Genomic DNA, 60,948 nt, shown 5'->3' with positions numbered 1-60,948 from the left:
CAGAGTAACGCCGAGGTCCTTCACAGTTTTATTTGAGACGACTGTACAACCATTAAGATTAATTGTCAGATTCAACATAAGATCTCTTTGTTTCTTGGGACCTAGAACAAGCATCTCTGTTTTGTCCGAGTTTAAAAGTAGAAAGTTTGCAGCCATCCACTTCCTTATGTCTGTCTATATCATGGGTATGACAAAACATGTATTTTTTACTGCTCTAATTACATTAGTAACCAGTTTATAATAGCAATAAGGCACTTCTGGGGTTTGTTATATATGGCCAATATACCACAGCTAAGGGCTGTGTCCAGGCACTCCGTGTTGCGCTGTGCATAAGAACAGCCCTTAGACGTGGCATATTGGCCATATACCACACCTCCACGGGCCTTATTGCTGAAATATAACACCTAACTAGCCATGTCTTATAGTAAATGTAATGTCCCCCATTTTGTTTTTGCAACTGGGCCCAGTGCACTTGCGATGGCCGATGCACAAGGGCGAGGCTAGCATGCTTAGATGAGTGACACCTGTACAGTGTAAATGGCTAGTTAGAACAGAAACCTGCATGGTGAGCCTACATGGGTTTGAACAGTTATGAGTGATGGACTATTCACAATGCCCATCTCTTACACCCACCTCTTAAAATTATACATTAAACTAGTGGAAAAAGCCAGCCTACGTCACATTAGTGTCCATTTCCCCACTGTGTATCACCAAAACTCCATATCAGTCTAGTTGGTCCTAAGTAAGCTCATATAGCCCTCAAGCTCTGGACTTCAAAGCCAGTTCCACTGTGTTTCATTGTTCCCCTCGAATCAGGGACCAATTTAGACCTGGGATACCAGGTGGATGCAGTTAACTCAGGTAGAACAGAAAACCAGCCCTGGACCTCATAGGGTAAGAGTTCAATACCCCTGTCATATAGTGTTTCCATCAAATATTCAGAACTCCACGGTGGGGCATTTAAAGCTGCCATACGGTATTATTATTATGTATTTATTTCACACGCCTGAGAAACGGGTGGTCCTTTTTAGACATTTAAAAAGTAATGCAGAAATCGCGCCACCATTTCCTGGTTGTAAAATGTTTTAATAGTTGGCCTAATTAAAGTTTGACAAAACAAGCCATGTATGATGTAGAGGATCATTGCACGATTTAAAACACTGAAATATCTTTTCAATAACCAAAAATATTGTACATTCAGATGTTTGAAGCTGGTGTACAAAACCTAAAATAAAAGACGCAAAAACTGAATTTAATGGGAAGCAAAGAAATTGCGCACATAGAACAGATCTGCTTCTAAAAACTTGCTTTCAATGAGAATGACAGATCTCACATTTCTATGTGAATTTGGTCAGGTGGCCTAAAAAGTGACATACTGCAGCTTTAATAGTGAGCCCCTTCCATACAGACTGGAAAATAACATGACAAATCATGTCTAAACAGACGTGTGTGTGTTAGGAGTTGGTCTCACATCACAGCAAATCCAAAACCATAAAAAAAAAAAACAGTGTGTCAATCATCCTTATGTCCGTGCTTTTACAGGAAGCATTGGTCTTTCTTACACCACTGAAATGGGAAATATTATCCTTCCCAACCGAATAAAATCATATACATTTTTCTGAATTAATAAAACACGTTCCTATTGTTGCTGTACATGTGTGTGCACGCTCAGCATATCAATACATACAGGTAACTACCAACATAAAGGAGACACCAACATAAATGATCTTAATAGGGGGTTGGGCTACTATGAGCCAGAACATCTTCAATGCACCTTGGCATAGAGTCTACAAGTGTCTGGAACTCTATTGGAGGAATGCTCCATTCTTCCACAAGAAATTCCACCATTTGGTGTTTCGTTGACGGTGGTGGAAAACGCTGTCTCACTCGCCACTCCAGAATCTCCCATAAGTGTTAAATTGCGCTGAGATCTGGCGACTGAGACACTTCAAACCCCCTATGGTCCTTTGAGACCTCCATTTCAGTCCCAGAACTCTTCTAGCCTAGGCAGCCCAAATAACCACCATGGGATGTTAATTGCTTAATTTACTCAGGAACTACACCTGTGTGGAAGCACCTGCTTTCACTATACTTTGAATCCCTCCCTCAAGTGTTTCCTTTACTTTGGCAGTAACCTGTACATGCGCCATAGATGTGTGAATGTATGTATGAAATAGAAGTCCCTACACAAGACTGTGTATAGTAGTTATGTATGACCAGCCCATGTCAACAGATCAGTTACAGTGTGGTTATGCAGTGATAATCTATACGCTGTGTGTTAGTGTGTGTGTCCAGTATGGGCCATTTAGCAAGTGTTCCAATACAATTGCTGACGTTGAGCCACAGCCTTGTAGAACGGTGTAATCCAGGGTTCCCCAACTAGCAGCCCACTGATTTTATTTAGCCCATCCAAGTTCTGAAAATTACTATTTTAAATTGTTGACCATAAGACTGTTATAACACCAGCCAATCAGCTCCCAAGTTTTAATTTTGGAAATCTGTACCACAATATTCCCAGGCATAATACAGAGATATATGTGATCATATACAAACATATGCCAGGTTTGAAATTATGTTTTAGTCAAATATATTTGTTTGGGCTTCTTGCGGTCAATTTGCAGTCAACAAATGATTTGTAATTATGTTAATCCGCTCATGAAAAATCATGCCATGGCTTAATCTAGTTGATGATCCCTGTTGTAAACCAAGGTCCATTAAAAACATGTCACAACCTTTAGTCGTACTGGTGTCCTCTTACCAGGGAAGAGCAGGGGGTTAAAGGATGAACAAAGTGAGAAATGACTCTGAACAAGAAAACAGTTCAGTTCTATCTCCTTCCCTCCTCAACATTTGCCTACTGAATGGGGTCCCAACTCCTACTATCCAAGAAGAATGAATGCCAGAATTCCAGCCTAGCTCCATGTATGGAGCCATTGATTCTAATGGTGAGAGATGTGTCAACTCAGCACCACACATCCGCAGAAGTAAGAACTGGGGAAACAGCATGTCTTCTCTACTGTCATGTTTTCAGCTTGCTGTCCATCTCTACATGTGTCTGCATGTGGCTAGGCAGGTCCTGTAGAGACAAGGGGGAGACAAGGTATTGAAACACTGACAATAACCCCGATCTCTTCCTTATATGCAAAGAGCTCTCAAATTCTGCATTTCTGACAGAATAATCATCTGTAATAACAAGATCTGTAATTCAGGCAGACAGTCTTGTAGACAGACAGGTTGACTGTTTGTCTTTGTCCATCAGTCAACCTGTCTGTCTACAAACCTGTCTGCCTGTCTCTAACCAGGTGGGAGGAGTCTCGAAATTCAGGTAAACCAAGCAGCTACTGTCTGTCTTTGTCCGTCAGTCAGCCTGTCTACAAAACTGTCTGCCTGTCTCTTACCAGCTGGGAGGAGTCTCGAAATTCAGGTAAACCAAGCAGCTACTGTCTGTCTTTGTCCATTAGTCAACCTGTCTGTCTACAAACCTGTCTGCCTGTCTCTTACCAGGTGGGAGGAGTCTTGCGTGGCAAAGGCGGCGTCGCAGTTCCTCCAGCGACACCTGAAGGTCTGCAGGTGCGGGTTGCTGTGGTCGGTGAGCAGGTGCTGCAGGAGGTGCTCCCCCATGCCAAAGATCAGCGAGCAACCGTGCCACTGCACACAAAGGTCAAGTCAGAAAATGACCTGTCAGACAAAACGATAGGAAATATTCTGAAGGTAAATCCTAGCGTGTTTCTCTTACCCAGCAGCGGTAGTTTTGCATCAAGTTGAGTTTCACGGCCTGGACGGTCCCGTCGTAGCAGCCTGTGTAGATCTAGAAGAGAAGAGTAGTTTATTGTCCACAACTTCTCTTTTCAATTTTGTAAATTCTATCAACTGTACAATGCATTCACAGTAGTCCCCTTTCCAATGTACTGAATGTAGATGTTGTTCATATTGCCTCTAGGCCCACAGGCAGGAGGGTTGGCTTCTGGGCTGACTAAACAAGCTCACTTACCACGCTCTTATGGATGGCCATACACATCACCATGTCATGGTGGCCCCCGTACACCTGCAGCCGGTCGTGGGACTGTGGAGAGAAAGAAGGGTTGAGGGAGGGAGGAGAGAGAGACGGAGAGAGGGGTTGAGTGAGGGAGGAGAGAGAGACAGAAAGAGAGGATCGCAGGACAGAGATGGTTCACCATCTTATATTGTGTGTCTGTTCTTTTATTAAGTGTGTTGCACTTTAAAATCAAGTATGATTTGTTTCAGAGACACAGAGGGGAGAGAGAGCGAAAGCGAGGCGGACGGCCAGGCTGAGACCGAGCGAGACGGCCAGGCTGAGACCGAGCGAGACGGACAGACTGAGACCGAGAGAGACGGACAGACTGAGACCGAGCGAGACGGACAGACTGAGACCGAGCGAGACGGACAGACTGAGACCGAGCGAGACGGACAGACTGAGACCGAGCGAGACGGACAGACTGAGACCGAGCGAGACGGACAGACTGAGACCGAGCGAGACGGACAGACTGAGACCGAGCGAGACGGACAGACTGAGACCGAGCGAGACGGACAGACTGAGACCGAGCGAGACGGACAGACTGAGACCGAGAGAGACAGACAGACTGAGACCGAGAGAGACAGACAGACGGAGACCGAGAGAGACAGACGGAGACCGAGAGAGACAGACGGAGACCGAGAGAGACAGACGGAGACCGAGAGAGACAGACGGAGACCGAGAGAGACAGACGGAGACCGAGAGAGACAGACTGAGGCAGACCGAGAGAGACAGACTGAGGCAGACCGAGAGAGACAGACTGAGGCAGACCGAGAGAGACAGACTGAGGCAGACCGAGAGAGAATTGGCCACTATTCTAGAAAAATCCTCAGCCCCTGGTGTTAGTCTCCACAATTCAGAGGTTAAATGCCTACTCTTCGCAGATGACCTGTGCCTGCTGTCCCCTACAGCACATGGCCTACAGCAGAACCTGCTAGAGCAGTACTGACAGACCTGGGCCCTGGCAGTAAACTTCAAAAAGACTCAAATAATGATTTTCCAGAGAAGATCCAGATCTCAGGGAACTAGACCAAAGTTCTCAATTGGTACAAAATATATAGAGTACTGCACACACTACAATTACATAGGTTTAAAAATAAGCTCAACTGGACACCTTAATGAGGCAGTGAATGAACTGAGAGAAAGTACACAGGACATTCTACGCTATTAAAAAACAAATTCAAATTGAAAACACCTATTACAATTTGGCTAAAACTAATCAAATGTGTCATTGAACCAATTGCACTTTATGGCAGTGAGGTGTGGGGTACTCTTGCAAAACAAGATTTCACCAAATGGACAAACACCCCATTGAAACCCTGTATGCAGAGTTCTGTAAGATTTTCCTACATGTCCAGAGGAAAACTACAAACAATGCATGCAGGGCAGAATTAGGCCAATATCCACTAACAATAAAAACTCAAAAAAGAGCAATTAAGTTTTAGAAACATCTAAAATACAGTGACCGCCTCTCATATCATTACCAAGCCCTGCAATGTCAAGAGTTGAGCATAGAAAACAGTCCCCTCATCCAAAACCTTCTGCCCCAGCTGTGCCCTGGACACCGTATGTGAATTGATTTCCCCCATTTCTTCAGAGCTCGTGCTGCTAGGTGACCTAAACTGGGACATGCTTAACACCCCGGCCATCCTACAATCTAAACTTGATGCCCTCAATCTCACACAAATTATCAATGAACCTACCAGATACAACCCCAAATCCGTAAACACAGGCACCCTCATAGATATCATCCTAACCAACCTGCCCTCCAAATACACCTCTGCCGTCTTCAACCTGGATCTCAGCGATCACTGCCTGCGTCCGTAATGGGTCTGCGGTCAAACGACCACCCCTCATTACTGTCAAACGCTCCCTAAAACACATCTGCGAGCAGGCCTTTCTAATTGACCTGGCATCCTGGAAGGACATTGACCTCATTCCGTCAGTAGAAGATGCCTGGTTAGTCTTTAAAAAGTACTTTCCTCACCATCTTAAATAAGCATGCCCCATTCAAAAAATGTAGAACCAGGAACAGATATAGCCCTTGGTACACTCCAGACCTGACTGCCCTTGACCAGCACAAAAAAACATCCTGTGGCGTAATACAGTAGCATCGAATAGCCCCTGAGATATGCAACTTTTCAGGGAAGTCAGGAACCAATATACACAGGCAGTTAGGAAAGCAAAGGCTAGCTTTTTCAAACAGAAATTTTCATCCTGTAGCACAAACTCCCAAAAGTTCTGGGACACTAAAGTCCATGGAGAATAAGGGCACCTCCTCCCAGCTGCCCACTACACTGAGGCTAGGAAACAGTGTCACCACCGATAAATACGCAATAATTCAGAATTTCAATAAGCATTTTTCTACAGCTGGCCAAGCTTTCCACCTGGCTATCCCTACCCCGGTCAACAGCCCTGCACCCCCCACAGCAACTTGCCCATGCCTACCCCATTTCTCCTTCACCCAAATTTAGATAGCTGATGTTCTGAAAGAGCTGCAAAATCTGGACCCCTACAAATCAGCCGGGTTAGACAATCTTTACCCTCTCTTTCTAAAATGATCTGCCAAAATTGTTGCAACCCCTAATACTAGCCTGTTCAACCTCTTTCGTATTGTCTGAGTTCCCCAAAGATTGGAAAGCTGCCGCTGTCATCCCCCTCTTCAAATGGGGAGACACTCTAGACCCAAACTGCTACAGACTTATATCCATCCTGCCCTGCCTTTCTAAAGTCTTTGAATGCCAAGTTAACAAACAGATCACAGACCATTTCGAATCCCACCGTACCTTCTCCGCTACGCAATCTGGCTTCCGAGCTGGTCATGGGTGCACCTCAGCCACGCTCAAGGTCCTAAACGATATCATAACCGCCATCGATAAGAGACAATACTGTGCAGCTGTATTCATCGACCTGGACAAGGCTTTCCACTCTGTCAATCACCGCATTCTTATCGGCAGACTCAACAGCCTTGGTTTCTCAAATGACTGCCTCGCCTGGTTCACCAACTACTTCTCAGACAGAGTTCAGTGTGTCAAATCGGAGGGCCTGTTGTCCGGACCTCTGGCAGTCTATGGGGGTGCCACAGGGTTCAATTCTAGGGCCGACTCTTTTCTCTGTATACATCAATGATGTCACTCTTGCTGCTGGTGATTCTCTGATCCATCTCTACGCAGACAACACCATTCTGTATACTTCTGGCCCTTCTTTGGACACTGTGTTAACTAACCTCCAAACGAGCTTCAATGCCATACAACTCTCCTTCCGTGGCCTCCAATTGCTCTTAAATGCAAGAAAAACTAAATGCATGGTCTTCAACCGATCGTTGCCCACAACTTCCCGCCCGCCTAGCATCACTACTCTGGACAGTTCTGACTTAGAATATGTGGACAACTATAAATACCTAGGTGTCTGGTTAGACTGTAAACTCTCCTTCCAGACTCATTAAGCATCTCCGATCTAAAATGAAATCTAGAATCAGCTTCCTATTTCACAACAAAGCATCCTTCACTCATGCTGCCAAACAAACCCTCGTAAAACTGACTATCCTACGACCCTTGACTTCGGCAATGTCATTTACAAAATAGCCCCCAACACTCTACTTAGCAAATTGGATGCGGTCATCCGTTTTGTCACCAAAGCCCCATGTACTACCCACCATTGCGACCTGTATGCTCTCGCTGGCTGGCCCTCTCTTCATATTCGTTGCCAAACCCACTGGCTCCAGGTCATCTATAAGTCTTTGCTAGGTAAAGCCCCGATTTATCTCAGCTCACTGGTCACCATAGCAGCACCCACCCGTAGCACGCACTCCAGCAGGTATATTTCACTGTTCACTCCCAAAGCCAATTCCTCCTTTGGCCGCCTTTCCTTCCAGTTCTCTGTTGCCAATGACTGGAACGAACTGCAAAAATCACTGAAGCTGGAGACTCCTATCTCCCTCACTAGCTTTAAGCACCAGCTGTCAGAGCAGCTCATAGATCACTGCACCTGTACATAGCCCACCTGTTATTAGCCCATCCAACTACCTCATCCCCATACTGTTATTTTGCTCCTTTACACCCCAGTATCTCTACTTGCACACTCATCTTCTGCACATCTATCACTCCAGTGTTTAATTGCTATATTGCAATTATTTCACCACTATGGCCTATTTTCATTGCCTTACCTCCGTTATTCTACCTCATTTACACACACTGTATATAGACTTTGTATTGTATTATTGACTGTATGTTTGTTGATTCCATGTGTAACACTGTTGTTGTTGTTTGTGTTGCATTGCTTTCCTTTATCTTGGCCAGGTCGCAGTTTTAAATGAGAACTTGTTCTCAACTAGCCTACCTTGTTAAATAAAAGGTTAAAAACATTCATTTTTAATCAAATCCAGCTGGTCCTGGGGTTGTGTTCACAAACCTGTTCTAATAAAACAAATTACAACACAATCAAAACTACATAGCTTAATGGGAAACACAAACACAAAGCAAAATGCAGTGCTATCTGGCCCTAAATTGACAGTACACCGTTGCTAACTATTTGACCATGGTTACTGATCAAAACCTTAGAAAAACCTTGACAAAGTACAGGCTCAGGGAGCACAGCCTTGCCATTGAGAAGGGTAGACACAGGAATACTTAGCTCCCTGTAAAGGAAAGGCTTTGCAACCACTGCACCACAGCAGAACAGAGCTGCATTTCCTGACAAAACATCAAAAATATAAAACAATTAGATAGTGTCATTTCCCCAAATTTGAAACCCTTATTCAAGATTTCAAAGACCTCTCTGATGAGAGTAGGCAACCTGTCCTGTTGGGGGAGGACGCAGAGAGCTGTGGGTTGGCAGCGCACTACATTGCTGCCTGCCATAAGTTGAGGGACAGTGTCTGACAGACCAATCAACCTACACATGTTCTCTACTGCATGCTTATTATTATTGTTATTGTATGGTTATTTTGACCCTTGGTTATTGTGGTTACTGTTGTCCCGTTGACAATTTAGATTCTTATTATTTTCATATTGTAAATATCCAAAGTAAGCTTTGGCAATATGTACCAATAAAGCATATTGAATGGAATTGAGAAAGAGAGCGAGACAGACAGACGGAGAGAGCAACAGATAAGCTGGTAATCTGAGTGAGTGGATAAAGCCATTGAAGGAGAGTAGGATGAGGCAGACCCACCTGTAACTCGTAGACACGCACCAACTTGTCCAGGCAGGCTGTCACCATGACCTTCCCCAAGATGGCTAACGCTGTGACTGCGTGGCTGTGACCCTTATAGATACGGACCAGCTCACCCGTCTACGCATGGACAGACACAGAGGGAGCGAGGAAGATGTCAACCAAAAAGACTGAAATCAAATATCAACTACATCCACAGATTGTTCCGTCATACGGGAATGAACGTGTTATGATGATTATGTGAAAAAGGAAAGTGATGGGAGGGGTTAGACACTCACGTGGATGTTGTGGGCGTGGACAGACGTATCACTGGAGCCGCTGAAGACCAGGTCATTCACCACCTGACATCAGACAAATGGGGAAAGAATGATCATACCTGACAGGCAGAGTCAGAGTTGTCCGTTCAAGACCACCAACAAATTACCGTTACATTAACATGCCAAGTGTTAACTCTAGTGTCCAAAATGAGAATAAAACACTGATTGCATCACATTCAGAACACTACAGGAGAACAAACCCTGAAATATGCCGTGTCAGCGTAGGAATGCTGACCCGGGATCAGCGTAGGAATGCTGACCCGGGATCAGCGTAGGAATGCTGACCCGGGATCAGCGTAGGAATGCTGACCCGGGATCAGCGTAGGAATGCTGACCCGGGATCAGGTCCCTCCTGTCCATATGGTCTAAGAGGGAAATGTGTTCTCGGTAAAAGGTCGGGGTTGACTCCACAATTGACTGAATTCAAATGGAATTGACCCCTGACCCTGGACCCAATGGTGACACGATAAGATTTCTATTTTAGATCATATCAACTACCCGACTCCTCACCTTCATACAGAGGACGGTCTTAGTGTGGCCCTGCAGTGAGCGCAGCAGCAGACCACTCTTGGCGTCACGTACGCTGATGGTGCTGTCGTAAGAGCCCACTAGCAGCACCCGCCGCGCACCCTCCTGGGACGTGCCCAGGCAGCTCACCCCCCGTGGGCCGTGGCACTCAAACACATCCAGCTGCCTCTGGGTCTGCAGGGGAGAGAGGGAGGGAGAGGAAGGAGAAGAGGAAGAGAACAACTGTTTGTATCATATTCTGATCCAAGCTATAACTAGGAACTACCATGTTGAATAGAGGACCAATCAAAGCGTCTCAGAGAAGGAGTGCCGATCTAGGATCGGTTGTGCCTTTTTGATCGTAATGGAGAGAGAATAAAATCATATGGATAAGGGGGACCTGATCCCAGATCAGCACACCTACTCTGAGATGCTTTATGATTTCAGGACCTGGACTCCAGGCTTAGACACACTCACCTTGACCTCAAAGCTGACCACAGATCCATTTGCCAGGCCTACGTACAGGATGTTCCAGTGAATGTGCAGACACAGCACCCGGTCGGACAGAGAGATCTGCTCAAGGCACTTCTTTGACTGAAGAGGGAAAGGAGGAAGATGAGGACAATAGATATACAGTAGAGAGAGGGGAGGTGATGTATAGGAAGATGAGGACAATAGATATACAGTAGAGAGAGGGTAGGTGATGTATAGGAAGATGAGGACAATAGATACAGTAGGGAGAGGGGAGGTGATGTATAGGAAGATGATGACCAGAGATATACAGTAGGGAGAGGGGAGGAGATGTATAGGAAGATGAGGACCAGAGATATACAGTAGGGAGAGGGGAGGTGATGTATAGGAAGATAATTCTCAAATCAAAAGATAACCCATCTACACACAATACATCATAATGACAAAGTGACCAGAAATATCAAATTTAAATGACCCCCCCTTCCCCCGAGTCAAAACTTTGAAGAAGCATACCCGTCTTTCTGGGTATGTTTTTATTCTGTACATACTTCCTTCTTCCCACTGTCAATTAGGTTAGTATTGTGTAGTAACTACAATGTTGTTGATCCATCCTGTTTTCTCCTATCACTAGGGCTGTCCCCCGGGGGGGGAATGTTGAAACTTATTTTCCATATATAGACAGACACCTTATGTGTTTGAATAAAACCAACTACATATGCACTGAGCTTGTCTGATGCTTTAAGCACATATTTTGATTAAATAATTAAGACACAAATGACTAAAGAAAGAGCCTGATGGTCAGACTAAAACATTTTTATAGCGAGTGCCTGTGTGATTGGCGCACGTTGTCTCGCTCTCCTCCCTACTGCAGTGAAGGCACCACAGCAAGTGTTAATTGCTCTCTCTGTGCTGAAGCTGCAACAATTTCAGCCATTTAGTTTCTTACTCGTTTCTGAATTAAAAGTTGTTACCATAATCCCTCATTTGTTCAGGAAAAACATTCCCTATTCCCTCAAACCTTGCTCTCTTTACGTGAAACAAATACGCATGGCATGCGACCAATAGGGCCTGACCTATAGCATATCATTATCACATCGATAAACAAACACCAAAAAACAAACACGTGACAGCAAAATGGATGCGGAGGACGTGAAAAAAACACTTGAAAACGGGAGAATGTTTACTGGTTGCTCAGGAAAACAAAGGGAAGACAGATCTGTGGGATATATTTGACTTGGTTGTGGAAATGACTGGAGATGGAGGGTATAGGAAACAGGCGTTGTGTGAGTAGTGTCCCAAGCTGTTGCTGTTAGATTACAATATTATTTCTTCTGACAATTTGGAACAGTGTAAACACTAAGTGTACAAGAGAGTCATAACAAAAACATGTTTATAATATATATAAAGCCTTTATTACAGCAGACTAAAAACAGCTGCATGGATTAGTGAATTGCGTTTTACTTTTGTTTAGGCTAATTATTCAACGCTCCCTTTGGTTATTTAATTTTTAAACTAAAAATGCTTGACTGTATTTCAAAACGTGAATGTCTCGCTGTGTGATGGAATTAACAAATGATCCAGTAGCCTATATACTGAAATATAGGCCTAAGTAAGTTACGGTATTAAAGACTAAACAAGATGCTCTCTGAGGCCTACAGATCGACGGTGGTTATACAAGGCTGCTATACTAAGCCTACTAATGAAAACGGCATTACTTATTACAAAGCTCATCATCATCATAATAATAATAATAATAATTGTAACAACAAGAAAAAGGAGGCTATAGGCTATAAGAGTTGTGTGCATATTAAGTGTGACAAACTGGTGCTGTTAAATTACAATATACCTTTTCTGTCTGTTTGGAAAAGAGTAAACACTCAATAAATAAGTAATATCAGTCTGCCGTAACAATTTTTAAAAAGCCTTTTTTGGATACGCTAGCGTCCCACATATCCCAGAAGGGTTAACTGACTTGCCTAGTTAAATACATGTAAAATAAACAATTTGCTATTATGCACATAGCAACATAGGGAAAGGTGCCAATTCTACAGGGCACTGAAGATCATGTTTCAGAACCGCGGACAACACGGGAGAAAGAACATTTGATTTATTTGTGTGGCACCATTATTTTTTACATAATATAACTCACATACAATTTTAGTACAACATGTCTTAGTGATGGACTATGCCATCCCCGTGGCCTCCACAATGGACTAGTCCACTGAGACAGGCGCGAATCAGACAGGTGTCTTATACAACACAAAAAATAAACATTGCGACTGCTCAACTAAAGAAATCTCGGTCAACCAACAGCCTATCGACCAAACAATCGACCAGTCAACTACCTATTGCAGCCATTAAAACGCTCTAAAAGTTTTAAAGTCACCATTGGCCTCTTGGTGAAATCATTAGGAAGGACGATTGTATGTTTATTGATACACCATCCAAAGTGTAATTAAAAACTTCCCCATGCTCAAAGGGATATTCAATGTCTGCTTTTAAAATGCTCTACCCATCTACCAATAGGTGCCCTTCTTTGCGAGTCATTGGAAAACCTCCCTGGTCTTTGTGGTTGAATCTTTGTTTGAAATTCACTGTTCGACTGATAATTGTATGCGTGTGGGTGCAGAGATGAGGTTGTCATAAAAAAAAAACATGTTAAACACTATTATTGCACACAGTGCGAGACAAAACATTTCAGCTTTCATTTTTTATTAAATGGTAAAAAAAATGTGAAAAATATTATTCCACTTTGACATTATGGGGCATTGTGGATAGGCCAGCGACCGAAAATATCTAAACCTAATCAATTTCAAATTCAGGCTGTAACACAACAAAAATGTGGAAAAGGTCAAGGAGTGTGAATACTTTCTGAAGGCACTGTGTGATGAAAGGGGTGTGGTACCTTGATGCTGAAGCAGCGGATGGTGAGGTCACTGGAGCCGGTGTAGAGACGTGCTGGCAGGCCGGGCAGAGATGACACCAGCAGGCAGTTGATCTTGTTGGTGTGGCCCTCAAACACAGCTTGGCACGCTTTGCTCTGAACACCCCAGGGACAAAAGTACAGTATCTCAGCATTGTAAGCCTGCCTGCTAGTCAAATCAAATTTATATTGTAGAATAATAGAAGACATCAAAACTATGAAATAACACATATGGAATCATGTTGTAAACAAAAAAAAGTGTTAAATCAAAATATATTTTATATTTGAGATTCTTCAAAGTAGCCACCCTTTGCCTTGATGACAGCTTTTTACACTCTTAGCATTCTCTCAACCAGTTTCATGAGGAAGTCACCTGGAATGCATTTCAATTAACAGGTGTGCCTTGTTAAAAGTTCATTTGTGGAATTTCTTTCCATCTTAATGAGTTTGAGCCAATCAGTTGTGTTGTGACAAGGTAAGGGTGGTATACAGAAGATAGACCTATTTGGTAAAAGACCAAGTCCATATAATGGCAAGAACAGCTTAAATAAGCAAAGAGAAATGACAGTCCATCATTACTTTAAGACATGAAGGTCAGTCAATCCAGAACATTTCAATAACTTTTAAAGTTTCTTCAAGTGCAGTCGCAAAAACCATCAAGCGCTATGATGAAACTGGCTCTCATTAGGACAGCCAGAGGAAAGGAAGACCCAGTTACCTCTGCTGCAGAGGATACATTCATTAGAGTTACCAGCCTCAGAAATTGCAGCCCAAATAAATGCTTCACAGAGTTCAAGTAACAGACACATCTCAACATCAACTGTTCAGTGGAGACTGTGGGAATCAGGCCTTCATGGTCGAATTGCAGCAAAGTAACCACCACTAAAGGACATCAATAAGAAGAGACTTGCTTGGGCCAAGAAACGCGAACAATGGAATGTCCATTGGAAATCGGTGGAAATCTGTCCTTTGGTCTGATGAGTCCAAATTTGAGATTTTTGGTTCCAACCGCCATGTCTTTGTGAGACTCAAGAGTAGGTGAACGGATAATCTCAGCATATGTGTGGTTCTCACCGTAAAGCATGGATGAGGTGGTGTGAGGATGCTTTGCTGGTGACGCTGTCAGTGATTTATTAAAAATTTAAGGCACACTTAACCAGCATGGCTACCACAGCATTCTGTAGTGATACGCCATCCCATCTGGTTTGCGCTTAGTTGGTCTATCATTTATTTTTCAACAGGACATGACCCAACACAACTCCAGGCTGTGTAAAGTCTATTTGATCAAGAATGCTGCATCAGATGACCTAGCCTCCTCAGTCACCCGACCTCATCCCAATTGAGTTGGTTTGGGACCGCAGAGTGAAGGAAAAGCAGCCAGCATGTGTGGGAACTCCTTCAAGACTGTTGGAAAAGCATTCCAGGTGAAGCTGGTTGAGAGAATGCCAAGAGTGTTCAAAGCTGTCATCAAGGCAAAGTGTGGTTACTTTGAAGAATCTCAAATACATTTGTATTTGTTTAACACTTTTTTGGTTACTGCATGATTCCATATATGTTATTTCATAGTTTTGAAGTCGCACCATTATTCTACAACGTAGAAAACAGTACAAATAAAGAAAAACCCTTGAGTTAGGTGTCCAAACTTTGTACCAACATATGGCAAACCTTTGTTTTAGCAAACATGTGTTTTGAGTTACCTTTCTAGCTAATAAGCCATGTTAGAGTTCAGACTTCCTGCAATTACAATGTGGGTAGGTCAAAACATTGAAAAACAATCTACCAAATCTATTAATTTTAAAATGTTGATTACTTCTCCTTGCCGTTATCAATCACCTGAGATGACAAGACGTGAAATTTTGCTAACGTATAACAGGGGTCTCTGGGTCACCGGTTGTCAGGGGGGGTCTTAATTGCCTGCAAGGGGGTCCCTGGGCAAGAAATGTGTAAGACCCCTGTCATATACGCACCAATAGGCAATATGCTCGTGCTGTGTTATCCCCTGAACATGTATACAGGAAGCCCCCGTGGATCTGGAGGTCATGGACGGTGCCAGTGTGGCCCTCGAAGCTCCCCAGAGACGGCTCCTGCTCCTCAGCCACATCGGCACACTCTGAGGGGGGAGAGATAGAGGGTCAAAACCAGGAAACGGAGCCATATCACAAACACTAGTTTTGGAACAGACAGAAACTCATACACTGTGTAGACTGGCTTACAAACAGAAAGACATATAATACACTCACGCTGTGCGGTATTAACATTCAATGTTTATGACTAATTGACACATTTTCATTTCAGCCCAAAAAATGGTGGAAGTGGACATATGAAGCAGGTAACTCACTTGGGGGACTATGTTTCTCTTTCACAGTTACAGGGGGTAACTTAATTTTGCTGAGGAAACAGAAACCACAGGTATTTCACATTAGGGGGGGTGTGGGGGCATTGCATTCAAAAGAGGATTCTAATGCAACAATGTGGGTTGATACTCTGATAACATAACGCCTGGAAACACTATAACGCCTGGATACACTGATCTAGCAATTACCAAACAATTTAGCTTCCATTACTGTTATTGATACCTAGGTCCTTGAGATATTGTTTATTCCTTTATGGTAAATGTACAGTAAAGAGACTAACCCGTAGCTGGTGTCCTTCAGTTTGATGTCCTTCTGGTCCTCCTTAACCCTGACTGTCTGGGTACCGCTAGAGTTCACCTCCACACACACAGACCTAGGTGGGGCAGGAGAGGTGGAGGGGAGCTGTGCAGGAGCTGGGGTGTGTGGAACAATGGCCTCCGGCTCCTCCTCGACGTCCGAGTCATCGATGGCGACGACGTCCATGTTGGATCTCAGCTGGCGCTCTACAGTGACTGTCTCGACGTAGCAGTCGCTGTCTCCTTCGTCACCCCCTTTACCCCCGTCCTTCTCCTGCCCCAATAGAGGGTCTTTCCGCCCCTGTGTGAGGTGGACAGAGGTGAGGGTGAGCCCCTCTTGGTCCTCTTGGTCCTCCCAGTCCTCCGAGTCACTGGTGGTGGAACTGGCCGTTGAACTCTGGTCTTGAACGTCTTCCTGCTTTGACTTGGTCCTCCTGTTGGCCTTCTCGTTGCTCTGCTTCTTTTGCCTTCCCCTCAGCTGCTTGGTGCTGGTAGACAGTGAGGTGGAGCTACCCACCACCCTCTGCTGGCCGAGTGTCGCAACAGCAGGTGGTGTAGTTGCAGGAAGGGTCACTGTGGTGGAAGGGGGTTTGGCGGATATGGGGATGGGTAGAGGTGAGGGAACGAGGACAGGGGTGGTGGAGCGAGGGTTCACGAGGGGATAGGAAATGACAGGACTGCGCGAGGGGGTGGCACGAGACTGGCTGTTGAGAGAGGCAGGCTCTTTTTTGACAGGCAGGCTCACTGAGGTGGAGGGGGTGGGGTTTAGGATGGGTATGGCAGAGGGGGTGGAGTGGTAAGCCTGGGTCAGATTGGGATAGGGCGACATGGGTGCCGCAGAGGTGGGCCCAGTGGGGGAGGGGATACGGAGGTTGGACAGAGGAAGGAGTGAGGGGTGTTGGGTAGGCACCGTAGCTGCTGCCACTGCCCCTTGCATCCCCTGCAGGATCTCAATACGCTTGGCTCGGAGACCGTTAATCTCTGTGGTAACCTGCAAAACAGACAACAAAAGTGAAACCGATGCCACACTTCATCTATTCATCCTCTATACCAGGGTCGTGTTCAGGGTCGTTCCTATGTGTATCTTAATAAAAATCCAGGTAGAACCTCCGTTTCCTTCCCTTTCATCCCTACTGATCACAACCCAGGTAGATGTAGTGAGCATCCCGGGCGTAGTACCTGCTGTTTGACCAGTAGGAGGCGCTGCACCTCTGTGTAGGCGACCTGCAGGGTGTTGCGGGCCTGGATCAGGGAGGTGTCTAGGCTCTGTAGGGAACCGCTCAGCTCCTCCTCCATCAGAGACACAGCTAGCAGCTGGTCCACCTGGACATTCTCTACAGAACAGGGAATGGAGTAAATCTGGATGTAACGACCACACAGACAAAGTGTGAACCTCAATAGTCTAATGTGGGGGTCTTCACCAGTCTCATCTCCTTCATCAGTAAAGACTGGAAAACACAGGACATGTCAAAGCAATATACTGGGGAGTGTCTTTCCCCTTCCCGGTTCAACAATACTGGGGAGTGTCTTTCCCCTTCCCGGTTCAACCCTACTGGGGAGTGTCTTTCCCCTTCCCGGTTCAACAATACTGGGGAGTGTCTTTCCCCTTCCCGGTTATTTCACAGTGCAGGTAAAGGAGGGGAGACAAGGAAAGAAAGACACTTTGGACTATTGAGATGCACTCACAGAATTGTGATCACACCGACTGACTATGGAAATGAGTTACAACAGTGATATGGAACATGGAGCGAAGAAAAAAACGTTGACATCTCTCTATTGCAAAGTTATAAACCGTTGGATTCTAGCTTGAAATATACTTATTCATGTTAAACATACCAGAACTTGGCGATTACTTTAGATAAGAAATGTATATGTTGGGGGTCAAGGAAGGGCAAAGAGGAACTTTGTGTATGGAACGTTAAAGTGAGGAAAAAGGGGAAGAGCAGAAAGTTAATATTCTGCTCAAACATGCTATTGTTGAATATAAATGTTTCTGAGGAGGGAGGCAAAGGGCAACAGTCTAGTTTCAGTTCTTAATAAGGCAGGCCAGTTGCTGCGGAACCAGCCTAAAGACAATCTGATTACAGTCCTCTCTCTCACACACTTCCACGAGGGTCCTGACAATACCAGTAAGAGGAGCCTACTGTGTTTCTGACTAACAACAGAGAAGGACCGTCTTAAGACATGCAAGATGACTCCGCCTACTCGAAAGGTATAAATGTGTGCTTGTGTGACTTGTATGTTGTGTTTGCAGCTGAAGCACTCAGTGGATTGAATAAACTTGGTTTGAGCTGTGCCAAAACTTGGTTTGAGCGGAGCCAAAACTGCTATTGCAGGGACGGTGGACCAACCCTCCACATGGGCGGAGATAGAACAATTAATCTAATTCCGCTCACTTTGCAGTGCTTGTAGTCATGGCTACCCATACCCAAGGCACCGGTAATGGACCCGAGTAACAACAATACAAGCAAGCCGAGAGGTAAATCTGACAAATAAATTTGGCAGGGAAAACCCCCGAACCTTGTTCCCAATGCGGCTCATTTGGCCATGGGTGGTGCCTGAGCCCTCTGCCCCCCCGGCTCATTTGGCCATGGGTGGTGCCTGAGCCCTCTGCCCCCCCGGCTCATTCCGGGGTAAGTGCAGCTGTTCAGACATTTTTTTCACTGACTAGTGAGCAACAGCAAGCACTCCTGAAAGCAGCCAGAGTTGGAGATAACGCAAATGGGTATTTGGTCTATGTGCGGTCGTCAAATTGGCTGAATTTATGACGAAAAATCATTAAGTTCAGTGGGGTTACAGGGATAGAATCTAAAGCTATGCAATTACTACCCATGCTCTTTACAATAGGTCCAGTGACAATACCGGGCTCATTCTTTATGGTAACACGGGGTAGAACCGATTATAATGTAGACACAGAAGTAACAATATGGGCATATTTCAGGAAGGAGGGTACCACAAATTTTAAGTGACAACTTACCGCTGTTTGACTTAATCTTTTGCTTTTTCCCACTCTGATCCACACCAGAGGTGTCTAACAAGTCACTATCCTGAGACAAAGACAGAGGAAAAGAGAAGGGTGAACACTAGCTGGCACATTTGTTAACATCAATAGACTTGAAAGAAGCAGGAAAAGTAGCAGCCTGATTGTCTAATAACTCCTCCCCTTACCACTTTCCGCTTCTTTTTCCTCTTTGTATTCAACTGTCTCTGCTCACTGTCCACTCCTGCCTCCCTGTACTGCTCTGGTTCAGTCTTCACACATAAAGACTGAGGGGCTCGGGGTGACCTGCTATCCCGCAGCACAGTGCTAGGCTGCTCCGATCCCAGCGTCCGAGCCTCTGACGGTTGCTCTCTGATGACATCACTAGCAGGCATTGCCTGTGGGAGAGAGGGAGTGGGTAGGGCTGCAGGGGGCGGGGCTCCGTCGGGGAAACCAGACTCCCATTGGAAGCCCTCTGTTAGGGGGAGGTCCTCGTCTTCGTCCAGGGCCAGGCCCTCTGGGTCAGAGAGGGGGTTCACCAGTTCAATGCCAAACCTGCAACATGAAACCATTACCTTCCAATTACAGATAATATTGTAGTGAGTAACACAGATGCATGCTCCCAGAGCAACAGTCAAAAGAGACAGTTTGATCTTATCTTAGTCTTAAACGGCATTGTTAAAAAAAAATACACAGTTGTCCAGAATAATATAATTGCTTTCCTGGTCATGGACTAAAAACCATCCATTCTAAATGAAGAATATCCATTGAAAGTATGTTTTTGTCCAAGACAAGACATAACCTGGGTTTAGTAAACCAGTCCTAAGTGCTGCCCTCCCTCACCTGGGCATGCCTTTGACTTTCTCCTGCTTCTTCCGGTTGGCCTCCTGATACATCTCCCTCCAGTTGACCTTCCTCTGTGACCCCGCGGAACTGAGCAGCTTCTTCAGTGTGGGTTTGAGCCCTGCCCCTGTCCCCGTCTCCTTCTCTCCCTCGCCCTTCCGTATCCGGCGAGCTGCATTCAGGTTAGGCTCGTGGGCTCCGGGTTTGCTGATATGTCGGGTCAAGTCCCTCTTCAGAGAGGTAGGTCGTGGAAGGGTGCTCAATCGGGGCACAGTTGAACCTTCCTGAGGATTGGTTTGGCTGCTAACCGGACCGTATGTGTCTGAAGCCAATCCCTCACCTTCCTTGGTCAGTTGTGAGTTACTGGTTTCCTCTACCTTGGGGTATCGGGTTGATCTTCGTTTAGCTTGGTTGCCAGGGAGAGGCCAAGTTTCACTTGAAGCCACAGATCTGGTAGTGCTAACATGTGAGGACTGCAGGGAGGTGGTGGTGGAGGTTTTGGAGGAGAGACTTTTGAACTGGCTGACTGGGGAGCTGGAGTTGGGAAGTGTGGCTGCCTCTCCGCGCTTGGTCCTCTGTGTCCTTCTGGTTAGGCCCTCCTCGGCCTCGACCTCTGCCCCCCTGCAATGGCCTCGAATTGTGGTGAGAGTCGGGGTGACGGAAGAGGCTCTTGGGGGCTCCCTCACCCCCAGGGCTCTCCGGACCTGACGTAGCATCACAGTGACGTCCACGCTCCGTATCCGCCCCTTGTCGCTGTCACCCTGACCAGAGGGACCTGAGCTGGAGGTAGAGACGGGGGCAGTGGTACTACCAGAGAGTCTCTCCCCTGGGCTGAAGATGATTGCTCCTTTTGGAGGTAGGTGATCACTAGTGAAGTCCATATCCTGGGTCTTTCTGGGTGCCTGCCCATAGAATTCGTAACCCAACTGGCTGGTTTTAGGCCACCTCAGCTGGCCTGGTGGTAGCGTCACAGGATTTACTCCGGCTCCTCTAAGGCTCTTATGAAATGTGTTGGGCCTGCTAGCTTTGAAGCCCCTTCCTCTGACACTAGTGCCCAGGCTCTGGATGTCAGGACTGCCAGAAATTGGAGGATTGTCATCACTGCCAACTTGATGGGGCTGGGACAATGTAGACTGGGTGTGTTGTTCACTATAGGGGTGGCATGTTCCACCTGGGGGTCCCCTAAATTCTGGCCAGGGAGGCTGAGCTCCACTCTGCCCCTGTGGTGTGGCTGGCTGACTGGGGGGCAGAGACTTGAGTTTACAGGCGAGCCGGTTCTCCTTGTTTTGTACCAGCTTACCACTGAGTGGCTGTGATGTCTTCTGCTGGGGTTTCTTCTCTTTGGAAAGTTTTTTGGGTGTTTTCGATTTTAGTTTAGCTACTTGCGGTATCCATTTCAGTGCTTGTCCCTTTGGCTTCTTTGTAAATTTCCGCATGGGAGGTTTCTGCTTTTCCGGGTCTTGTAGCGCTTCCATTTTTAGATTTAGTTTCTTTTTCTTCCTCTTTTTCTTTTTCCTATGTTGGAAGACAAACGGAATGACGTTCAAAATGAAGCCAGTAGGGATTTAACAAAAGGCATCGGTTCCTGGTTCAAATTTATAAGAAATTAGTGCGTTGGCCCGCAGGGCCCAAACCGATCCAAATGTAGCATGGACCCAAGGCGATCCAAATGTAGCATGCATCGGTCAGAACATCGATTCAAACATTACGAATCACAGGTTCATAATTTTTGGGTTGCTCAAATTACTTTATTTTTACCTTCCAAAAATACTTCCTATTTTGTGACAACTGTGTCCTCTCCTTCATTGTCGAACTAAGCAAGTAATTGTGTTGACAGTCATTGATCTACTAGTCATTTGGCATCAACCCAAAGCAATATCAGAAGCATAGTCAAACAGTGCTCAGCTTCGCGCGCTGACCAACAAGAGGTAGGCCTATTCCTGATCATGCATGTCACCTTCAGCATTCAAATGTTTGTTCAATGGCTTGCGCAACATTGTGCTTTATTAGTTGAGTAACATCCAATGTCATTTGCTAGGTTATTTTTTTAATCAAGTGTGCTGTTGAAAATGGTGTTTTACCGGTATAAAAGTATTCAACCCTTTCTTAACCGGTTAATGGGGGTTGTTTATTCAACAACAATGGACCAAAATTTGCATCCCTAGTCATATCCTTAAAACACACACACACACACACAGCGAGAGGACCAGCTCATGAGCTCTAGATTTTCATTTAGAATGGAAAATGTATGTGTTAGTGCAACAAATGTTAGTTCAACGAATCGTAATCCTATCGAATGGCATCGATTCATTCCTTTAATCAAACGAATCGCACAGAATCCTTTAAACTGAAATGTATCATATCCCATGTATCAAGATAAATTTGGAATTGTCTTGAAAGGAAATATGCACATCCCTAAAATAATGGCTTCTTCGCTAAGCAAACTCTAGTATCTCATGTCTTGTACGACAAAGACAATGCAGTGTATGTAGCTGCTTTATATCAAGGAAGCTGTAATAATTTTTTCAACTGGCACAACAATTTACATTTTACCAAGTACTCTCAGGTCTCCTGTTGTTTAAAATGAAGAGACAATGTAATAAACATGGAACTCACTCCATCTTATGCAGTTCTTTGTTCCTTTCCCTGACTTTGGAGAGCAGCTCTGCGTCGAGGTCTTGTTCCACATACATAGGCTTAGTCTTCCGTGGCGGGTTCTTGATCTTGTCTCCGTGCGACTGGGTGGAGATGTGCTCGGCGTACTCAGTCAAACCTTGAGAGGACACTTTGCACACTTTGCACCAGTGCCTACAATCCCTGGGGAAGAGGAGGGGTGGCATATTTCTCTAGTCATGGCCATGCTTATTTCTCTAGTCCTGGCCATGCTTTCAAATGTTTGTTAAATGGCCACATTTATTTCTCTAGTCCTGGTCATGCATATTTATCTAGTCCTTGTCATGCTTATTTCTCTAATAGTGATTATTTATTTATGAACTTTTAGTTACTCGGGGCAGCCCAATTGAGACCAGGATTTCGTTCCCAATCGTGCCCTGAGTGGAAAAATGTTCTCACAACAGGAAGAACAATTGATATTACAATTAAAACATAATGCATATTAACGTAATATCAGGTCTAGAAATGGAAATTAGACGGTGTGTGGAACTAACCACTACCAAGTAATAGAGTCAGTCTTTACACTTGAAAGCATAATTTTTTGTAGGGACGTGGTACTAATTATTACAGACATGTCTGCATTAAGATAGGTTATTCAGTTCACAAAAGACCTGTATGGTTGGGAATTGAATCTCACCTGCCCTTCACATTCTCAAGCTCTCGGTGGTGTAGCATGCTCTGCATGTGCTTGTGCGCGTCCTGTAGGATAGTTAGGAGAAGAATTTTAAAAAAAATCTGAACTTGAATAACATCTCTCAAGACATGGCAATAGTGAAAAATGCCAATCAACAGCATGCAATTGGCTTCAGCCTGGAATCGCTAAACCAAATCACAGTATCTGACACAGTAACCAATATTGTATGGACAATTATAATTGGTTATCATCTATAAAATACTGTCTAACACTGTACAAGTAATCCAGTTGAAATGTGCTCTGTTCTGGGAAATAAAATACCAATAATAAGATTGATCTTACATTTTTCAGGTAGACCTTGCGACATAATATACAATAGCAAGACACCTCCACCTTCACGCTTGGGGTCTTCTTAGTCGGTGTCATCTCTGGAAAGGGAAAATGATATGCAGCTAAGGAGCTAATGACAGTTTCAAACGTAACTACCTTGATTTAAAACTCCAAAGACAAGGCTTTTTACAACGTAAAGATTTCCTCGTCTTTGGAGTTATGAATCACTGCCTACCGTGCAATTTCTTACCACCTGGAGCCAACAATATAATATTTGAGTGTCTGTGAGATGGTGTGTCATGACAATCAACCTATCCAATACACACTCACTTACAATTTAATTTACAAACAGGTAGATGCAAACAATGGATTATATTGTTCGCTAGCTAGCTCTTTTTAGCATTGTATTACTACTGTCCGTTTGTCAATGTTTAGATAGCTAACGTTAGAGGTTGGTTGGTTGGCTAGCTAGCTAGCTTCGTTTGCAAAATATGACAAACACGTTTCCAAAACATTCTCAAGATACCAGGACCACAGACATGTTAGTTTATGAATTGTGTAGAAACATACATTGCAGTGTAGAAACCATACTTACCTCCTAGAGTTTGTTGATATATTATTGTACTCAGCAAATCTCACATGGCCAATTTGATCGCCATGCTGGTGGTCCACAAAACACCCGACCGCTGCTGATCCACCTCGTCATAGTTGGCCCGAAGAGCCAATCAGATGCATCCTCTAGTTATATTCCCGGAAGTTAAGAATAGCCTGTCATTGCGGAAGTAGCTTCAGTGAAGAAAACCTTTTTTATTGAGAATTGAAATATAATAATTTACTGTTGTGAGAAAACGAGTCACGTCATATAGTTAGAGATTACTACCCGTTTTACTGTGTCTATTGCTGGCTTTTTGAAAAGGAGTAAAATGTGTAATGGTTGTGTGCAGAAAGAGTACCCCGACAGGGTGAGTGAGTCTGGTTAAAAAATCGGACCAAAACTGAGAATCTAGTGTAAACATATTTGCAGTAGTAGTCACCTAGTAACCGTATATAACTCTGTATTTTATGATGACTGCTTGTATCAATTTTACGTTGAAGAGGATCTTTCTGTCAAACTGAATATGGAATCTAACTTAGATAATTGTTTGTCAACTGTAAAATACCTTCATCTCTGGTTGTCAGGGGAACACATGTTTGGAGAATGGCTCCTACCTGATGAACTACCTGGGCTGTGCCAACTGTCACCAGAGGGACTTTGTGTTGATCAGCAACAAGGCCACAGAGGATGAGGATGGAGAGGAGATAGTCACCTATGATCGTGAGTCAATGTTGTTCCAGTGATGTTTCGGGTCAAACGTTTTTGCAACAGCAAACAAAACAAGCATTTCTAATTGGACAATTTCGGATAGTATCTCCCAGTTTCTTCTGTTTTGTGTCTAATGAACATGGTCCTGAGAAAGGTGTGTGTGTGCGTGGCTGTGCTGGAGATGTTTTTCATCTTACAAGTGGCCTTTCTTTACTACCTGGCAGATGTGTGTAAAAACTGTGACCACGTCGTAGCCAGGCATGAGTATACCTTCTCTGTGGTGGACGATTATCAGGTAAAGACTTCTCCTTTGAAGGTTAAATACTCACTGAATAACAGTGCAATAGTACCCTGTTCACGCTACTGAGCCAAGCCGAACCAAGGCAAGTTGTACTGTGCTGGCATGGTTACACATCCACCAGAGTAATAATAGAGAATATATCCGAGCTAGCACAGTAAGGTTCAGGTCGGCACAATGGTGTGAAAAGGGCTGAAGACTTCCATACCATTATGTGAAAGAAACTATTTAAAAAATTATGTTGGTCCAAGGTGGGTGTCACAATGTTAAATACCTCATAACTGCATTGACTATTCTCTGTGATTTCTCTCCTGACGGTAACGTCATGGGCCTCTATCCACTCCAGGAGTACACAATGTTGTGCATGCTGTGTGGGAAGGCGGAGGACTCCATCAGTGTGCTGCCAGATGATCCCAGGCAAACCGCCCCTCTCTTCTAGAAGAGTACAATGACAGACTGAGATGACCAGATGTAAACAATCAAGAACTGCAAGCTCAACATGGACCAGAAGTCCCATGAAAGAGATGGACTATTAGCATTCTAGAAAATAGACCAGGTATTCTAGAACACATATCACTTCTCAAAGCCATATAGCCATGCATCTCTATATGGCTCTGCCCAGACATAACATTTCACTTATAGAACACAGAGCTTGTCTAAGATGGCAAGTCCTATATTCATCAAATTGAAGGAATAATACCAGTCTTCTTTAACATAGACTTTTCATCAGCATTAAGGGTAAGCAAAGACTACATAGTATAGTACATGCTACTCTTCATTGACCACAGATGTATATACTGTCCAATTTTGCTAGAATTAGATTTAGGGCCTAGTTCACTCAGTAACAACCCCAACCCCCACCCCATAAGCACTATTAGAGATTCATCTTGGCTTATCAGAGCGCAAGAAGAAGCTACTACCATATCACATATACCTAAGGATCTACATTAAGTTTATTGAAGGTTTGGGGGCTAAGGGTTGTTTCTGTATAGGGCCTATGTTGGGGGCTAGGGGTTGTTTCTGGACAGGGTCTAGGTTGGGGACTAGTGGTTGTGTCTGTATAGGGTCTAGGTTGGGGCTAAGGGTTGTTTCTGTATAGGGCCTATGTTGGGGGCTAGGGGTTGTTTCTGGACAGGGTCTAGGTTGGGGACTAGTGGTTGTTTCTGTATAGGGTCTAGGTTGGGGATAAGGGTTGTTTCTTGATAGGGTCTAGGTTGGGGACTAGTGGTTGTTTCTGTATAGGGTCTAGGTTGGGGACTAGGGGTTGTTTCTGTATAGGGTCTAGGTTGGGGATAAGGGTTGTTTCTGTATAGGGTCTAGGTTGGGGATAAGGGTTGTTTCTTGACAGGGCTTAGGTGAGGGTTATTTTTTAGGGCTTGGAACCCTAGTTAGACTGCTGTTAAGGATAAATAACTGTTACAGATCACATGTCTGTTTAAATAGATTTGACAGTATTGTTGTTTAAATATTAAGTAAAACAAATGTTTGTATGTTGGGGGGGGGGGGGGGGGGCAATGGAACTTGACACTGTACGCATTTGTTGGTTGCATCATAGCGTAATAAAGACAACGTGTAGGTAGTCTACTATTTTGAAAATCTATTCTTTCATACAGTGCCTTGCGAAAGTGTTCGGCCCCCTTGAACTTTGCGACCTTTTGCCACATTTCAGGCTTCAAACATAAAGATATAAAACTGTATTTTTTTTGTGAAGAATCAACAACAAGTGGGACACAATCATGAAGTGGAACGACATTTATTGGATATTTCAAACTTTTTTAACAAATCAAAAACTGAAAAATTGGGCGTGCAAAATTATTCAGCCCCCTTAAGTTAATACTTTGTAGCGCCACCTTTTGCTGCGATTACAGCTGTAAGTCGCTTGGGGTATGTCTCTATCAGTTTTGCACATCGAGAGACTGAAATTTTTTCCCATTCCTCCTTGCAAAACAGCTCGAGCTCAGTGAGGTTGGATGGAGAGCATTTGTGAACAGCAGTTTTCAGTTCTTTCCACAGATTCTCGATTGGATTCAGGTCTGGACTTTGACTTGGCCATTCTAACACCTGGATATGTTTATTTTTGAACCATTCCATTGTAGATTTTGCTTTATGTTTTGAATCATTGTCTTGTTGGAAGACAAATCTCCGTCCCAGTCTCAGGTCTTTTGCAGACTCCATCAGGTTTTCTTCCAGAATGGTCCTGTATTTGGCTCCATCCTCCCATCAATTTTAACCATCTTCCCTGTCCCTGCTGAAGAAAAGCAGGCCCAAACCATGATGCTGCCACCACCATGTTTGACAGTGGGGATGGTGTGTTCAGGGTGATGAGCTGTGTTGCTTTTACGCCAAACATAACGTTTTGCATTGTTGCCAAAAAGTTCAATTTTGGTTTCATCTGACCAGAGCACCTTCTTCCACATGTTTGGTGTGTCTCCCAGGTGGCTTGTGGCAAACTTTAAACGACACTTTTTATGGATATCTTTAAGAAATGGCTTTCTTGCCACTCTTCCATAAAGGCCAGATTTGTGCAATATACGACTGATTGTTGTCCTATGGACAGAGTCTCCCACCTCAGCTGTAGATCTCTGCAGTTCATCCAGAGTGATCATGGGCCTCTTGGCTGCATCTCTGATCAGTCTTCTCCTTGTATGAGCTGAAAGTTTAGAGGGACGGCCAGGTCTTGGTAGATTTGCAGTGGTCTGATACTCCTTCCACTTCAATATTATCGCTTGCACAGTGCTCCTTGGGATGTTTAAAGCTTGGGAAATCTTTTTGTATCCAAATCCGGCTTTAAACTTCTTCACAACAGTATCTCGGACCTGCCTGGTGTGTTCCTTGTTCTTCATGATGCTCTCTGCTTTTGACGGACCTCTGAGACTATCACAGTGCAGGTGCATTTATACGGAGACTTGATTACACACAGGTGGATTGTATTTATCATCATTAGCCATTTAGGTCAACATTGGATCATTCAGAGATCCTCACTGAACTTCTGGAGAGAGTTTGCTGCACTGAAAGTAAAGGGGCTGAATAATTTTGCACGCCCAATTTTTCAGTTTTTGATTTGTTAAAAAAGTTTGAAATATCCAATAAATGTCGTTCCACTTCATGATTGTGTCCCACTTGTTGCTGATTCTTCACAAAAAAATACAGTTTTATATCTTTATGTTTGAAGCCTGAAATGTGGCAAAAGGTCGCAAAGTTCAAGGGGGCCGAATACTTTCGCAAGGCACTGTATATACTTTACAGAAATATAAACGCAACATGTAAAGTGTTAGTCACATATTTCATGGGATGAAATAAAATATACCAGAAATGTTCCATATGCACAAAAAGCTTTTCTCTCAAATTTTATTGCACACATTTGTTTACATCCCTATTAGTGAGCATTTCTCCTTTGCCAAAATAATCTATCCACCTGACAGGTGTGGCATATCAAGAAGTTGATTAAACAGCATGACCATTACATAGGTGCACCTTGTGCTGGTGACAATTAAAGGCCACTCTAAAATGTGCAGTTTTGTCACACAACACAATGCCACCGATGTCTCAAGCTGAGGGAGCGTGCAATTGGCATTCTGACTGCATGAATGTCCACCAGAGCTGTTGCCAGAGAATTTAATGTTAATTTCTCTACCATAAGCTGCCTCCAATGTCATTTTAGAGAATTTGCCAGTATGTCCAAACAGCCTCACAACCGCAGACCACGTATAGCGTTGTGTGGGCGAGCGGTTTGCTGATGTCAACGTTGTGAACAGAGTTCCCCATGGTAGCAGTGGGGTTAAGGTATGGGCAGGCATAAGCTATGGAAATTGAACACAATTGCATTTTATTGATAGCAGTTTGAATGCAGAGAAACTGTGATGAGGTCATGAGGCCCATTGTCGTGCCATTCATCCATCATCACCTCATGTTGTAGCATAATAATGCACGGCTCAATGTCTCAAGGTGCTGCACACAATTCCTGGAAGCTGAAAATGTCACAGTTCTTCCATGGCCTACATACTTACCAGACAAGTCACCCATTGAGCGTGTTCCATTTCCCACCAATATCCAGCAACTTCGCACAGCCATTGAAGAGTGAGACAACATTCCACAGGCCACAATCAACACCTGATCAACTCTGTGAGAATGAGATGTCACGTGGCATGAGACAAATGGTGCTCACATGTGAAATCCATAGATTAGGGCCTAATGGATTTATTTCAACTGACTGATTTCCTTATATGAACTGTAACTCAGTAAAATCTTTGAAATTGTGGCATGTTACCTTTATATTTTTGTTTCACTAAATGCCATATGTACACCCGATTTGATTTTCTGCAATCCTGAAATTATGATAAATTATTCTGCAGTGGGGAAATGAAAAATACTCTTATTTTGCTGGTCTGCATCATAAATATATTTGATCGGGACCAGTTTATAAAAAAATACAGATTATTTTTTAAAGCGGACACTGTACAAATGATTAAAAAAAATAATATATTTGCAATGATATCCATGCACTTTTTTACATTAATTCAGTATGAGTTGTAATTTTTCTTTACATTCCAACATTGTGACACCTCTGCATGACCGAAGAGATTTTCTCACAACAAAAGCATACAAATACATTGTAAATATGCCAGAGTGAGTGACACTTTAAAATAGCTCAAATTACAATTTGTTTCATCTACTGTAGTGGTTTCTAAAGGGAAGGAGGAATGAAGTTTACATACCCTGGTCCTCACAAATGAAGGCTGATGTGTTGGTGCAATAAGAGGAAAACGTAGTTTGACTGAACAGCATTAAAGTGCTCTCTATACTAGGGTAAAATGGTCCATATATACACACTAGGAGACCTCCTTTCCATTCCTCAAATATGATACAATACAGATATTTTTGGTCTCATTGCATACACACATACATAGTGTTAAGAGCACAGGACTAGGGTCGGGGAGAGAAGAGTTGGCATTCAAGGTTTTTTAGGAAACCTTTTCTTCGTTTCGACTGCAGAATCGAGCTACATTTGTCAAGTACTTTCAGTTCGAGACGCATCCAACAAATAAATAGACACATTCTATCATACATTTTACATTACATACAGTACATTCCCTGGAGTACAGTAGTAGATAGATATTTACACATGCTATCAAAGACCAGATACAGTATATTCTCTGTACATACATTATTAAAGTCTTAGTCACCATTGCCGCCTGGGTCGCGTGCAGTGGGGAGGAAACGTTTTGAATCTCAGTGAAACGGAGAGGTACATCCTGAACGTGTCTGTTAACCGGAGCAAAACGTTTTACTACAGTGTGCCCTTCTGAACAGCAGGTTGGCATTTATTGGGATGACTCATGTACTGGAGGCAGCTCTCCAGGTTGGTCACTAGCTGACACAGCCACAAAGTACAAAAATATAATTTTAAACCTAACCCTATGAAGACATAATTGTTACGATATATAGCCAATTTTGACTTTGCAGCCGGCCTATCTAGTGGAAATCGTTGAGCTCTGCCTCCAGGACAACATTCATCCTCCTGCACAACAACCTGTTGCCAATTCTGTCCACTTATCGGCTCACTTTGCCACTGCCTTTGCCCTCGTGGCTGGAGACCCTTCCTCGGGCACCGGGCCCTGCACCCCACGGTATTCCCTGCTGCCCGCTGAGCCTGTCCTGGGGGTACCGTGGAGGGGGAGGGGACCCCGAGAAGCTGGACGGAGAGCAGCTGCGCTCCACGAAGACCCCACCCCCCTCGCGGAGCTCGTGACGGGAGGGGGAGGAGCTGAGTGAGCGCTGCAGCAAGGAGGAGGAGCTACGGGGGCGCGGCGGTGGACTGAAGAGTGCACCGCCGCGGTCCTTCATCAGTTGGGTCAGGCTGGCCAGGAAGTCAGCATCGCTGGTGCTGCTGGCGCGCACCCGGAACCGCCGGTGCCTACTGGAGCAGAGAACAGAATAAAAAATAAAAAACTGCAACCCTTACTATTACAGCCTACCAAGGTTGCGTTTGGCAGGGCACAATGTTGTGGAACTTTCAGACACGGCTATGTAATGTAGAGCAGACAGAATGAAAAATAAGAGGCTGTCCAATGAGAAATTTGCCAGCGGAATTCATCACATTTCTATATGCAACGTGCCATAACGCTTGCCCTACTGAATGTTGCCCAGTGCTGTGACATCATGCCATGTTTTTCATACCTGTTGTCTACAGCCGGGCGGGTGGGCGGTTTCCCGGGAGGCGGGCGAGGCAGGAACCTGCCGGAGGAGGAGAGCTGCTGATGCTGCTCGGGCCCCAGAAGAGGGGAGTTAACGGGACGCGGGATCTTACTCCTGCTGCCCGAGGAGGAGAGCGAGAGGGAGAGGGGGTCACGGTCCTCCCCAAGCCAGTCGGAGCGTGAGCCGCGGTCCGAGCAGGACAGGAGACGCTCTCGGACACCACAGGGTAGCAGGTTGTCGCAGGAGAGGGATGGCGAGGGCGAGTGGGAGGGCGAGCCGGGCACAGGGCTGCTCCAGCGGTGACGGCGATCCGTGGTGAGGGGGGTGGGGGAATCCGGGGCGGTAGTTGGGTCTCGTACAGGGATGCGGCTCAGTCTGGACAAGGAGGGAGATTCCCTTTGCAGGAGGACCGGAGGGGGTGAGGAGGAGACAGTGACGGCATTCTCTGCGGTGCCTCTAGCTTTCTCAACCTGGGGGCGCTGGTTGGGTTCAGAGGAACGGTCGGGGAGGCCAGAGTCGCTCTCTGGGTCTTTATCGTTGGCGAGGTGGGCTGGGATGAGGCTTGGCACAGGGCTGGGGGCTGACTGGACCGTCTCACCAACCTTGCCCTCTTGGGGGTCGGTGGGTCTGGTGAACGGGGCCTCTAACGGTATGGCTTCACTCTTCTCTGTCACGGGGGACTGCGGTACGGGGTTGGGAGACTGTAAATAGAGACAGAAGGCAGAGATGATTGGGAGACGGGGTGAGGAGGCACAAGTAGAGCAAAGTACAGATTTCTCTGTGTATCTGGTGTGTGTGTACAGTTCTTAGAATTCAAAAAATAACCTGCAGTAAAGTAAAAAACATTTCCTTCAAAGTGGATGTAAATGCACCGTCAGGGCCATTTCTAAGAAATGCTGCACCAAAACATTTAGAAAAAGTAACATTTGAATTCCCAGAATAGATCTGTACGTATGCATGGAGTATCTGTGTGAGCATTTCTTCTGCCAAACCTTCACTCACCTGCTCCATCTGAGCTCGGCCCAAGTGGCCTAGCATCCCAGGCAGCCTCTTGCCGCCCAGTAACCAGGTACAGGGCAGGGCCATGTGGGACTGGACGGGACTGATTGGGCCTGAGGGAGGCTGTTGGTCCTGGGCCTCTGCTTGGGTCCCTGGTTTATCCCCATCCAGAGCGTCGTCTCCTGGAGGCTTGGCTGCCCCAGAGGCCCCGCTGCCTCCCCCCTGTTCCAGCTCCAGCATCACCCACTCCTGGGAGTCTCCCTCCTGGGGTACAGTGCTAAGGTTGAGGGCCACAAAGCCTCCACTGCTGGCCCCAGCCCCCTCCTCCTGGTCGGGGGTCCCTGTCGCCTGGTCATCATCGCAGGGGGTGCCAACCTGCTCCCCTTGCCCACCGTCGTTCTCTGGGATGGTCTTCTCTCGCTCCTGAGGACGCTGCTTCCCCAGACTGGAAATATAGAAGACATTTGGGAATTGACATTTGCGTAATCGTTCAATTCATCTTTAAAGTTGACTAATGGAAATTAGATCTGCCTAACTTGACAATGAACAGTCCAACAAAATAGAGCTTGGCTGAAACAAAAACCTGAATACAGAAGGGAGTCTTAAGGACTGTTCATTTGTTAAAACAAATCACTCTGCCTTGTGCCTGCCTCGTCCTAGTGCAGTGGTTCTCAAACCTGTCGTCGGAGACCCTCAACAGTTCCATGTATTTAATCTCTTCCAGAGCTAGAACACTGATTTTACTTTTCAACTAATCATCAAGCCCTTGACTGGTGAATCAGGTGTGGTAGTTCAGGGTTAAAACCATACTGTGAAATGTCTAGCGGTCCCCAAGAGGTGGTTTGAGAAGCACTGTCCTAGTGCATATTGTAGCACAATATAAACAATTCAACTACTGTAGCACAATATAAACGATTCAACTACTGTAGCACAATATAAACGATTCAACTACTGTAGCACAATATAAACGATTCAACTACTATAGCACAATATAAACGATTAAACTACTGTAGCACAATATAAACGATTCAACTACTGTAGCACAATATAAACGATTAAACTACTGTAGCACAATATAAACGATTCAACTACTGTAGCACAATATAAACAATTCAACTACTGTAGCACAATATAAACAATTATTCAACTACTGTAGCACAATATAAACAATTATTCAACTACTGTAGCACAATATAAACAATTCAACTACTGTAGCACAATATAAACAATTCAACTACTGTAGCACAATATAAACAATTCAACTACTGTAGCACAATATAAACAATTCAACTACTGTAGCACAATATAAACGATTCAACTACTGTAGCACAATATAAACAATTAAACTACTATAGCACAATATAAACAATTCAACTACTGTAGCACAATATAAACAATTCAACTACTGTAGCACAATATAAACGATTCAACTACTGTAGCACAATATAAACGATTCAACTACTGTAGCACAATATAAACGATTCAACTACTGTAGCACAATATAAACAATTCAACTACTGTAGCACAATATAAACGATTCAACTACTGTAGCACAATATAAACAATTCAACTACTGTAGCACAATATAAACAATTCAACTACTGTAGCACAATATAAACAATTCAACTACTGTAGCACAATATAAACAATTCAACTACTGTAGCACAATATAAACGATTCAACTACTGTAGCACAATATAAACGATTCAACTACTGTAGCACAATATAAACGATTCAACTACTGTATCACAATATAAACAATTCAACTACTGTAGCACAATATAAACGATTCAACTACTGTAGCACAATATAAACGATTCAACTACTATAGCACAATATAAACGATTCAACTACTGTAGCACAAAATAAACGATTCAACTACTGTAGCACAATATAAACGATTCAACTACTGTAGCACAATATAAACGATTCAACTACTGTAGCACAATATAAACAATTCAACTACTGTAGCACAATATAAACGATTCAACTACTATAGCACAATATAAACGATTAAACTACTGTAGAACAATATAAACGATTCAACTACTGTAGCACAATATAAACGATTCAACTACTGTAGCACAATATAAACAATTCAACTACTGTAGCACAATAAACAATTCAACTACTGTAGCACAATATAAACAATTCAACTACTGTAGCACAATATAAACGATTCAACTACTGTAGCACAATATAAACAATTCAACTACAGTAGCACAATATAAACGATTCAACTACTGTAGCACAATATAAACAATTCAACTACTGTAGCACAATATAAACAATTCAACTACTGTAGCACAATATAAACAATTATTCAACTACTGTAGCACAATATAAACAATTCAACTACTGTAGCACAATATAAACAATTCAACTACTGTAGCACAATATAAACGATTCAACTACTGTAGCACAATATAAACAATTCAACTACTGTAGCACAATATAAACAATTCAACTACTGTAGCACAATATAAACAATTATTCAACTACTGTAGCACAATATAAACAATTCAACTACTGTAGCACAATATAAACAATTCAACTACTGTAGCACAATATAAACGATTCAACTACTGTAGCACAATATAAACAATTCAACTACTGTAGCACAATATAAACAATTCAACTACTGTAGCACAATATAAACAATTCAACTACTGTAGCACAATATAAACAATTCAACTACTGTAGCACAATATAAACGATTCAACTACTGTAGCACAATATAAACGATTCAACTACTGTAGCACAATATAAACGATTCAACTACTGTATCACAATATAAACAATTCAACTACTGTAGCACAATATAAACGATTCAACTACTGTAGCACAATATAAACGATTCAACTACTATAGCACAATATAAACGATTCAACTACTGTAGCACAATATAAACGATTCAACTACTGTAGCACAATATAAACGATTCAACTACTGTAGCACAATATAAACGATTAAACTACTGTAGCACAATATAAACAATTCAACTACTGTAGCACAATATAAACAATTCAACTACTGTAGCACAATATAAACAATTCAACTACTGTAGCACAATATAAACGATTCAACTACTGTAGCACAATATAAACGATTCAACTACTGTAGCACAATATAAACAATTAAACTACTGTAGCACAATATAAACAATTCAACTACTGTAGCACAATATAAACGATTCAACTACTGTAGCACAATATAAACGATTCAACTACTGTAGCACAATATAAACAATTCAACTACTGTAGCACAATATAAACAATTCAACTACTGTAGCACAATATAAACAAGTCAACTACTGTAGCACAATATAAACAATTCAACTACTGTAGCACAATATAAACAATTCAACTACTGTAGCACAATATAAACAATTCAACTACTGTAGCACAATATAAACAATTCAACTACTGTAGCACAATATAAACGATTCAACTACTGTAGCACAATATAAACAATTCAACTACTGTAGCACAATATAAACGATTCAACTACTGTAGCACAATATAAACGATTCAACTACTGTAGCACAATATAAACAATTCAACTACTGTAGCACAATATAAACGATTCAACTACTGTAGCACAATATAAACAATTCAACTACTGTAGCACAATATAAACGATTCAACTACTGTAGCACAATATAAACAATTCAACTACTGTAGCACAATATAAACAAGTCAACTACTGTAGCACAATATAAACAATTCAACTACTGTAGCACAATATAAACAATTCAACTACTGTAGCACAATATAAACAATTCAACTACTGTAGCACAATATAAACAAGTCAACTACTGTAGCACAATGGTAAAAGGAACTGACTAGGCCTCGAGGAAGCGTTCAATGGTGGGCTTGGGTTCGGGGGCCAGTCTCTTCTCAAAGGCCAGGCTCTGGCTGTGTCTCATTCTCCGGAGCAGGGGGGCTGCCCGGTCTAGGAACATGGTCTCTGAGCGCACCCGTCTGGGAGAGCTCTGGACGGAACCTGTGTTGGGGCTCTGGTTACCCCCCTGGTTCTGGCTGTGCTCGTCCTCACTCACCACCTGGAGAAAGGGTAGGAATGTGTCACAAAAAAGGTGTTGGGAGTAGGAAATACTATTTTAAAGGTAGATTCCACGATATGAAGTTAACAAAGCCAGGTGACTTCCTACACACACACACAAAGAGAGGATGAGGTAAGAGGCTAATCTCATTCAGCCCCTTGCTTCTCCCTTAGTAATATATTTGATTGCTGTTGCTGTCTATGCTCAGGTCATATCGTCACATAATTGCGTCTCAGTGGTGTTCTGCACATTGTTAATGTAGCTGGACTAAGAACAGTAGAGTAGCTTGAAAAATGCTGCTGGTGACGTAGACAAGGTTAGCTGAACTGCAGCAGTTAAAGGAAACTAACAGGGGTGTTTCTTTCATAGCATGTGTTCCTCTGTCTCAAACCCTGTATTTATTTTTATGGTCAATACATTTTAAAAGTGTGTGTGTTCCAATCCGGACCTTCCTGATGAGTGTTTTTTGTTGTTTCAGGGCTGCGGTGTGTTTTCGGTTGCGATTGCGGTCCATCTCCTCCCACACGTCGGCACCCTGGGCAGCACGTTGGTGCTGGGCCGGGATGGGGGGACAGTTGTCGGCGTCGCTTAGGCGCTCGCCCTGCAGTACGTCCTCAGTGTTCTCCCTCTGCAGCTCGCCGGGGAGCACCGAGGCGTTGGCCATGCTGGGGGAAGAGAGAGAGAAGGACAATGGGAGAACGAGAAAGATGAGAGAGTAAAAGACAGCAGAGAGAGAGAGGCAGGGGGGAGGGAATGAGAAAAGGAGAGAGATGAGATAGAGGAAAAAGAGGTGGAAGGTCATTCAGCTGCTACTTCTCAGAGCACAAATTAGGACTGTGGTTTCCATGGGGATCTCTAACTGACTATGAAGGTTTCCCCTTCCCCCTGAAAAGCTTGGAGTGTAAAAACAACCTATGGGTTGACTGGCATGAGTCGGACACAAGTTGGATCCCGTCAATTTGAAGGAAGATATTATAGTCCAATCAGCAAATGCTGACCAATGAGGCATTAATTACAAGCATTCACACAAATATTCTGCATCCCACCAATCAACAAGAAGCCAGACAAAGTACATTTCTGAATCTTAGAATAGAACAGTTACTACTTTGGGTCTGAGTTGCAAAATTTTGTGAACTTTCCCAAAATGACCAGGTTTTCCAGAAATCCAGGTTGAAAGATTCCTGGAATGGGGATGGAATAAGCAGGAATTTTGATTAAGTTACCCAACTTTTGCAACCCTACTTCTGATACCACACAGTTATACCTTTCCCCTACTTTTTTAAACAATTAGTCCACCATTATTTCAGTTCTTACCCCATGTAAGCTGGTGTGAGGCGGGTGAATTGCTGAGCGGTGGTGGCCGAAGCGGTGATGGTTAGCATATCCTCCGAGTCGCACCTCTCCCAGTCATACGGGTCGTTCTCCAACACACTTTGACTCTTCATGGCATTCTCAAACACTGATATTAGTAGCTGGAACAGAACAACCCAAACCATTGATATTTAGCATTACAAGACAACAGGAAGATAATCTATTGTCGGCAGACAGAGGCACAGGGGTTGGGGTCATTTCCATCCAAATTCAGTCAAATTAGGAAGTAAATAAAAATTCAAATTCCAGTTTGAGAAAGATTGGAATTTCAGTTTATTTACTGGATATTTATGAGGTAACGAGCATGTATGGAAAGCTATAGACCTGATAGTCAGGCTTAGTGTAGTAGTCCAAGGTCAGGATATGATCCAGGAAGACGCTGAACTCTGAAGGGAGATGTTTGAGCATTAGGTGATGGTCGTAGGCCTCCTTCAGGTTCCCCACCTGTTCCTGTGAGTAGAGAGAAAAGAACATGAACACACATGCACGTACACATACACATGCACACACACACACACACACACACTTACTTTGTCTTTGACCTTCCTCCATGGTAGCTGGCCCACCATGAACTCCACCAGCATGTAGAAGAGAGACCAGAGGTCGTCATGGCGACCCATCTCCTGCAGACCCCAGACACACACATCATGTGTGAGCAAGGTGAGAACAGTCATACAGCTGTATATATACACACACAGTACCAGTCAAAAGTTAGGACACACCTACTCATTCCTACCTGGTTAATTAAAGGTTAAATAAAAAATAAAATAAAAAAATCCTGGGGTTTTCTTTATTTTTACTATTTTCTACATTGTAGAATAATAGTGAAGACGTCAAAACTATGAAATTACACATATGGAATCATGTGGTAACCAAAAAAGTGTTAAACAAATCAAAATATATTTTATATTTCAGATTCTTCAAAGTTGCCTTGATGACAGCTTTGCACACTTGTAGCATTCTCTCAACCAGCTTCACGAGGAATGTTTTTCCAACAGTCTTGTTGGCTGCTTTTCGTTCACTCTGCGGTCCAACTCATCCCAAACCATTTCAATTGGGTTGAGGTCAAGAGATTGTGAAGGCCAGGTCATCTGATGCAGCATTCCATCACTCTCCTTCTTGGTCAAATAGCCCTTACACAGCCTGGAGGTGGGTTTTGGGTCATTGTCCTGTTGAAATACAAATTATATAGTCCCACTAAGCGCAAACCGGATGGGATGGCGTATCGCTGCAGAATGTTGTGGTAGCCATGCTGGTTAAGTGTGCCTTGAATTCTAAATACATCACTGACAGTGTCACCAGCAAAGCACCCCCACACCACCTCCTCCAAGCTTCAAGGTGGGAACTACACATGCAGAGATCATCTGTTCACCTACTCTGCGTCTCACAAAGACAAACCAGTTGGAACCAAAAATCTCAAATTTGGACTCATCAGACTAAAGGACAGATTTCCACTGGTCTAATGTCCTTTGCTCATGTTTCTTGGTCCAAGCAAGTCTCTTCTTCTTATTGTTGTCCTTTAGTAGTTGTTTCTTTGCAGAAATTCGACCATGAAGGCCTGATTCACGCAATCTCCTCTGAACAGTTGATGTGTCTGTTTCTTGAACTCTGTGAAGCACTTATTTGGGCTGCAATTTCCGAGGCTGGTAACTCTAATGAACTTATCCTCTGCAGCAGAGGTAACTCTGGCTGTCTTCACAAGAGCCAGTTTCATCATAGCGCTTGATGGTTTTTGCAACTGCACTTGAAGAAACTTTAAACGTTTTTGAAATGTTCATGTCTTAAAGTAATGATGGACTGTCATTTCTCTTTGCTTATTTAAGCTGTTCCTGCCATAATATGGACTTGGTCTTTTACCAAATATCTTCTGTATACCACCCCTACGTTGTCACAACACAACTGATTGGCTCAAACACATTAAGGAAAGAAATTCCCCAAATTAACTTTTAACAAGGCACACCTGTTAATTGAAATGCATTCCAGGTGACTACCTGGAGAATGAGAGTATGCCAAGAGTGTAAAAAGCTGTCATCAAGGTAAAGGGTGGCTACATTGAAGAATCTCAAATATAAAATATATTTTGATTGTTTAACACTTTTTTGGTTACTACATGATTCCATATGTGTAATTTAATAGTTGTGATGTCTTCACTATTATTCTACAATGTAGAAAATAGTAAAAATGAAGAAAACCCCTGGAATGAGTAGGTGTGTCCAAACTTTTTACTGGTACTCTGTGTGTGTGTGTGTGTGTGTGTGTGTGTGTGTGTGTGTGTGTGTGTGTGTGTGTGTATATATATATGGTTGACCCCAAGTAAAGGAGAGGGGGAGAGACTCACCTTATTCTTGTGTGCATTGACTGAGGCATAGCGCACAGTTCCTCTGAACCCTGCCACGGGACGGGGCTGAGAGAAAGAGAAGAGCGAGAGAGAAAGAGAGAGAGAGATAAGAAATTAGATTCAAGCTGGAGTATTTACACTAGCATACTACTTAGAATACATGCCCAATACATTGCTTCATTATAAGTGGACATTGGACTGTAGCCAGAGAATTGCACAAATGAAACTGGGACCTAATACATAAACACACACACACACACGCACGCTGCAGGCAGGCACGCACACACACAGGGAGGAATACTTACAGGGCGCACTTCCTGACAAGAGTTGGTGAATTGCCGGGCCAGACCAAAGTCAAGCATGTAGCAGCATCGGCACGTGCTGGCCAGGCGCCCCATGGCAAAGTTTGACTGGAGCGGTAAAACACACAGGTAACATCAGTCAGTGCTACTCAGTCTCGTCCTTAACATTAATCTGATTGAACAGGCAATTATCTCAAGGTAAACCCGGTAACACTTTTCTGCAGAGCCTGGTATAAAATAAGTACCATGTACTATTATTGTCTCATTAAATGTTCCTTCTTAATAAAAATGTCTGGGATTTAGTCAGGATCATTACGAGATGACCAGGAGACATTATAAGGGGGTCGTACATGCTTATGACAAGTTGTGCAATACATTATTACTGGATAATAATGCGATATACCTGCATTAATGATTTAAGTTAAGGTGTTACTAGGAAATCCTTTATGCTCTCATTTGGTTCCCTCACTCCTGATGCATCACCCCCCATTGTTCCCTCATCGTGACCCCATGACCTCTCACCGGTTTGATGTCCCGGTGCAGGAAGCCCACAGAGTGGATGCTCTCGATGGCCTCCAGCATCTGCTTGCCCAGCCTCAGAGTGGTGGAGATGGTGAAGGTGCCACGAGACATAGTTCTGCGCAGGTCTGCCAGATTCCTCCCCTATAGGACACAGAAAAGCAATGGTTTTTGGGATGGAGTATGGGACATTGTCATGGTCACCCAAGGCTGAGCTACTCAATCATGCATTTACACACATTTTTAAATACGTTATTTGAATCCACAAATCACATTACAATCAAAAGGTTTGAAATATTCCAATGAGCGGACACGCTGCACAGCCTACCTGAAGCTCCATCACCACATAGTTGAAGCGGTCATTACGACCACAGCCCACAAAGCGACACACGTGATCTTTCCCTGAAACAGAGAAACATAAATGTAGCTTACATGTCCTAAGGCACACCAGGTATGTACCGTATCTGGCTAAATTATTCATCTAAATATGCAATCAATATTTTCCATAAAGGTTTGATGCAGGTTTTTAAGTGAATTTCCTAGTTATGGACATTTCGGTGTTTTACTAACGATGTCCATTTTAGACGTATTCCTCTCTCTCACCCTGGAGCTTCTTTAGCACAGCCACTTCCATCTTCAGCACCTGTTTGGGCTGCTGTGCAGACTCCACCTTCAGGGCCACGTTGACCTGGCTCAGTTGATCCAGTACCTCGTAGATCTCCCCGAAGCCTCCCCCGCCAATCTTCTTCACCTGCAAATGGAATGGAATTCAGGTAGTAAAGAAAGAAGAGAGGTGGTGAGAGGAGAGAAAGCGACAATGAAAATCTAAGTGTCCTGTGTGAAAAGTTACATACTGTACCTAGGGGGAAAACAATGGTACACACACCAGCAGTCCATATCCTACGTTGAACATGATATTCTGAAGAAATGTTGAATTAATGAACACTTACGTAACACATTATAGAAAGCCGCCTTGACAATATCTCTGCTGCAGTCTGGCTATGAGAAAGGGCGCAGCAACAAAACAGATTTAACGCAAGCTAGCTGTGCCCTTTCTGCAGCCGGAAGTATTTATAGTCACTCACCACTCTCCATCTCTCCCGGACCAGGTCTGTCACTGACAGGATGTCTGCCGCCTGCTCTACAACGCAACTCATCTCGAGTGCTCCCAACGAAGGTCTGAACCTGGCATTAGTGTCACTGGCTTCTTACTGCAGTAAGGGAGAAAGGACAGAGACAATTAGATGTTTCATCTGACAAATCATGCAAAAGTATTGGAGACCTTGGCTACCTCCATCTACATGTGTCCTCAGTGAGATGTCATAATTTGCGTGCTGTCACTGTCATTTACCAATAAACTAATGTAAAGGACGTATTGAAACATTTTAATCTATTTGTTTATACCCACAGCTATAACAATTATTGTTTATATCAAACTGGATAATCACTGAAAATATTAATAGCCCAATCCGCAGAATCTACAACCTCTATTGCACGCTAGCTACTTTTTTTTTGCCAAGTCCTTTACTGCACTAGGTGGTTTTAAGAATGGTAATGCATGAGTATTACACACTGACAGAATGACATTAGAGCTGCTTGTTCACAACTTCCCTTAACCCTCTTTGATGCTTCAGTTAGCCAACAGACATAGCTAGCTAGCAATTTACCAAACCAACATATCAATCATATTCCAGCATACTCAGCACATTTAGACAAACTCTGTCAATAAGAATTTGATTTGATATTATCGGCCAAGCTGGTTGGCTCGCTAGCTAACGTTAGGTCTAATGTCTTGCAGTAGAGGGAGAAATTGTACAGTTAACTGGCATTGATACAATTTGCTAGCCTGCACCAGGACGACCTTACCTTGCTTCGCTTAACAATAAAGCGCCACCCTCTGGCTCTGCATCCACTGCCTGGCAGCGTTAGCTAGTTATCAACAAACCAATGCTAGTGAAGCTATCTTTCTAGATAACTAACGTTAGCTAGTTACAGTACCTACCTAACTATCCGACACGTACCAGCTAGTTAGTTGGTACAAGCAAATGTTTTTTTCTTATCTCTTTCTTGTCTCTTAGCTACCTAGCAAAATAGCTAGCATGCTATTTAACGTTAGCTAGCCTAGCTAGCAAGGCAGATGCACATGCGGCAGTTTCATCCTAACTTATTACATCCAAACCTACCTTGTTTGATTGCACCATTTCCAAACATGTAGCTACTATTTAAAATGCAGGCAGTTAACTGACATATCCACATATCCATTGCTGTGAGTCCTGCTTTCAACTCTTAAAACATGTTATTGTGCACATAACGGAATGGCTAGAAGGTTTCTCCTCCGCTCATTCACCCAACAGCATCGGTTACGTCACGGGCAAGCGCTCCCCCTTACATTGATCATCCCTCTGCATCTTTGCAGAGTTCTCTCTGTTTATCTCCGCTGCCGGGGTAGGAAGACGGAATATAGATGTCACTGTCACAGCATTATCAGAACCAACAGTGTTTCCTGGCACATGCGGAGAATGTGATGAGATTGTGAGAGTACAGTATTATGCGCAAAAAAAAGTGGCACCCTCAGGACAGCAACGCAGAGTCAATGCAGAGTCAGTGCAGTACTGCATTGACACCTGAATATTATTGACAATGACAGGGTACTGGCATTGAACAAATTGCAGTTCAGACAGCCAATTAAATCAATGCTAGTTGTGCAATAAAATGATACAATAGATATATTTGGAAATTCAAATGATGCTTTATGATATATATCCACATATCCAAAGTATGACGGCGCGGCAGGTAGCCTAGTGGTCAGAGAGTTGGGTCAGTAACAGAAAGGTTGCTATATCGAATCCCCGAGCTGACAAGGTACAAATCTGTCGTTCAGCTCCTGAACATGTTCCTAGGCTGTCATTGTAAATAATAATTGTGTTCTTGACTGAGCAGTGACGCGTTCAAAAAGAGAGAAGTTAAATGCACTCCGGGGGCTTATGTGTTTGACTTGCCTAGTTAAATAAATATGACATTGCCTAGTGTACTACCCAAATGAGACACATGTATTTGGCCGTGCATGCACACTTCAACATGTGACCCATTTGGGAGCCCCCCTGAAGGAAATCCCCCTCAGAAGCACTGGGTAGAATCGATTATGCTGAGCTGCGGGGTACCGGTCCATGGCCCATGACGGGATCGGCAAAAGCGGTGAGGGAGGATCTCAAAAATAACAGTATTCTGCGCCGCTCGGTCATGTTGTCAACAAGGCAGCGTGGAGCATCTTCCAGAAACATACATCATACATATGTTAGAATTGTTAAACTAGTTTTCATTGGAACGGCATATATCAAACTCAATCACTTTTGCATGTGAAAATACAGAATCCGACTTATTACTTAATGCTAAGTTACGTAACTTTTGTTTGGAGCCGGCTTTGAACGGGGCACCTGGCTCACGCCCGGGAGTCAGACGGTTTCATAACAAATGCAAAATCAACTTTCGAACTGTGCAAAACACGCCTACCATGGCGCCCAAGCCAGATTAATCAAATCCCCTCATTGTCAGGGTGTGCTGCAATTTACTGGATGATGCCACAAGCAGTGGGACAACCTTATAAGGATATGGATATAGGCGTGGTCAGACAATCGGATTGGACAGCAGACGTCAGTTGAGCGGTTGAAGGGTGAGGCGGAGCATTCACGAGCTCAGAACTTTAATGCGCTGGCGCAGCTTCACAGATTTATAAATGCTATGTGTAGTCTGATGTATCAGTGAATGCAATAGAGCCAATGCATTTGACAGACAGATCTATGAAAAATACGCAAATGACCAAATGTACTTGACATTTTGATCATACCCAACGGAATCAGTGGTTTATGTACGTACACACTCGATGCGGGGAGAAAGTTGCTGGACATGTTTTCCTGAAAGTGTGTTATTATTTCACCGTGTGCAACATTGTAGCCACTGTACTTACATGGATTTGTGGTTGAACAACAAATATCCCAAATCCCGTGTTTGAATGGTTTCGATGCAAGTTGTTTACTCTATGGCCTGAAGAAAAGTTGTCGAACTCGAAGTATATGTTATCTGTTGCGCACGATCCCGTAGTGGAGCTGCATGCATTCGACTTTGGCCCAGAGGAAATTGGCTCCGTAGAACTCGCTGTCATATACATAAAATGATATTGAAACAGTAAGTGTCAATTAATTTAATTAATGGTATATCACGTGTGTTGTCGATCAACATGATCGCAAAATATGGAGTTGCAATAGTAAACACAATCCCATGGGAGTATGCACTTCGTGTTTTGTAGGTTTAGTTTGACTTTAATGAAGCCACGATGTGATTTTAGTGGCCTGGCCATATTTATTGCACATAAACTCGTGCGCAGATTGTTACTGTATGTAATTTTCGAAGGCAACAGTGTGGCAACAACACTCTACTACAACACAAAAGGTTGCCTGAAATTTGCATCCAATTGGCTGGGACTGGGGGCTCCGAGAGGGGGGTGGAAAGCGACTCTACTTGTTTTCTCTCGCTTCCTGTATTTCTCGTTGTCATATGGCAGTTCTGTACAGTCCACGCCTCAAATTGTCTCTGCCTGCTATTATCACAGTCGAAACCAACATCTACGGTGTGTAAATAATGGGCCGACACGACTACTTTTGTGTCTGTGATGTCACTATATTAATTGGATTTGGAAGTATTTCAGCATTATTAATACTTTGCTTCTACAATACTTGTACAGTGCATGCTCTCTGAACGTATTTTACTTTAAATATAATTAGCCTCGTTCTTTCCTCTGAGCCAAGCAAACAGGCCTGTCCTGCACACATGCTCGTTGAAAACTTACTTCACACATATTTTACCAGTCATTTCCCTCACACTCTATCTTTCAGGGCCCCACACATGAATGAGGGACATCTGGGGATCCAGGGCCGCCGTGACCCTTAACAGCAGCAAACTTCTTCAGATCTGACTTGAGGGAGGAGGTGTGTGTTCTCCGCCCTCTACTCTTTCCTGTAGGACTTATGTTTCCTCCCGAGTCCCTCTGTTCTCGCCATTAAACAAAGCAGGACACAGCGGTCCCAGACCGAGGCAGTGTAGGCAGAAACACTTGGCCTCGTCCTTGTTTTTTACTCAAGTGACTGGGGATATATATAAAGGATATATATATAAAGGACCTCAACTTTTTTACCCGCTGTTTTTTTTTTAGCTTGATGATTATAGTATGAGTCATCCTCCCCAGCAGAAAGTGATCCCTGATAAGAGTGGGGGCAAACATCGGGCTGCAGCTGCCATGAAGGAGCCCACAGTGCAGCACGCGGGGGATGTCTTCTATGGCGGTATGGGCCCCCCGGCTCTGGAGTCTGCTCACAGGGTAGGGGAGCCTGGAGGCCACGGCTCTGGGGTCTTCAACCCAGAGAAGGGGCCCCAAAGTCGTGCACACTATCAGCAGACTGCCTCTGTCAAATGGATGCACCAGGACCACATCCAAGCCGCTGGCTGGTCTCAGGATGCTTCCGGGCCCCTGCCAACCAATTCATGGGGGCAGAACTTTAGCCCGTATATGGACGGCTTGAACAACGTTAGGGTCCAGATGGCCTTCCCCAAAGGGAGCCATGATGAAGGAGCTGCTCTGCAGATGGGGCCAGCAGAGAAACAGGCTCCAGGTTCCATGGAGGTTTACAGGGAGGCAACCCAAGCTCAAGCCCAGGCTAGGGGCTTAGAGTGGGGGCAGCAAGCTGCTGCAGCCGCCATGCGTCAAGCCCAGCTCCAGGCCTTCCAGCAGGGCCATAAGGGTGTAGATCTCCAGGCTCAGCCCCCCCATGCCCCCTCCTCTCACCCCACCATGCAACCAGGGTCCTTGATGCAGCCCATCCAGCTGGCGTTCGGACCCACCAAACAGCACCTTCCATCTGGGTACTACCCAGTGTTCCAGGGGGGCACCAAGGCCATGCCCAACCTGAGCTACAACGAGCAGCCAAAAACCCAACAACAACACCAACTGATGCAGCTTCAGATGCAACAGCAGCAACAACAACAGCAGAAGCAGCAACAACAGTTACATCAGCAGCATCATCATCAACAACAACAACAGCACCAGTTGCAGCAACAGCTCCAGCACCAAATGCAACAGCATCAGATCCAACTGCAGCTGAATCAGCAGTATCACAAGCAGCAAATACAACAGGAGCAACGGCAACAAATGCACCAGCAGCAGCTTCAACCGCCACACAGTTTACCACCGCAGGAAATACTGCAGCCGCAGTCTCAGCAAAAGCAGCAACCAAACCAACACTTCCTGAGTTATAACCAGCCCCCTGACAACTGTCCATCTAGAGCTAGCCCCTCAACCCCTCAGAAGGACATGCCTCTGTCTGTGGAGACTCAGGGACAGGGACATACACCGGATGTAGAGACCCCGTCCGCTGACCCATCAAGCACATCCTCCGACCCCTGCCCCCCAAAACTCACATCGGACCCCATGTCACCCTCAGACGCATCTCCGGCTGCCCCCCGTCGCTCCCGCCGCCTCTCTAGAGATGGGCTATCACCACTCATGGACCCTCCCTCACTATCCCCCTGGAACCAGACCTTCAGAGAGGTACCCCAGAACGGTGTGGTAGCCAGACGAGAAGGGGGGGAGAGACAGGGGCCGACTGGGGGGGTTATCCAGAGTACGCGACGGAGGAGGAGGGCGTCGAAAGAGATCAACTTGGAGACTCTGGCCCAGAAGGCTTCCGAGAGGGAATCACTGCCCTCCTCCAAGATGGCCAAGGTTTGTTTGCACTCTTTTGTTTAGTTCAACCAGGCCTAAAACCTGTTCCAAGTTCATCTCACATTGCGGCCTAGGGTAGTCCAGTGGTCTAAGCCCCTGTGTCTGGATCACATGTACTGTGTATTGCTGCAAGCATTGGTTTGAATCTGACCCACTGCTCTAGCATTGACCTCCTATCAACTTTTCTCTCTATCATCGGTCCAATAAACACAAAATACAAAAGGTGTGGCTCTGCCAGACTCCTTTTAAAGAAACACTCAAAAAACAATCATTCACATAGACCTCTGAACAGCAAGTGTTAAAAATTGTCGCTGTACGCGAAGGCCGACACAATGGGCCAGGGAAATAAGGATGTTGATTAAATACCTCATGTATTTCCTGAAGGTAGTAATAATGTGACTCCTGAATCCTACCAACCCTCCCCTGATTGGAGTAAATTAACAGACAACAATACTTCTACTGCTATTTTCGCATACTTGTACAGTACATGCAGTTAAATAATTATACATATATTCCTAATTTCATCTTTCCGCAAGTGCTGAATTTTCACACACAGCGGCCTGACTATTGAATTTAGATGAGTTCCTCGGATGACAGGTAAACTGATTGTCTTTCCCCTACTTTGCTGCCACTGTGACCACTGCAACACTCTGTTCCTCTTCCAAGAGGAAGATCATGCTTTCTGTGCAGGACTTCCCCTTATGCTGTACTTCTGTGAGAAAAGAGTAATTCCTAGACTTGCTGTCAGGAATTTATGATGTTGACGTTTCCCTTAGGCACACCCACTAAAGCAGCTGCATTTTTTTCAGGACTTGTTTTTCAAAGGCAAAACATGTTGGTTATTGAATAAATCGGTAGAGAGGGGGGGAGAGAGAGAGGGACTGTGCTGGGTGCAGGCTGCAGGGGGGAGACTGGGTGCAGACTGCAGAGAGAGAAAGTGTGTGCTGGGTGCAGACTGCAGAGAGGGAGAGACTGTGCTGGGTGCAGACTACAGAGAGAGAGAGACTGTGCTGGGCGCAGGCTACAGAGAGAGAGACTGCGCTGGGCGCAGGCTACAGAGAGAGAGAGAGACTGTGCTGGGTGCAGACTGCAGAGAGAGACTGGGTGTGCTGGGTGCAGACTGCAGAGAGGGAGAGACCGTGCTGGGTGCAGACTGCAGAGAGAGACTGGGTGCAGACTGCAGAGAGAGGAAGTGTGTGCTGGGTGCAGAGGGTTGAAGCAGCTACATGTCTGCACACCTCTACATTCCTCAGGACTCTCCCTCCCCAGTCATTCAGCTGAGCCAGGGAGGGGCTGTGGCCTGCAGCCTGCAGCCTGGAGCCGCTCCGGACTCTCCCTCCCCAGCCATTCAGCTGAGCCAGGGACGGGCTGTGGCCTGGAGCCGCTCAGGACTCTCCCTCCCCAGCCATTCAGCTGAGCCAGGGAGGGGCTGTGGCCTGCAGACTCCCACTCCTCCACATTCTCTCCCCAACCAGGTGCCTTAATAAAACAGGCATACCACTGTTATTCACAATCCCAAGGTTCAGCTTCTTTTATTTTAATTTTTTTGTTGAGTTGGCTGTGTGGGGTGGAGTTCAATGGTGCAGAATTGAGATTTGAGGCATTTACTGTAGTCATTTGAATTAGATTTCAAATGTATTTCTCTGGCCTGGCTTGAATGTAGTTGCTAATGTTGTGTATTTTCACTAGTACCGGATTTTCATTATGTTTTGTAAGCTGACAGTAACCATTTGCTGCTTCTAAGTAACTGGTTGTTCATACAACGTGTGCAGTGCTTTCTTGATTCTATTTGTGAAACGGGATCTTGCAACACTGAAGACTGCCTTTAAGCAATGTCCATAAATTGTCTGTGACATGCATACCTACAGTCTGAGATGAACAATTGCTGCGGGGGTTTCATTTCATTTGTCAAGCATGTAGAGTGGAAAGTTCACTATTTGCCATATTTACTTCCACTTTCTATTCTACTCCCTTACATATTGTCTATATTATATATATTATCTATATTATCTCCTTTCTCTACTTATTTCTATCTCTGTTATTCCCCTCTTCTACCCCCCCCCCAGCAGCAGGGGGAGGGTCTTATGGGCAGACAAGCTGGTATGGTGCCCCTGGTTATCCCCGTGTCTGTGCCAGTGCGCCAGGGTCAGACAGGCCCTCCGGGCCAGCACGCCCTGCTCCCACCCCAGCCCCAACACAAGCCCTCGGTCATTGTAGCGAGCCGCCGCTCACTGAGGAAGTCCCTCTCGGAGAGCTTCAGCCAGGTAGGTCCTGTGGCATGCAGACCTTGGTTGTATTCATTAAGCTAGGCGTAGTAAAAATGTTTTGCAGCATTTTAGTGTTCTTTGTTGGACAAGTCTGCATAGTTCCTCACTGTTTTCTTCTGTTTTGGTGCCTAATGAACACAATCTAGGGTTCAAATAGTATTTGCTTTCTTTCACATACTTTGAGTGTTTGTTTGAGCCTGCCTGGAGTTCCAGGTGGGTGCGGTTTGCCCTTTTCTGTTTGTTCTGTTGTGCCAGCCAGGCAAGCTCGATCAAGCACAGTTAAAGTATATGAAAAAAAATACTATTTGAACCCAGATATGATGACCTGCTGGGGGGGACATGTTTTAGTATGTAGAAATTAGGCCTTAACTCCACAATGGGTTGGGTTGTCATGTGCTATCGTTCAATAGTGCTATTGACTGTATGTTTGTTTATCTCATGTGTAACTCTATGTTGTTATTTTTGTCGCACTGCTTTGCTTTATCTTGGCCAAGTCTCAGTTGTAAATGAGAACTTGTTCTCAACTGGCCTACCTGGTTAAATAAAGGTGTTCTCAACTGGCCTACCTGGTTAAATAAAGGTGTTCTCACCTGGCCTACCTCGTGAAATAAAGGTGTTCTCACCTGGCCTACCTAGTGAAATAAAGGTGTTCTTACCTGGCCTACCTCGTTAAATAAAGGTGTTCTCAACTGGCCTACCTCGTGAAATAAAGGTGTTCTCACCTGGCCTACCTCGTTAAATAAAGGTGTCCTCAACTGGCCTACCTCGTTAAATAAAGGTGTTCTCACCTGGCCTACCTCGTGAAATAAAGGTGTTCTTACCTGGCCTACCTCGTTAAATAAAGGTGTTCTCACCTGGCCTACCTCGTGAAATAAAGGTGTTCTCACCTGGCCTACCTCGTTAAATAAAGGTGTTCTCACCTGGCCTACCTCGTGAAATAAAGGTGTTCTCACCTGGCCTACCTCGTGAAATAAAGGTGTTCTCACCTGGCCTAACTCGTGAAATAAAGGTGTTCTCACCTGGCCTACCTCGTGAAATAAAGGTGTTCTCACCTGGCCTACCTCGTTAAATAAAGGTGTTCTCACCTGGCCTACCTCGTGAAATAAAGGTGTTCTCACCTGGCCTACCTCGTTAAATAAAGGTGTTTTCACCTGGCCTACCTCGTGAAATAAAGGTGTTCTCACCTGGCCTACCTCGTTAAATAAAGGTGTTTTCACCTGGCCTACCTCGTTAAATAAAGGTGTTCTCACCTGGCCTACCTCGTGAAATAAAGGTGTTCTCACCTGGCCTACCTCGTGAAATAAAGGTGTTCTCACCTGGCCTACCTCGTTAAATAAAGGTGTTCTCACCTGGCCTACCTCGTTAAATAAAGGTCAAATAAAAAATAGGACTCGATGGAGCCACTTTGATGTAGAGGCCAAAAACATTCAATGTGGTTTCACAACGTTATTATTTAGCGACTTCATTAATCCGGACGGTGACTTCCCCACACAAGTCATAATCTCCCTCCCACCTTCCACTGAACCAATGCAGTTGGTTGTTTGTCTATTTGTCCTTGTCATTCTCTGAAATATCACTGAACTCCTCACAATCATCTCACCCAACCAGGACTTGGAGGGCGATGCTGGTCAGGACGACGATGGGAAATTGGCCAAGCACAAATGGCGGCCTCGTCCCGAGCCCCTCTTCATCCCACCACCCAAACCGGCTACGTTCATCGCCCCCTCAGTCTACTCCGCCATCACTCCCTACCAGAGCCACCTGCGGTCGCCCATCCGCCTGCCCGACCACCACTTCACCCTGCCGCCCTACACCCCGCCGCCCATCCTGTCGCCGGTGCGCGAGGGCTCTGGTCTCTACTTCTCCACCTTCCTGTCTTCCATCGCCGCCAGCAACCAGACCCTGCAGCCGCCACCCAACACACCCAAGTCGGCCTCGCGCAGCCTTCTGCGATCCAGTAAGTCTTGTCACGGAAGCTCGAGAAGTCTCGCTGTATCGTTCTCTCTCTTTCCCTCCGTCTCTCTCTTTCTCTCTTCTCTGTCTCCTAGTTGTCCCCTACCTCTATTGTTATTACGTAAAATACAAATCTGTTCCTTTCTTTTCCTATGCACTGAATGCATCCTTGTCACAATGTATTTCTCCTGTCAGTAGTCCAGGGCTGGTTAGGGCTGGTTTCCCAGACAGTAGTTAAGTCTAGTCCTGGACTAAAAAAACATTTTCAATGGAGAAATTGCTATTGAACATTGAAACCAGCGCTTAAAGTGTAGGATGCTTCACAAATGGCACCCCATTCTCTATGTAGTGCATGACTTTTGACCAGTCCTATGGACCCTGGCCAAAAGCAGTGCACTACGTAGGGAATAGGGTGCCATTAGGAACACTTTCCCACAGTCCTCCAGAGTTAAATGACCCCATGACTTCCTGTGTTCTGAGATCAGATCAACTTCTATATTCTAGTCTCTCTACCTCTGTCCAGATGGTTTCTCTGTCCTCTCTGTTCTATATACCTCTGTCCAGATGGTCTCTCTGTCCTCTCTGTTCTATATATCTCTGTCCAGGTGGTTTCTCTGTCCTCTCTGTTCTATATACCTCTGTCCAGATGGTTTCTCTGTCCTCTCTGTTCTATATACCTCTGTCCAGATGGTTTCTCTGTCCTCTCTGTCCAGATGGTTTCTCTGTCCTCTGTTCTATATACCTCTGTCCAGATGGTTTATCTGTCCTCTGTTCTATATACCTCTGTCCAGATGGTTTCTCTGTCCTCTCTGTCCAGATGGTCTCTCTGTCCTCTCTGTTCTATATACCTCTGTCCAGATGTTTTCTCTGTCCTCTCTGTTCTAAATACCTCTGTCCAGATGGTCTCTCTGTCCTCTCTGTTCTATATACCTCTGTCCAGATGGTTTCTCTGTCCTCTCTGTTCTATATACCTCTGTCCAGATGATTTCTCTGTCCTCTCTGTCCAGATGGTAGCGTCCTAAAGGTGCTGTGTTAATTTGTGTTCTCCAGCCAGCTCTACAGACATCACGCCCCCAGTCCTCCCTTTGATCACCGACGCCACACCTGTCAGCTTTGAACCGTGAGTACAAACCTCTGTAACACTGAACTCAGGTATAATGCATTATGATGCAGTTATAATGTATATGCCATTTAACAGACGCTTTTATCTATAGCGGCTTACAGTCATGTATGCATACATTTTACATATGGGTGGCCCCAGGAATCAAACCCACAATCTCTCTCGCTCCAACCGCTCGCTGTCTCCCTCGTTCTCCCCACCATCTACCTCCCTCTGACCCTCCCTCCCTCTCCCCACCCCAGGCGTATTAACATTGGCCTGCAGTACCAGGCGGAGGTACCAGAGCTGCAGTGTGACCGCTCGCTGACCCAGTGGGACCAGCACAAGGCTGACCTGGTCTGGCTCCCCATGAAGGCGTCCCTGCTACGCCACGCGGAGCAGGAGACCGGTAACTACACTGCCTCTTACTCAAAACTATAGTAATCTAATACCGTTTTCACAGAATAGGGCCAACCCGAACCATACTGTTCTGGCGTGGTTCCAGAAACTCTGTTGAATGCATAGTCAGGCCAGCTCAGTATATCTTGGCTCGGCTCAGCTTGGCATGGCTCTGTGGTGTGAGGCATACAGAGCTGACTTTAAAAAGGGTTGTATGGAAGTTGAAGTACGCACATTTGAATAACTTGGGCGGTAACGTCCTGAAGTAGTGCAAAATGTTGACGTTTTGCTTTCAGTGTCTTTTTTTGTCTTTCTCTCCCCCGCTCTCTCTCTTTCTCTCCCCCGCTCTCTCTCTTTCTCTCCCCCGCTCTCTCTCTTTCTCTCACCCGCTCTCTCTCTTTCTCTCCCCCGCTCTCTCTCTTTCTCTCCCCCGCTCTCTCTCTTTCTCTCCCCCGCTCTCTCTCTTTCTCTCCCCCGCTCTCTCTCTTTCTCTCCCCCGCTCTCTCTCTTTCTCTCCCCCGCTCTCTCTCTTTCTCTCCCCCGCTCTCTCTCTTTCTCTCCCCCGCTCTCTCTCTTTCTCTCCCCCGCTCTCTCTCTTTTTCTCCCCCGCTCTCTCTCTTTTTCTCCTCCGCTCTCTCTTTTTCTCCCCCGCTCTCTCTCTTTCTCTCCCCCGCTCTCTCTTTTTCTCTCCCCCGCTCTCTCTTTCTCTCTTCCCCGCTCTCTCTTTTTCTCTCCCCCGCTCTCTCTTTTTCTCTCCCCCGCTCTCTCTCTTTCTCTCCCCCGCTCTCTCTCTTTCTCTCCCCCACCCTCTCTTTCTGTCCCTGCACCTCCTCCCACTCCCTGTCTTCCTACCTCAAAATTGCCTCACTCTTTCCCCCTAGTGGACGACCTGATGAGCTTGGCCTGCTCCAGCGCTCTGTACGGCGGTGGCACCAATCAGGAGCTGGCCCTCCACTGTCTGCATGAGTGTGGGGGCAATGTCCTTGTGAGTAGAGTGACTCACACAGTGATTTAACCCAGTGATTCCATGATAATCCGCTCTGTGGCAAAGTTTCTCCCAGGTTTCATAAATAGCTCCCTATTAACTTTTTATAGTGTGTTTTTATTATTTTTTATTATTTTTTATTTTACCAGAGCCTTTATGGCCCCTGGTCAAAATAGTGCACTAGATAGTACCGGTGATGAATTGTGTTGCTCTCCCCAGGAGACCCTGGCGTTCCTGCTGCTCAAGGAGCCCGTTTTCTCTGATGGCCACCACCTGGCAGACTATCACTACTCAGGTGGGAAGACATTTTGTTTCCTCAATTGCTTCTTTCTCAAAAGTGTGCTTGTTAAAGGGGAAATGGAGGGGGCCATTCATTCACTTCCAAATTACACATACACACACACACACACACACACACACACACACACACACACACACACACACACACACTGTGAGGCCTCATTGACAGAATGGTGAATAATCCCCCCCCCCCAGGATCAGACAGTTGGACTCCCTCAGAGAAGCGCTTCTTCAATAAAGGCATCTCTACCTACAGGAAGGACTTCTTCATGGTGCAGAAACTGGTACGCCCACTTCTAACCGGGCCATGTCGGCCATGACGCTTTTACCACATGGCATGAATCAGTACCACCTGGGCAAACACTGGGAATACTATAAGAAATTAATAACCTTTTAATAACTGTCTGTTTGTGTCTGTGTGCGTGTGTGTTTTGTCTATCCGTATACAGGTGCAAACAAAGACAGTGGCCCAATGTGTGGAGTTTTACTACATGCATAAGAAACAGGTGAAGATCAGTCACAGTGGAAGCGTTACCTACGGACCTGCAGAGTCCCCAGCAGATAGACACACAGAGGCAGTAGTGGATGTTAAGGTAAGGCTTTAGTAAATGAAAACAAATAAACTCAGCCAAAAAAGAAACGTCCTCTCACTGTCAACTGTGTTTATTTTCAGCAAACTTAACATGTGTAAATATGTGTATGAACATAACAAGATTCAACAACTGAGACAAACTGAACAAGTTCCACAGACATGTGACTAACAGAAATGCAATAATGTGTCCCTGAACAAAGGGGGGGTCAATCAAAATCAACAGACAGTATCTGGTGTGGCCACCAGCTGCATTAAGTACTGCAGTGCATCTCCTCCTCATGGACTGCACCAGATTTGCCAGTTCTTGCTGTAACATGTTACCCCACTCTTTCACTAAGCACCTGCAAGTTTCCAGACATTTCTAGGGGGAATGGCCCTAGACCTCACCCTCCGATCCAACAGGTCCAAGATGTGCTCAATGGGATTGAGATCCGGGCTCTTTGCTGGCCATGGCAGAACACTGACATTCCCGTCTTGCAGGAAATCAAGAACAGAATGAGTATAGTACGGACATTGCAAGTTATTGCCCTGGCCACATCTGCAGTCCTCATGCCTCCTTTCAGCATGCCTAAGGCACGTTCACACAGATGAGCAGGGACCCTGGACATCTTTCTTTTGGTGTTTTTCAGAGTCAGTAGAAAGGCCTCTTTAGTGTACTAAGTTTTTATAACTGTGACCTTAATTCCCTACCGTCTGTAAGCTGTTAGTGTCTTAACGACCGTTCCACAGGTGCATGTTCATTAATTGTTTATGGTTCATTGAACAAGCATGGGAAACAGTGTTTAAACCCTTTACAATGAAGATCTGTGAAGTTATTTGGATTTTGAAGAATTATCTTTAAAAAGACAGGGTCCTGAAAAAGTTTCTTTTTTTGCTGAGTTTATTATAAAACAAGTCGTTCATGAGTTCGTAAAAAAAGATATTTACATTACAAAATAAAATTGTATTAAGATGACCATTTATTGTGTTATTTGTCTCTTTTTCACAGAGCTCTCAGGGATCAAAACCAAGTCAGGAAGAAGTTGACAGGAAGTGGGAAGGGTCATGTGACAGGGGTCAAGATTGCAACCAGTCCAGGGTTACTCAGACACTACAGGCTCACGACAATGTAAGTGATCATTTTCACTTGAAGTTACATTTTTTTTTTATTATTTTGAAACCTCATTGTACCATGTTTAAATCTATCCCTTATCTATTTATACTTGCTATCATATGTCCTTTGACCAATGTTCATTAATTTTTATGGTTCATTGAACAAGCATGGGAAACTGTGTTTAAACCCTTTACAATGAAGATCTGTGAAGTTATTTGGATTTTTAAGAATTATCTTTGAAAGACAGGGTCCTGAAAAAGGACAGTACAACACTGGTTTAACAGACTGATTCACCAACAGGACAGTACAACACTGGTTTAACAGACTGATTCACCAACAGGACAGTACAACACTGGTTTAACAGACTGATTCACCAACAGGACAGTACAACACTGGTTTAACAGACTGATTCACCAACAGGACAGTACAACACTGGTTTAACAGACTGATTCACCAACAGGACAGTACAACACTGGTTTAACAGACTGATTCACCAACAGGACAGTACAACAATGGTTTAACAGACTGATTCACCAACAGGACAGTACAACACTGGTTTAACAGACTGATTCACCAACAGGACAGTACAACATTGGTTTAACAGACTGATTCACCAACAGGACAGTACAACATTGGTTTAACAGACTGATTCACCAACAGGACAGTACAACATTGGTTTAACAGACTGATTCACCAACAGGACAGTACAACACTGGTTTAACAGACTGATTCACCAACAGGACAGTACAACATTGGTTTAACAGACTGATTTACCAACAGGACAGTACAACATTGGTACTTTCTGGAAAAAATGGTGCCATCAGAGGGATGCCGTGCTTCTAGCTCTAAGGAAACTTTGCAGTATTCTTTTTTTAAGTCTTTAAAAAAAAATTACAAGTATTTCGCTACACCCGTAATAACATCTGCTTAACACGCGTGCGTATATGACCAATAAAATTTGATTTGATTTTGATTTGGTATACTAGACAAACACAATGATTTAATGTTGGGTCCACCAGACAGGAGCAGTGCTAGGGCGCAGGGACCTGGATGCTGTACACAAGGTTGGTCCTCCCCATCCAACCCTTCCCTCTGCAGCCAGAAAACCTCGTCCCGAGGCGGGGAAGAAGAGCCGAGCGCCCCCAAAGCCCCCCGGCGACCCAGAGGGCGTGTTCCCCTGCAAGAAGTGTAGCAGGTCAGTGTGTGTGTGTGTCCCTTTAAGATTATGTTTAGATGATCTGCAAAAAGATACACATTTTCCACCATTAATACTTTTCCCCGCCAATTTTTAATTGAGTGAAAGAAAACGGTGAAAGACAGGGATTGACCAAGAGTATTATAAACCAGGCATCTCTCTTAGAGATCAGTGTTCGCTGGACATATCTCAGACCAGTGTGGCAACAATGGAGACAATAGCCATTGGTAGCGTTTCAGGTTGTCTTAGTTGCAGTCGCGCTGCACAGGTAATTAGATCTTACAACACCTGGAGAAGAGTTTACGTCTCAGTAACCACATTGATATACTTTAGCAATCTTCTGAGATGCACAACTGCAAAAAATAGGTGACCTGGAACGTCACCTGTGTGGCTGTAGGTTCGATCAGAGCCATAGGTCTCTCTCTATATAGCTCTCTGGGTTCAATTGTCCATGTATCTATCTGACCTTTGACCTCCAGGGTGTTCTACAAGGTGAAAAGCCGCAGCGCCCACATGAAGAGCCACGCTGAGCGGGAGAAGAAGGAAGCCGCACTCAAACTCAAAGAGGAGGAGGAGCAGCGGGCGGTTGAGGCGGAGGCACGGGCCAGGGAGGCAGCAGAGGTTATGCAGAATGGGAACGGGGGTAGGGATGGAGCAGGAGAACAGGATGAGGTCAGTGATGAGGATGTGCCTTCAGAGACAGAAGATGAAAAGGACGAGGACTGGCAGTGAGAGAGGGGAGGAGGGAGGGGGGGCTTGAGAGGGATTGAAAGACATATCCCACTCCCGGAAAAACAAACGAGTACAAATAATCTTTGTACCTGAAACAATGAGATTGAGGATGGAGGTGTTCCAGGTCATCATTACAGATGTGCTGCACAGACGATCAGATCTTACAACACCCAGGGAGGTGTTTAGAGTCTAAGGAACCACATTTACAGAGCCTTCAGAAAGTATTCATACCCCTTGACTTATTCCACATTTTGTGTTACAACCTGAATTCAAAATGGATTACATTTATTTTTCTCACCCGTCTACACACAATACCCCATAATAACTACCGTAAGTGAAAACATGTTTTCAAATGTGTTGAAAATGAAATACAGAAATATCTCACTTACATAAGTATTTTCAGTTCTGAGTCAATACAAGTTAGAATTACCTTTGGCAGTGATTACAGCCGAGTCTTTCTGGGTAAATCTCTTAGAGCTTTACACACCTGGATTGTACAATATTTGCACATTCTTTTAAAAATTCTTCAAGCTCTGTCAAGTTGGTTGTTGCTCATTACTAGACAGCCATTTTCAGGTCTTGCCATAGATTTTCAAGACGATTTTTAAGTCAAAACAGTAACTAGGCCACTCAGGAACATTCAATGTCGTCTTGGTCAGCAACAAGTTATTGTCCAGCCTCTCTCTCTAGGATTTTGCCTGTGCTTAGCTCTATTCTGTTTCTTGTAATCTTACATTTAAAAAAAAAAAACTCCCTAGTGACAAGTTTATCCATAACATGATGCAGCCACCACCATGCTTGAAAATATGAAGTGGTACTTAATGATGTTTTGTTGGTTTTTCCCCAAACGACGCTTTGTATTCAGTACAAAGTTCATTTCTTTGCCACATTTTTTGCAGTATTACTTTATGACCTTGTTGCAAACAGGATGCATGTTTTGTAATATTTTTATTCTGTACAAGCTTCCTTCTTTTTACTCTGTCAATTAGATTAGTATTGTGGAGTAACTACAATGTTGTTGATCCATCCTCAGTTTTCTCCTATCACACCCATTAAACTGTGTAACGGTTTTAAAATCACCATTGGCCTCATGGTGAAATACCTGATCAGTTTCCTTCCTCTCCGACAACTGAATTAGGAAGGACGCCTGTGTCTTTGTAGTGACTGGGTGTACAACATCCAAATTGTCTTCAATAACTTTGCTCAAAGGGATGTTCAATGTCTACATTTATTTAAATTTTTAACCATCTACCAATAGGTTCCATTCGTTGTGTTGGAAAAACCTCCCGGGTCTTTGTTGTTCAATCTGAGTTTGAAATTCACTGCTCCACTGAGGGACCTTACAGATAAATGTATGCGTGGGGTGCAGAGATGAGGTTGTCATTCAAAAATCATGTTTAACCCTTATTTCACACAGAGTGAGTCCATACAACTTATGTGACTTGTTAAGCACATTTATTCCTGAACTTATTCAGGCTTTCCATAACAAAGGGGTTGAATACTTATTGACTCAACACATTTCAGCTTGACATTTCAGCTTGAATTATTTGTGAAAATGTCTAAAAACATTAGTCCACTTTGACATTGAGGCATTGTATGTGTGTATAATAGGCCAGTGACACACAATCGAAATGTATTACATTTTAAATTCAGGCTGTAACACAACAAAATGTGGAAAAAGTCAAGAGGTGCAAATACTTTCTGAAGGCTCTGTATATGATTTAGCAAACTTCAGAAATGCCCGGTGTGACCTGCAATGTCCACTTTGTCTCACATCAGTGCCACAACTTGTCTTGTTTTTGATTGCTTTTCCAACTCCACATATTTCAAACCATTTTTTTGTGTTTATTTTTCACAAGGAAATGTGAAATGATTTGTAAATGCACTGTATTCTATTCTACTGCTTTTGCCGATCTCACTTCTTTTATATCACTTTAATTGAATATCTATATTGGAATATCTATTTTGCTATTATTGGAATATCTATATTGCTAATTCTTTGTGTGGACTATTTAGGTCTAATGGTTGTTCTTAATAGTTTGTACACATCGGCCGTTTAAACAAACTAGCTATACTCTGTGGATACCTGTTTTTCGTTACTAAATCATGATCAAAGAGACTTCACTTCTATAATATCCATCTGTGTTCTAAAATTGGGGCTAATGTAGATATCACCTTGTATGAATTCTTCTTAACTTTTTTAAAGGAAAATATTGTGGGGACATTTTTAAGAATTGTCAGCAAACTCTAAGGTTGAATTGCACATTTTAAACTACAAAGGGACCTTTAACATCGAATGTGTGTGTTTTGTGTATAAAAAAATGTTTATTAAAAAGTAATATACTGTACCTGTATACAAAAAAGTACATATCTCACACAACCAGATTTTGAGTAAATCCTCTCGCTTCACATCTTCATCTCTGGGAAATCCCACCCAGTTGACTACTTTAAAATGGTGAACCCCTTAATGCAATGTCCGTGCCAAATGGATTTTATTCATCAAGACCTTTATCTGACTTTATGGTACTTCCCCATTTCAGCCTGTTTACTTCCATTTTCTTCCAAGTTAATCCAAGTATGCTGTTAACACAACCACCAGTAGAGGGAAGTAGTGCTTCAATATCATCAATGGACAATATC

General features: G+C 44.2%; 4 protein-coding genes across 6 annotated transcripts; 2 read left to right on the top strand and 2 right to left on the bottom strand.

The window, feature by feature from the left end:
• Nucleotides 1-1,065: 1,065 nt before the first annotated feature.
• Nucleotides 1,066-24,248, bottom strand: LOC139414973 (zinc finger protein 106b). 2 transcript variants are annotated; one of them, XM_071162654.1, is made up of 20 exons: nt 24,129-24,248; nt 23,546-23,631; nt 23,207-23,268; nt 22,513-22,713; nt 19,897-21,411; nt 19,242-19,608; nt 19,051-19,120; nt 17,253-17,407; nt 16,058-17,064; nt 15,762-15,811; nt 15,391-15,533; nt 13,406-13,540; nt 10,507-10,623; nt 10,033-10,224; nt 9,484-9,546; nt 9,206-9,325; nt 3,992-4,063; nt 3,737-3,808; nt 3,502-3,648; nt 1,066-3,076 (listed from the first exon to the last, which is right to left on the bottom strand). In XM_071162654.1, the coding sequence occupies exons 2-20, from the start codon at nt 23,627-23,629 to the stop codon at nt 3,020-3,022; spliced, it is 4,629 nt and encodes a 1,542-aa protein (XP_071018755.1). In that variant the 5' UTR covers nt 23,630-23,631; nt 24,129-24,248; the 3' UTR covers nt 1,066-3,019. The 2 variants fall into 2 exon arrangements, with proteins under 2 accessions (XP_071018755.1, XP_071018756.1); XM_071162655.1 differs by lacking the exon at nt 19,897-21,411 and having other exon boundaries at nt 24,129-24,247.
• A 16-nt stretch (nt 24,249-24,264) lies between these two features.
• Nucleotides 24,265-26,746, top strand: LOC139414974 (churchill domain containing 1). The gene is made up of 4 exons (XM_071162656.1): nt 24,265-24,495; nt 24,713-24,848; nt 25,061-25,131; nt 25,481-26,746. The coding sequence occupies exons 1-4, from the start codon at nt 24,457-24,459 to the stop codon at nt 25,571-25,573; spliced, it is 339 nt and encodes a 112-aa protein (XP_071018757.1). The 5' UTR covers nt 24,265-24,456; the 3' UTR covers nt 25,574-26,746.
• Nucleotides 26,747-29,409: 2,663 nt separating this feature from the next.
• On the bottom strand, nt 29,410-43,246 carry LOC139414975 (tau tubulin kinase 2b). The gene is made up of 15 exons (XM_071162657.1): nt 43,105-43,246; nt 42,007-42,132; nt 41,525-41,672; nt 41,250-41,323; nt 40,925-41,065; nt 40,406-40,510; nt 40,101-40,166; nt 38,293-38,385; nt 38,087-38,212; nt 37,706-37,863; nt 36,840-37,056; nt 36,174-36,391; nt 32,332-32,773; nt 31,312-32,030; nt 29,410-31,048 (listed from the first exon to the last, which is right to left on the bottom strand). Exons 2-15 carry the CDS (start codon nt 42,076-42,078, stop codon nt 30,685-30,687), a joined length of 2,943 nt encoding a protein of 980 aa, XP_071018758.1. The 5' UTR covers nt 42,079-42,132; nt 43,105-43,246; the 3' UTR covers nt 29,410-30,684.
• A 1,515-nt stretch (nt 43,247-44,761) lies between these two features.
• On the top strand, nt 44,762-59,043 carry LOC139414972 (mitotic deacetylase associated SANT domain protein a). 2 transcript variants are annotated; one of them, XM_071162653.1, is made up of 13 exons: nt 44,762-45,103; nt 45,811-47,693; nt 49,763-49,957; nt 51,569-51,917; nt 52,964-53,033; nt 53,276-53,421; nt 54,293-54,396; nt 54,616-54,691; nt 54,892-54,980; nt 55,146-55,289; nt 56,277-56,396; nt 57,401-57,576; nt 58,056-59,043. In XM_071162653.1, the coding sequence occupies exons 2-13, from the start codon at nt 46,143-46,145 to the stop codon at nt 58,306-58,308; spliced, it is 3,273 nt and encodes a 1,090-aa protein (XP_071018754.1). In that variant the 5' UTR covers nt 44,762-45,103; nt 45,811-46,142; the 3' UTR covers nt 58,309-59,043. The 2 variants fall into 2 exon arrangements, with proteins under 2 accessions (XP_071018754.1, XP_071018753.1); XM_071162652.1 differs by having other exon boundaries at nt 49,760-49,957.
• The last annotated feature ends 1,905 nt before the right edge of the window (nt 59,044-60,948 follow it).

The sequence above is a fragment of the Oncorhynchus clarkii genome, chromosome 8 (genome assembly GCF_045791955.1).
Source record: "Oncorhynchus clarkii lewisi isolate Uvic-CL-2024 chromosome 8, UVic_Ocla_1.0, whole genome shotgun sequence".
Lineage (NCBI taxonomy): Eukaryota > Metazoa > Chordata > Actinopteri > Salmoniformes > Salmonidae > Oncorhynchus > Oncorhynchus clarkii.
The sequence above is the reverse complement of the archived record's forward strand: the minus strand, read 5'-3'. Positions and strand labels throughout refer to the sequence as shown.

Excerpts from the sequence above, each read along its gene's own strand:
- LOC139414974 (XM_071162656.1), top strand. The coding sequence starts at position 24,457 with ATGTGTAATGGTTGTGTGCAGAAAGAGTACCCCGACAGG. Across the intron at positions 24,496-24,712 it reads AGAAAGAGTACCCCGACAGG|GGGAACACATGTTTGGAGAA; the intron begins GTGAGTGAGTCT and ends TCTGGTTGTCAG. Across the intron at positions 24,849-25,060 it reads GGAGATAGTCACCTATGATC|ATGTGTGTAAAAACTGTGAC; the intron begins GTGAGTCAATGT and ends ACTACCTGGCAG.
- LOC139414972 (XM_071162652.1), top strand. The coding sequence starts at position 46,143 with ATGAGTCATCCTCCCCAGCAGAAAGTGATCCCTGATAAGAGTGGGGGC. Across the intron at positions 53,034-53,275 it reads ACACCTGTCAGCTTTGAACC|GCGTATTAACATTGGCCTGC; the intron begins GTGAGTACAAAC and ends TCCCCACCCCAG. Across the intron at positions 56,397-57,400 it reads CACTACAGGCTCACGACAAT|ACAGGAGCAGTGCTAGGGCG; the intron begins GTAAGTGATCAT and ends TGGGTCCACCAG.
- LOC139414973 (XM_071162654.1), bottom strand. The coding sequence starts at position 23,629 with ATGACACCGACTAAGAAGACCCCAAGCGTGAAGGTGGAGGTGTCTTGC. Across the intron at positions 23,269-23,545 it reads GCAAGGTCTACCTGAAAAAT|GACGCGCACAAGCACATGCA; the intron begins GTAAGATCAATC and ends ACTATCCTACAG. Across the intron at positions 3,809-3,991 it reads TGGCCATCCATAAGAGCGTG|ATCTACACAGGCTGCTACGA; the intron begins GTAAGTGAGCTT and ends CTTCTCTTCTAG.
- LOC139414975 (XM_071162657.1), bottom strand. The coding sequence starts at position 42,078 with ATGAGTTGCGTTGTAGAGCAGGCGGCAGACATCCTGTCAGTGACAGAC. Across the intron at positions 38,386-40,100 it reads TCAATGCACACAAGAATAAG|GAGATGGGTCGCCATGACGA; the intron begins GTGAGTCTCTCC and ends TGGGGTCTGCAG. Across the intron at positions 36,392-36,839 it reads AAAAAACACTCATCAGGAAG|GTGGTGAGTGAGGACGAGCA; the intron begins GTCCGGATTGGA and ends CCCTTTCTCCAG.